The sequence below is a fragment of the Cynocephalus volans genome, chromosome 3 (genome assembly GCF_027409185.1).
Source record: "Cynocephalus volans isolate mCynVol1 chromosome 3, mCynVol1.pri, whole genome shotgun sequence".
NCBI lineage: Eukaryota > Metazoa > Chordata > Mammalia > Dermoptera > Cynocephalidae > Cynocephalus > Cynocephalus volans.
In genome coordinates, this window is record NC_084462.1 from 127,730,405 (window position 1) to 127,802,493 (window position 72,089).

General features: G+C 34.6%; 1 pseudogene; it reads left to right on the forward strand.

Annotated features, from left to right (window-relative positions):
• Nucleotides 1-22,264: 22,264 nt before the first annotated feature.
• On the forward strand, nucleotides 22,265-22,367 carry LOC134374129 (U2 spliceosomal RNA; annotated as a pseudogene).
• The last annotated feature ends 49,722 nt before the right edge of the window (nucleotides 22,368-72,089 follow it).

Below are 72,089 nucleotides of genomic sequence, written 5' to 3' on the forward strand. Positions count from 1 at the left end.
AGATTATATCAACTCTAAGTTTTGGTCATGTATTATATTGTGAAAGGAATTTCTCAAACTCACTTTTGTTGTTGAAAATAAAACTAAAACTATTTAGAAAATTTTCATACTACTTAAAGTTTGTTCTGAAATATGTTTATATTTTTTTATAGATGTTAGATATGCAAATATATGAATAAAATTTATTACTAAACTCAATGCTTTCCAGATTTTTATTTTAGCTTTGTAAATAGTTCAATATTAACTGTCAAGAAAAGTCATAAAATATAATACATTTGGCAAACACTTTTGACTGATAATAGTGCTAATGAGTTCCAACATATTAAATAAAGTGGAACATCCAAACAACCAACTAGAATTTTAAAATTAGAACACCTGATACCTATATCAACATACTTTGCCAATACTTTTTTGGATTTTGATTATTTAATTAGATAATTTATTAAAAACGCTTCTGTATAAACATTTAATTTATAAAACCGGCAATATTTTATTATTTCACTATTTCCATCTGCCTCTCCTAACACTTCTTATATTCTTGCAATTTTGATAAAGTCAAACAGGAAGTACCCCATGCCATAGCCATTTAGGTAGTAATACCTTTTGTAAGTCTCACCTTGGGCTGTGTGAATGTTTGCAGGTATAAAGTGAAATATTTCAAAATATGAATTTTCAAAAAGTGTGACAGGCAGTGCTTCCATAACCGGGCCTTTGAATAATAAGTGACAAGGCTGGGGCTGCAGCTCTGTGCCAGGGCAGGTGCAGAGACTGGTTCAAGAGTAAGGGGATACCATTTAATCATCTTATCCGCTGTAGGGAAAACGGGAGGTGGATTGTGTGTCGGGTCACAGTTCTAATAGTAGCCGGTAATCTGCCCTTGCTATAAAGGTGTAAAGAGGAGAAAGTATTCCTTATTAGCATCTGAATTAAGGAGTTTCACGTCCTGGAAAAGTATGGAGATAGGTCAAAAAAGGGTAGCAGAGAAATCAAGCTTAAGGGAAGAGGAATTTTCCACTGGAGGGTCAATGGAGGGAGAAATCGTGTTCCTATAGATTCATGTTCCTATAGATTCAGGGCTGATGCAGTGTGACTACAAATAAAAACCCCTTCTCCAAGAAGGGAAAATAATATTTCTGACAGTCTTTGAACCATGCAGATATTGGCTGGAAGGACTAATCATGAGACGGATCCAAGTTTTATTTTTATTTTTATTTATTTATTTTTTCACTATGTGTCTCAACCTCAGACACAGCTATGCTTCTCTAATTCTTCACACTTTTTCTGTATATCTTGTCAGTTTTTTAAAATAATAGTTTCACTGAAAAAAATTGTAATTGTGGCAATTTTCAATTTGAATGCAATTATCCATTATATAGGCAAATATTATCTGTAATAATTCAAAGATTCTGGTAGAATATAGATGCCTTTATTTTACTGTAATTCTAAAAGAATAAGCATACAAGACCAAATGGAATTTATTGAATGCAAAAGTGACTCTGTGTTGGAATTAAAAGAGGAGATTCTTTTCTAGCTTAATCAAGAAGTTCAAAACAACAAAATGAATGTGTACTAAACAAAAGAACACGAATCATGAGTAGGAGATAAAATATTGAAGAGAAAGTTCGATTCCATTATTTATGAGGAAATTAATATTTATTTGTGAATGCAAATATATCAAATAAAATTATTTCCATATCAGAACTTTAATTTTTTTATTATTATTAGCATTTTCATCATTACAAATCGTAATCTTTCCCCATGCCCTCCACCTGACCTATCACTCCCCCACCCCTCTACCCTCCCAACCATCCCACCCTGTATCTCTAGAATCCTTAGCTTTGTTCTCATTCTGAAAGTTCAATGAACTATTGTAGTATTTTCTTACTTTCTTCTCTCTCTCTCTCTCCTTCCTTTCTTCCTTCCTTCCTTCTTAGCACCCAGTTATGAGTGAGAACATGCAGTATTTCTCTTTCTGTGTCTGGTTTATTTCACTTAGCATAATTTTCTCCAGGCTAATCCATGTTGCTGCAAATGGCAGACGAATTAAAAAAGAACAAGTTTTATTATTTTAATTATCACATTAAAATTGTATGTATTTATTGTGTACAACATGATGTTTTGAAGTATATATACATTGAGAAATGACTAAATCTAGCTGGTTAACATATGCATTACCTCACATGGTAATTATTTTGTGGTGAAAACAGTTTGTTGTCTTAGCATTTTCTAAGAATACAATGAATTGTTATTCACTAGAGTCACCATGTTCTACAATAGATTTATTCCTCCTATCTAACTGAAAATTTGTATTGTTTGACCAACATCTCTCCCAATCCTTCTGCCTCCCTTATCCTCTGGTAACCACCACTGTACTCTCTGCTGCGAGATGAAGTGTTTTAGATTCCACATATGAGTGAAATTCTGCTGTACTTGTCTTTCTGTGCCTGGCTTATTTCACTTGACATATATAGTACTCCAGGTTCACCTATGTTGTCACAAATGAGAGGATTTCTTCCTTTTTATGCCTGAATAGAATTCCATTGCATATACACAACTTTTTTTAAAAAAGTCTATTCATCCTTTTATGAACACTTAGGTTGATTCCATATTTTGTCTGTTGTGAATAATGGTCCATGGGAATCCAAATATTTGTTCAACATACTGATTTTCTTTAGCTATATACCCAGTAGTGGGATTACTAGATTATATGGTAGTTTTACTTTTTTGAGAAAACTCCATACTGTTTTTCATAATGGCTAAACTAATTTACATTTCCACTAACAGTGCCCAAGCGTTCTCTTTTCTCGATACCTTCACCAACGCTTGTTATCTTTCATATTTTTGATAATAGCAAATCTAACAGATGTGCGGAAGTACCTCAATGTTTTGATTTGCATTTCCCTGATGATTAGTGATATCAAACATTTTTTTTTTTCATATACATTGGCCATTTCTATGTTAGTATTTTGTGGGGTTTTAAATTTTTTTTATTGAAACATAATTGATTAAACATAGCTGGGTACAGAATCAACTTTCAATATTTATGTACAACATGTGATGATCAAATCAGAATAATTAGCACATTCATCATTACAAAACATACTCATTCTTTGTATCCGTTAACCAATTTCACAAAGGCTATACTAAATTACAGTCCCATCAACAGTGTAAGAGGTTTCCCTTTGTTCTGTATCCTCTCCAGCACTTATCATTCTCTTTGTGATAACAGCCAATGTAACTGGGGCAGGATGGAATCTCAATGTGCTCTTGATTTGGATTTCCCTGATGATTAGTGATGTTGGGCATTTATTCATGTACCTGTCAGTCATTCATATGTTTGAAAAATGTCTATTCAGCTACTTTGTCCATTTTTTAATTGGATTATTTGTTTTCTTACTGTTAAATTGTCTGAGTTGCTTGTATATTCTGGATATTGATCCCTTGTCAGATGCATAGTTTGCAACTATTTTCTCCCATTCTGTAGGTTGTCTTTTCACTCTCTTGGTTGTTTCCTTTGCTGTGCAGAAGGTTTTTAGTATTACACAGTCCAATATTTTTTTCTTTTGTTGACTGTGCGTTTGTGGTCATATTAATAAAGTCTTTGCCCAATTCTACATCCTGAAGTGTTTCCCTAAGTTTCCTTCTATGAATTTTATAGTTTTAGGTCTCATATGTAAGTCTTTAATTCATTTTGAGATAATTTTGGTACATGGTGAGAGGTACAGATCTAATTTCATTCTTTTACATATGGATATCCAGTTTTTCCAGCACCATTTATTGAAGAGGCTGTCCTTTCCCCAGTTTCTGTTCTTGGTGCCTTTGTCAAAAATGAGTAGGCTGTGAGTACATGGATTGGTTTCTGAGTTCTCTCATATGTTCCACTGGTCGATGTGTCTGTTTTTACGTTCAATTGATTCGAGTGTGTGTTATAACACCAAGGTCAGATCCCATACCAGCCACCTGCCAAACAAACAAAACAAACAAAAAAACCTGCTTTGTTTTGTTTGTTTGTTTTACCACATCAGCCTTTTACCTAATTAATATCGGTTATGACTACAAAGCAAGTCAAGAGAATTGAAGTCTATGAATTCATAGAAACTTGGAGTGCTTAGGAATGAATATACCAGATCATAAAATTATAAATTCAAGAATAGCTTTTCTAGGTTTCATATAATATGGAAGCCATAAAAGCCATCAAGGGTATATACAAATAGTCTCCATTATATTCTAGATTTTATTGTACATAAAATAAATATTTCCTCTCCCAAATTATCTTTTAAATAAAAGATTATAAATGTAATTTAATTAATCTTCTTTGATCCTTATTATTTAATTTCCCTCTAAATTTGCTGATGAAATATGTTTATAAAATAAATGATCCAGTGTCCAGCTTGTGGCACAGTTTATTGTTGTTGAGCCCTTATGTCATTTTATGTTCTTTTTATAACACTATGAAGTCAAAGACTTGTTCAATACAATTTTACTGTGCTTGTCAGCCTTCTGGCTTCTTAAAGAATATATTGTGAGTTAACCAAGGAAAACTTATATAAACCACAGAGACATTTTTACTACCAAGGGAAAAAAAAAAATTTCAATTCCTTTTGGTCAGTTCACAGGTTAGTTAGAATGTGCATACCACTGGGCAAGGAAGAGAGTAAGGTTGCAGATAGCTAGTAGACTAAAGCCCCAAATTCCTAAGACATTCTATCCTTTTTCACAAGCAGTTTCCAGAAACGACATTCATTCTATAAAAGAATCTGATGCTTGACCTAGAATATTAAAGGAAACCCCACAGGAGTGGCAAACCTACTTTCCAAAACTTGAAAAGAGAAAGAATGCTTTGAGCTCTACTGCTTAGAAAATTAATGAGTGGTTCATCCCACTCAAGAATGGATTAGAGTTTACTGCAACCCACTTTTCAGACTCCAGTGGGTGTATTATATATAAATAGGAGGTGAGGAGAACTTTACATTAATTATACCATTTAGTTTCTTTGCCTGAATTAAAATAAATAAATGAATATGTGTCATTGTAGGTCACTAAGTGAATTCATGTTTTACATAAGAAACTAAATATAGTCTTTATAAATATGAAATTATGTAAAGGAATTCATTTTTCTTTTATATATACAGACAATCCATAAAGAAACAATCTCTGATTTTGATGGAAAATCAAATTTCTCAGTTAGGCACATGACAATTTTTAAAATTTTTAATTTCATTTCACCAGTGAGCCAAAGCAAGGATAGAAGTAATCAATTATGTACTGAGGTGATTGTTGTATAGAGTTTTAATAAACCAATCTGGATATATAAATCAGGCTTACCAACTTGCATTTTATATGTTCAGATTCCAGAGCACATACATTTAGAAAGTAAAACCAATTCAATTTTAAAGAATGATTTGAAATCATTATGAGCATTTGAATAATACAATTGATTTCTAAATTGTAGTAGGTAACATGATTATAGTATTTTAGTTACATGCTTTTCTTCCTTGGTTATTTACAATATATTTTTCTCTCTCATGGCTTCTGCTCCTTGAACATTATTGCATCATTTGGGAAGACGCTACACCACTCTCATATCAGCCAGCAGACAAATTGATATGTAGATTAATAATTATCATTTTTAGATTTATTATAGACAAAGTACAAATGTGAAAATGGGTTTTAGTTATTTTAGGGATTGAGCTTTTCTCTGAATCCCCACATAATATACAAAAATTCCTAAACTATCTTTGTTACTAGATTCAGATTTTACCATTGGATAGCTGCAATGGCATATTTTCTACATGCAACAATTCTTCTCTAACTCTCTTTTTTTCTACTGCAGAATTCTCATTCCTTGAAAAAAAATTGCAGAAAAAATGATTCTCAGATGCACAATAGAGAAAAGAGTCTGTAGGATTCAAACTTTGCTAATTCTTTCTTTCAGACCAGTGATTTTTAACTTATTGCTTAAACAAATATACTACCATGAGCTCTAATATTCTGGTACTTATTACCCACCTCTCCTGATTTCTCCAAAGAATATGGAAAGGAAATATTAAAACCTCTTTATATTTTATAGTAATGTTCGTTTAAGATTTTCATTTTTTTTATATTTTATACTGTTTATGTTATGTTAGTATATATGTATAAATACAAATTTCTTTAAATTTGGGGCATTCGTGTCAAAAATAACTCAAATAAAAACACATGTTAAAACTGCTACTTTGTTGATGTCATGAATGCAACAGTAAAGATAGATGAGAAAGTTGTTCAAATTCATGCTTATTCTATTGCTCATTTTCACTATGTGCCAATATTGACAAGCAACTTGTGAAATTAAGATATCTTTGTTCAAATTACTTAGCTGGTTTGAAAAAATATGCATTTATAAATATGGCCACAGGCAGAAAACACTAACCCATGACCAACAGCAATTCTTACTGACACCAGAAAGCCACACATAACAGATATAAAATATGTAGAGAAAGTTGATGAGGACAGATATATAAACATGAAAGGAGATGACACAGAACTGTAAGTAGAAAAACAATCAAAAATTTGTTTAAGATATTATCTTGATATTTTACAATGATCTAAGATATTAACCATTTAATTCATTTTACTGATTAAAGTCATATTTTACAAATGTAAAATTTAATGATTTTTAGCCCCTGTGAACTTTAAGTAATATATTCCTTCGATCTTAACATTTATAAACATTTAAACTGAAAAATTATAAGTGTTAACAAACATTAATACTATTTCTACTTAATTATCTTCCTACTTTAACATATGCATCTTAACTTGCATGACACAGTTTCACTAATCCCCCAGGAATTTTAACATAAATTATTTCCAGTATAATAATTATAAGTACAATAAAATGCCTATTTTGCATTATAAGAGTTGACATTTTATGTGATTTCATCTTCCTTTTATCTTGAATTTTTCTATATGTTAATTTACTGACATTTGGCTGCATTCTCCCCTATCAGAAACAGTAGCACTGTTTCTTACTACTGTTTTCTCATTTTTGCTTTCTCTCTCTCCCTCTAACTGTTCCTCTTTCTTTCTCTTCTCTCTCCCTTTGCTATAAAAAGGAAAAAAAGAATGAAAAAGAAATTCTTATCTAGTACAGTGTTTGAAACATTGTGAGCATATAATGACTGTGGATCTTGCAGCAACTTAAACAATTTGAAAATGCAAGTATCAGAATCTGCTGTTACCAGGAAAGGTTCTGTTATTCTTATACTATTCTAATTATTGTTTGTACTAATTTATGTTAAATATTTTCTCAGTCTACTCATGACTTTTCTTAAATTTACCTTTCCTTGCTATATATGATAAACCCATAAAATAATTTTATAAAATAGAAAAAAACACTTTACATTCATTTTTTATTTCTACAAGGGGTGAAGTCATTGAATTTTTGGTGCATAATAGGCTGCTTTTATTCAAATGAACTTTTGTCTAATTGAATAGATGATGAACGAGTAGAAAGATAATTTTGGTAAAAAATAATTCTGAAGGGCCGAGCCCATGGCGCACTTGGGAGAGTGCGGCGCTGGGAGCGCAGCGACACTCCCACCATGGGTTCGGATCCTATATAGGAATGGCCGGTGCACTCACTGGCTGAGTGCTGGTCACGAAAAAGACAAAAAAAAAAAAAAAAAAAAATTCTGAATAATAAACTTCTGATACAAACTTTTATTTTAAATAAAATATTCAGATTATTTAAGTCACTCTCTGTCCCTAAACACATAGCAACAGAACTCTTACAAAGTATTCAAGTAGTAATTTTCAGATGTGCTAATTATCTCTCTCTATGAAGCAATGTGATAAAAAAGGAGATAGCTAAAATATTCTCTTGTCAACTGTCACCATGCACAATTTTTCTGTACTAGTGTCACCATCCTGGTTAATAAGTGGTGCCATTGAATACTTTAGTTTTTCTTTAATATGCATTATTTCTGAGATTTAAAAAAAAAATCCTTAACTTCAAAATTAATTTCTTCTTTAGAGTATGTGTGATTCTAAATTGTTTCAGATGACAGAATGGGCCATGACTGCCGTTTTCATTCTTTAAATGTGTTTGGAAGGAGATTTGTTAATAATTCCTAGATTTTCTCTTTGAAATGGTTTTGCTTATAGAATTTTTTTTTCAATTTTATTTATATTTATTTTTGTGGGGTACAATGTATTTCAATGCATGCATATACTGCACAATAAATTACTTAATTTAGAACTAGAATTTATTTTGAAAAGTTCAATTAGGTCCTTTTCCTCCCCACTATGGATTCAACATTAGAATCATGTAATAAAATGGCAATTGCCAATACCTCATACAACTTCATTTTCATTGTGCTTTCCCCTCCAATGTTGCTTGTTGATTTAAATCCTCATGAAGAGAAATACATTATGTCACTCTAAATGCAAATTCCTTCACATGCCCAATGGTATAAAATGTAGATAATATAGTCAAGTGTTTGAGATTGAGAGCACAACTCTCATTTGGCATAAATTGCTCTACAAGTGTGAAAAAAAAAAAACAATGTAGAGAAACTGTTGTTTGAAAATTTTTTCATCTTAGATTTGCCTATAGTAAATAATCTTATCCTTAAAAATGATTTCAGAAATCATTTAGCTCAAGCATGTCTGAGCTATGAGAGCCCCATGGAATCCAAGTGACTCATCTGTCTAAGGTTCCATAAGATTAAAGCTAGAAAAACTAGTTCTCAAGGTTCATTGTCTTTATGGTTAAGGTTGAGTATACTTAAATCATTTTAAAATGAGAACTTCCAATTGTAGGTGGAACAGGTGTGGTTGGAGATATTTAGCTCGTTAATATATAATCATGTATTAAGAAAACGTGGCTATAAAGCAAAAGGATGACTGACTGTCCCTTAAATTTCATAGTGTATTATCTAACAGAGGGTCAGCAAACTATAGCCTGCTGGCCAAATCTTGCTTACCCCCTGTTTTTATATGCTCCATGGGATAAGACTAGTTTTTACAATCTTAAATCATTGAAAAATATCAAAAGGAGAATATTTTGTGACACATAGAGCTATATAAAATTCAAATTTTAGTGTCCATGAATAAAATTTTATTGAAACATAGCTGTACAAGCATTAGCAAGAGATCTCCAGAAAAACAGAACCTATATACATGTATATATACACATACACAAATACATACAGAAGGGTACTTCAAAAAGCTTGTGGAAAAAATTGAATTAAAAGATAATACAAGCACTTCCATGAACTTTTTGAAGACACCTTGTACATAGATATATAATTTGCTCACATGATTACAGAGGCTGAGAATTTCCATGATGTAGCATCTGAAAGCTGGAGAACCAGGGATGTCTGTGGAATAGTTCAGCTCAAGTCCAAATGTATAGTCCTAATGTGCAAGGGGAGGAAAAGAGGTGTCCCCGCTTCAGAAGAGAGAGATAGAACAAATATGCCTTTTTTCTGCCTTTTTTGTTCTATCTGGGCCCTCAGCATATTGTATGGCACCAGCCCACACTGGCTGACAGTAGATCTTCTTTGCTCAGTTCACTGATTCAAAGGTCAATCTCTTTCAGAACTACCCTCACAGACATACCCAGAAATGATGACTTACAAGATATCTGGGTATCCCTTAATTTAGTCAAGCTGATATCTAAAATTAATCATAAACACAGCTATGCTTATTTTCTCATTTCTTTCTGTATCATCTGTATCTGTTTTTGCACTACAGTAACAAAGTTAGTAGCAGCATCAGAGATCACTGGTGTAGTAAAAAGCCAAAAATATTAATTACCTGACCTTAAGAAACAAGATGACCCCTGACCTAACAGACCTGCACAAGTATTATTTAATTTTCTATGGAAATTACTTTTGTTTTATTTACTGTTGAATATTGAGAGTCTGGTCTCATGAAGTAACAGACTAAGATGCAGATTTTTGTCAGTAAAGATGCAAATGATTGCTGTTGAGTAGAGAAGATAACCTCAAAGGTTATGGTTTTATTGCCCTATGCATCATTAACCAATTTGTTTCCCAACTTGGCAAAATTTATTTTAGCACTGTTTTCTCAACTATGAAAAATTTCCTCACGTGATATTTTAAAGAGACTCACATCTTTCAAATTTTCTATTGAATGAGTTAAATAAAATTTGACTAATATACAGTCTATATTTGTATGAGAGCCATATATTTAACTTTTTGAAAATGATGCCTTGACACTTGGAATTATTTTGCTTTTTTTTTGTTAACTCTAAGAGATACACTCTGTTAAAACAAATTTCCTCTGATTAATGAGTTCCATGAATAACAAATTGTAATTTCAGTTGATTTTTATTCGTAAGACTTAAACCCATCTATTTCAACATTTCAGTTTTATTTGAGTCAAAGTGCTACCTTCTCTCACTAAGAAATAGCATTAGCTCAGAAAGCAGAAATGTTTCCCAGTCTTTCTCTTCCATCCTTTGGTCTCTTATGCGTCAAGCCTTAGGGAATCAAAAGGAGAAAGGAGAAAGTTAAATTTAGTTACATGTGCCTCATGTGAGTTGGTGACGCTAGGTTTTTATAAGTTGGAATATGAACAGTACCCAGTAGATAGTGAAAAAGTTGCTGTCCTCATTCTGCTGGTTACCAACAACAGAGAATGTGTGTATGTGGCTAATGAGAACTTAATCTTACAAATATCCTCAACACTTATCACGCCCATCTTTATCTAATTTTGCTTGTCACTTTTTCTCCCTACAGCTTACCATGCAGCCCCTTCCAAGTCTATAGCACAGAATTTAAGTCCGATCAACATGAATAGACCTCATACAAGTATATCATCACACATATCTCTTTAGAACCAAGAACAGGAGGAAGTAAAAGTTATCTGTCTAGTTCTCACTTCAAGACTTTCTGCACCAGCCAGATAGCGAGTCTGATGGCTAAACAGCAATTCTCTAGAGAACAGACTGACACTCTTCTCTTCTTGCAAACATCCACACATTTTACTGAAATTCTCTTATCTCTCCCCTTTCAGTTTCAGGGAGAAGAGCCAATCTAATGCCCTCATCCCTCCTCCAAGAGGGAATGTAGAAGGATAACATCTTATGGCAAAAACTGAAGTGCTATTGCCAAGATACAGCCTTTATATGTTTCCCACCCTTCCCACCATCTCTTCTTAATGAGGTTTTAAAACAAGTCAAGAATCTTTAGCACCTGGATTGTGGGAGTCGGGCACACCATTAACCAGGCCCTCTTTGAATTTAGCGTTGGAATTGCTAATGGTGTTGTTGCTAGTACTGTGCACTAAACATTCTTAAAATCTTAATGAGTACTTTGCCTCATCGTCTTACCTAAGATAGAACTTCTTTGTGTGTGGACATTCCTGTTATCTTAGGTCAGAGAGAGAACTGGGCGAATTTATCAAAAGGCTTACTGAAGGGAAAGGGGTCAACATTTTTCAAATGTAGAAAAATATATTAAGGCTGCTCAAGAAAGCAGGATAAAAGATACAAGTCGCCATGGTTTTCTGAGGTTTGTTTCATGTTTTAAGCATGAGAGATAGGTAGAAGCAGCTTTTCTGGTTGTGTAGGTAAAGGGAATGGGAAAGTTTAACAATATGAGAAGAATTTACAATTCACAGATAGTTTTTAAGTTTAAAATATATTACTTAGTCAAAACAAAATATGTATGCTTAGAGAAAGCCCAAGAAGCTCCAGTGGTGAGCCCTCTTTCCTTTGAGATAGACAAATGTAACCAGCCCAGAAGATGCTCTTATGCTTCAGGGAGTATAACTGACTTGAGTTCATATGTTGCCAAACCAACCTGAAGATGACAGGTGGATAGATTCTGGAGGCCCAGAGAAATGATTACAGAATCATAAATCACCTCAACATGCTTGGTGCTATATTGTTTTTGTTTTGTTTTAAGTGGAGGAATTGAAATAATACCTCACTTTCCATAACTTTATTTAGTAATATCATGTTCATAAAGATACATTTTTATAGCTAGAGAATAAACAGTACCCAAACATATAGGCTTAGAAAGTTTGTTATCTGCCAGTTTAATTTATCAGCAAATAACGCCATTGCTATTAAAATGAGACGTTTAAACTATTAATGTTTTAAAAAGTTTATATTTAAAAGCATATATTTTAAAAATTCTGGCCTTCATGAACGATTGCAAATGTCACATGAAGATATAAATTACATTTTAAAAAAGAAAATTACATGTTTGCAACTTTTTTAGGTAACAACTAAACAAAAATTTCATAAATATAATTTAAATATTCTACATCTATTTAACAAATATGGAATGCTTAAGGCATAGTAAAACCAGTTACATATTTTAATATTTTGTTTTCAGCACATAGTACACAAAATGCAGTCTTCAAAAGTATTTTTGAACAAAATGGTCATGCTTAACTTGGAAATTAATGTCAGTATAACTAATACTTACCATATTTATTCACTTATTCATTATAAATAATAACATTGTTACTAAATATTTTTTAAATAATGTATATACATTTTTGATTTGCTAAGTGATTTGCTTCACTGCCTAACAAAATATATTTTTTAAATTAAAGCAGGAAAATTTCAATCTTTTTGGTTTGTATTGTCTTCCAAAATATCCCTCAAAAGTAATAATTATGTTAGACTATGAAACAATGGTATTAAAATAATTTTTGCAAACTGTATAAATTGAATTAAATTATATACCAATCGAAGCTTATTTCACGTTCTAGCCCTCAAGCAGCATCTATGTATTTATGGTTTTTCTACTCAAATTTATTGTGTGACATTAAATTATAGGCAAATTTAACACATACACAAGCTTTCAATGCACCATGCGTGCCCTTATGCTTTTCCAGTAACTTTACAATTTGTGTTGACTACAGTAAAGCATTTATTACCCTTAATTGATCTTATACATACGAATTGCCGTTTAGAAAGCTTTTACCCTCATACATGAAGAATTTAAAATTAGCTTGATGAAATGAAGCTGAACAACATAATTCCAATGGGCAATGCATCCCCGATGGAAATGGTAAACGATCTTACTCTGAACCAGTTATTGATTCCTAGAAATGAACTGCAGAAGAGTTCAAAAATACTTTTCATAAAGATAGAAAGAAAGCCATTCCTCAGAGTCTAAGTATATGTATGTCACAAAGTTATTATTATTAGAGCTTAACTGTTTAGGGGATTTAAGTGTATTTTGATATAATTAATACATTGTTGAAAACACCAACTTCTTATAAAGATATTTTCAAAAATATATACTTTGGTGAGCATTCGTCTTTAGTGTTTTAATATTTTCACTTGAAATATAAGTTTAAATCTTTCTCAGAGGCCTCAATTAAAATAATTCTAGCTTTTCTGGAATAACAAAATATGTTCAAGTCTTGTTACTAACTCCCTGATGTCAGCCACATCGATTTTTAAAGTTTATATTTATTTCAAGTAATTTATTTTCTTTGTCTTTTCTTTATTAACCCCTTCTCCTGTTAAAATCTTAATATGTACATTTGGCTTTAGTGCCCATAGCCGTTAAAAGTTGGTGTGATACCAAAATAAATATTTAAATGGACTTTTTAAAATAAAGATCAGTTCACTGTCATGTGAATCAGAGCTGCTTACCAGTTCGGGTATGGGGGCACTGTGGTGAATGTCTTGATGACACACTGCCTTGTAGTGGTCTTATGAAGGATGGGCACAGTACATGTCACGTTGTGACTCTTTTCCCCTAGCCAAGAATAGGATCTCTGCAATCTACCTAAAAATAAATATGAGCAATGTTATAGACATCTAAGAAATGAGCCAGAGGGTCAGCATCAAAATGAGAAGGGTATCTGGTGCACATCAGGATGCCCCAGACACATTTGAAGTAGATACATTTTTTTAATAACAAAGGATATGGTAACTTTCCTGTATGTTCCCAAAGCAGGAGAAATGACAGCATGTGACTCATCTGAGATGCCAACTTCTCAGAATTCCCCAAATCCTCACTGAAATGCCTATCGGTTGATGAGGTAGCTCTTGTGAAATGAAATTATGCACAAACAAGAAAACCTCTATCTCATTCTTTGGATTCTCTTGTTTATGACTTCCAGACTCTTTCTGCCATCATTAATATGGCCTGTTTTCCATACATAACTCTGAATAGAATTCTTAGTGGTTAATGAGAGGCAAAGAGAATTCTCAAACTATTTCCAAGGCATTCACATGTTTTCACTATTCCATAGTAGAGCTTAGCCTCAGTACTGCTAGAGGCCACATAAAACTTTTAAAAACACTGACGTATTTTATCTACTGGATAGGGTCCTTTGAAGTAAACCGTAAAAATACTGGTTGAATGAAAATAACATTTTTAAAACTGAATTTGATAAAATCAAGAATGGTATGGGTATAGCTTTAATTGAAATTTAATTCACATGAAATCTATCTACTATAAAATTTGTTTATTTTGCATTTTGCTATACCACAACAAGCTCTTAGTATAACAAAATTTGTGCATTAATGTCATAATCCTGAGGAAGAAGTGAAAGAAAGGATTATTATTACCAGTCAGTCACTATGTGCTTGTTATGGGACTTTTACAGTATTTTGTCCTTTGTTTCTCTGCCTAATTGAAATAATGGTTTCGTCCAGTTATGACTAAGGATGTGGAGTAGGAGTGGAGGTTTTGTTTCTAAGTTCAAACAGATAATTTAAGGAACAGATAATTTAAGGAACAACATTATGAACAATGCCTCTGCAAAATCTTATCCGTCCTCCTAGAAACGTACATGTTATTGCTTTTCCTTTGCCTAAGATTATGCAAATTAAAGCAATTTTTTTCCCTTTTTTGCAAACAAGTAGACATGAGAAATACTCCTATAAAGGATGGTGAAGAATAAACACAGGCCACAGTTTTAGTCTGTTTTAAATTTTTGCTTGTTTGTTTAGTTTCAAACATTTATGTTAAACTGCAATAATGGAAACTCAGCAAAGTTAGGAACACAAAGCATATGAGTCAAAATCCTGAGTCGTAATATTAAAATTCATTCGGATGAAGAACCAGGCACCAAAAATCAGTTTCTTCAGAAAAACACAATTTATCACCATATATCTCATAAAAATGTGATGGAAGTAGATACTGACAGTTTTCTGTATAATAAGGCAGGGTGCCCAGAAATTATCTGTAGAGTAAATATGATTATTTATTTGACAAAAACAGATGTTCATTAAATTTTGTGTTGCATTTGTATTATTTTATTGACTGCCAGAAACTTTCTGAGATCTGTCATAGTTTCAATTCCACTTTGGTTTTGCAAACCCTACGCTGCAAATAAGAACTCCAGCGTGTCCATCACGATTTCTCCTAAACACTAGGTACTGCTGAATCTCAGATATAGCACTGAACACTTCTGCCATAGTGAATGGACTGGAGCTTGGATCATTCTAGAAGACAGGAGGGAGGGTGTCAGAATTTATTAACTGGTTCTCTCTTTGTGAGAAAGAACGGGACAACTAGGATCAAGGGGAAGTACAGGGAGAGAAGTGAAATCCAACTGGGAAAAGGAGTCCAGGTAGAAAGAAAAAGAGGATGCAACAAAGGGTTAGGACGGAGGGGATATTTTCTAATTTATTTAAAAAAAAAAAAATTGGCTAAGGCCACTTCCAACCTTAAGGAATGTTTATTGCTCCCAAAATAAGAAAAACTTGTCCTTATTTTATAATAACAAAAGTTTCAATTTTGTACTTTCTTCTAGATTTCCCTCTACGGAAAGGACTGTAGGATATGTTATTAGTACATAGACAAGCAGGTTTCTATTTAGAAACCTTCTGCAGTAGTGCCATTATGTGTCAGCAGAAGTAAACAGCCCAAGAAAGGGTAATTTTTAGAAACCTACTAATGCAGAAATATGAGTAAAAGGACATGGAACGTGAAGTAACTTGATTTTACTATGTGGAAAACAGCCCTGGAATTGACAGACTTAAACCTCTCACAGTGAAAATAGAACATGAGAAACATAAAATAGATTAACAGAGAAAGGAAATTAAAGAGAAGTAAGAAAAATATTCAAGATATCTTTGGAAAACATTTCCTTTAAATTTAAAGTGTGATGCAAAATTATGTAACAGTTAAATTTGACAAAGCATAAATATGGCAAGATCTATCTACTAGTTTTCACATACATTCCTAAGAAATCTTATATTATAAAAACAATTATTAGAACAAGCAAAAAGGTTTGGTGGCTAGCAATATTTAATCTGACAATAATAAAATTATTTTTCCTGATGTCATATTAAAATTTTGATTTTTTGTTATAAAATTTTATCTATAATATTTAAAGTCTACTATAAAAATTGAGGTTATTTTTACACGCAATTTGGGGCAGTATAAGGAGGCTTTCTTATCCCTATCCTCATAATTAGTCCAGAACTACTTAAAGAATTTTCCTGTCCTTATTCTGTAGTATTGTGCTATAAAGAGCCCAAGACTATTCAAAGTTAACACACCGAAAAACAAATAATTTGATTAAAAAATATACAGAGAACCTGAATAGACATTTCTTCAAAAAAATACATAAAAATGTCTAACAGATATATGAAAAAAAAAGATACTCAACCTCACTAATCATCAGGGAAATGCAAATTAAAACCACTATAGGATATTTCTCACACCCATTAGGATAGCTATAATCAAAAAGACAAGAGCTAACGAGTGTTGGCAAGGGTGTGGAGAACAGGGAACTCTTGTACACTGTTGGTGGGAATGTAGATTTGTGCAGTCAATATGGAAAATAGTATGGAGGATTCTAAAGAATTTAAAAATAGAATTACACACAGCAACTCCTTGTGTGTGTATAACGTAAGGAAATAAAATTTCCACCTCACGAGGATACCTACACTCCCATCTTCACTGTAGATTATTCACAATAGCCAAAATACAGAAACAACCTAGGTGCCTGTCAACAGACAAATGAATAAACTTTAGTGTATATATATTTATACATGTACATCTGTGTGTGTATAATGGAATATTATTTAGCCTTAAAAAAGTAGGAGATCCTGATATTTGTCATAACATGGGTGGACCTGGAATACATCCTGCTAAGTGAAATGACCAGAACCAAAAATAAAAATATTACATATTTTCACTTATATGCAGAATCTAAAAAAATAATAATAAAGTCAAATATACAGAGATACAATGTAGGTCAAAGAATGCAACATAGCAGATATGCAGAATAAAAACACTAGAGGTCCAATTGACAATATGAGGATTATAATTAACAATATGGTATCTCATATATGTGTGTGTGTGTGTGTACGTATGTATGTATGTGTGTGTGTGTGTGCATACTTTATTTAAATTTATTTAAATTTTTGTTTGTTTGTTTGGTGGCTAGCCAGTATGGGGTTCTGAACCCTTGACCTTGGTGTTACCAACACCTCACTCTAACCAAGTGAGCTATTTGGCCAGCCCTAATAATATTGTATTGTAGACAGATAAGGTGGAGAAGTATATAATGGACTTCCAAGTGGAGAATTACATAATTTCTGAAAACAGATATTTTCTAGACATTGCTATCCTTACCTCATATCTAAACACAGCCTCTTTAGTAGGGATTTTCTGTTGTTATTTTTATACAACATGATTTCTCTTACATGGTCACATGATTGGCCTAGGCATGAACCAACACATTTTCCTTCCTAGGAAATTTAGAAGGGGATGTGAGAGAAAATTAAAGAGGATAACATGTCTCCAGATATTTGGTCATAATATACAAAAGTGGAAGATTTTGATGTCCATATTTTCCCAAATATAAAAAGGAGAAAGAAAAGAATCAAGATTCAAGTCTGCATACAAACAGAAGAATAAAGCAGAGAGAAATAGAGGTCAGAAGAAGATAAAATAATATGGGCATTCTTGTTTATTTTTGTTTTGTTTTGTTTTTGACATATACCTATATTTTCATAAGAAATAATACATTTTTCTTGAGCTAACTCTAGCAGGTATTTATTTTGTAATGAAAATCCTATACAATATAATAAATTAAGAACATTAAAAGGACTATGGGGGGGGGGGTCCTAGGCAAGAAGCTGTGATCTGCAGCCCCTTCTGCCCAGAAGCAGGCAAGAGAGCATGCCCAGGATCCTAGTCAACGAGTCAAGGGCCGTACACCCCACCCAAAAGTAGGCAAGAGAGCGTGCTAAAAACACCACCTTAGCAAAGGTGGCCCACCACAGCCACCTCCCCAGCCACAGCTGCTGAAAAAGTAGCTCAACACCACAGTAGCAGCTACAAGACTGCAGGCAGACTTTCAGACACCTAACTGCACTGACACAAGGAGAGTCACCAAGAGAGACCAGAAAAAGAAGACGACATCTCTATCTTCAAAGCCCACTCCAGAGTTATAGAAGAAGCAACTGGTATACCAGATGGCCAGACATCAAAGTAGAGATACTAGAAATTTGAAAATTCAAGAAAATTTGACACCACCAAAAGAATGCAGTGGTTCTCTAATACCAGACCCTATATAGCAGGAAACCCTTGAAATGACTGAAAAGGAGTTCCAAGCAATAATCATAAGGAAATTCACTGAGATATGAGAAGACTCAGTTAGAAAATATAATGAAACAAACAAACAAACAAAAAAGAAATCCAGGATATGAAGGAGGAAATTTAGAGAGATTAATACCTTAAAAAGGCATGTAGCAGAACTCATGGAACTGAAAGATTCACTCAACAAAATAAAAAACACAACCAAGAGCTTAAGCAGCAGGCTAGAATAAGCAGATAAAAAAATTTCTGATCTTAAAGATAGTCTTGTCAAAATAACCCAGGTGGACAACAAAAATAAAAAAAGAAAATGTTTCCAAAAAAAAGGAAAGAAAAAAAGTTTAAAAAATGAAGAAAATCTAAGAGGACTGGCAGACAACATTTAAATCATGGGTGTTTCAGAAGGGGAGGAGAAAGTAAAAGGCATGGAAAACATATTCAACCAAATACTAAAGGGAAACTTCCCAAGTATAGGGAAAGACATGGACCTTCAGATCCAGGAGGCTCAAAGATCCCCAAACAGATTCAACCCAAAAGGATCTTCTGCAAGACACATTATAGTCAAACTGGCAAAGCTCAAAGACAAAGAGAGAATCTTCAAAGAAGCAAGAGAAAAGCACCAAGTCATCTACAAGAGATTCCCTATCAAAATAACAGCAGACTTCTCAAAAAAAACCTCTACAGGCCAAAAGAAAATGGAATGATATATTCAAAATACTAAAAGAAAAATACTGCCAACCAAGAATACTGTCTCCAGAAAGGCTATCCTTCAGAAATGAGGAGAAAGTAGTATATTTTCCAGACAAAAACTGTGGGAGTTTACCACACATGACCAGCCCTACAAGAAATCCTTAAGGAAGTCCTGCATCTAGAATCTGAAAAACAACAATCACTACCACAAATACACAAAAAACGGTCAAAACCCACGGGTAGAGCAAAAATCCAAATGAGAAAGAGAGAGAAACTACATTTTACCACCATAAAAAGCCACAGTGACAATGCAATAATGCCTGCTCTTTATTTCTGATTTTAATAATTTCAGCCTTCCTTCTTCTTGGTCAGTTTAGTTAAAGGTTTGCAAATTTTTCTAATCTTTTCAAGCAATCAACTTTTGGTTTTGTTTGTTTCCTCTATTGCTTTTTAAATTCCCTATTTCATATATTTCTGTTGTAATCTTTCTTATTTCCTAATTATATCTGTTCTTGGTTTAGTTTGCTCTTCTTTTTCTATTTTCTTAAGGTAGAAGTTTACATTACTGATTTGAGATTTTTCTTATTTTAAACATAGGTGTTTACAAGTATAAATTTGTCTCTAAGCACTGCATGAGCCCTGCATCCTATAAACTTTGATATGTTGCACTTTTAATTTTATCTCAAAGTAAAATACTCTCTGATTTCCCTGTAATTTTTCTTTTTACTTGTTGTTTATTATTTAGGAGAGTGCTGTTTAATTTCCACACATTTGTGAGTTTTCTAAATTTCCTTCTGTCATTGTGGTCAGAGAACATAATTTTTATGATCTTGGTCTTTTCTAAAGAAAAGAAAAGAAAAAATCTAAACAACAAAAAAATAGTTCATGAAAAAATTTCCATTACCTTTCAATTCTATTTTTACATGAACTTTTTGAAGCCCCCTTGTGTTTATATTCTGTTTTATTGAATTTTTATGCAATTTATCTTGCTAAACTTAGGTATTTAATTTTTGTTCTTGATTTCATTTTATTAAGTGGACTTGTTGATTTGTTTAGAAATTAATTTGTCTTTGAAAAGTTTATTCATCTTCCTCTGTTGAAATTAATTTGATATCTACATGCTTTTGGAAGACATTAGAGAGCTATTTCAAATAATTGTAGAGATTATAAAATTAAATATGTAAATTTTAATAAGTTTTACATCTCCAGTTTTTGTGAAAATTTGAAGTCCTACTTTCCACAGAGTATTTTGTTATTCATCTGTTATTCAGTTTATGTATTTGTTATTTGAACTAAATGTGCCTATCCTTTTTAAATAAATAAATAAAAAGCATACAGAAAATTTTTTCTTCCAACCTTGAAAGAAAGAACAGAGTTTGGTAGGGAATTTGTAAATATAAATGCAAAACACATACCAAAATCAGTGTTTGGTTATCAGGAATCAGGAAGATTGGAACTGACCCATAATTTTGTATGGCTTAGAAGGTGCAATATGAGCTTATTTCTTCAGGTCAAATAGAAGGAACTCGGAACTTCTTTTCTCTTTTATCTCTAATTTATTTATCTCCTTGTCAGTACAGATTTGACCATTTTGTTTCTACTGTCCAATCTTCAAATATATGATATTCAACAGCTCTTGAGTTTGCATGTTAGACATCTGTTCATGTGGACAGAGTATGCAATCTCCATCAGTTTCTGTTCCAATTTCCCAGTAAAGGAAGTCATGGTGGTCAGCTCTGAACCAATCAACTACCCTGGACTATAGACAGTTCCTTTCATTCCTTTGTAGAGGTCCACATAGCCAGTAAAGTATGAGATGGGGTGAGAACTACAGAACTGTTCATGTCAGGGCAGTAGAACCCTCTCATTCCCCACAGACTTAATTAAACATCTTGGGAAATCAGTTTCTTTATTTCCAAAATGAACCAAAGTGCCAAACATTCTCTAAACTCAACATGCCATGAGAGAAAAATGCATATTTTGATTTCTTCTTTCAGGTTTCAATTAAAACTTTCTGGCAAAATATATTGAAGATTTGAACATTTTAAATACTTATCTAAATTGTATTCTAAAAAGCATCCATTAATAATTTATTTAATACTAAGCACTTGCTTTGCTGTTCTGTGGTCTCTAATCATAATCAAATACATCCTTTCTTTTCTTCTTCAAGTTTTGTATTATATATTTTAGTATACCTCAAAACAAAAATTTCATAGAATCCTGAAAAAAACAAGTACTAACATTTGTGAAATATGAGAACAATTTTTCATTTTTCTATGTCTCCTCTGAATCTACTACAGGATACTTCAATATTATGAAACCAGTGCTTTTATTGGTAAATGGGAGGCAATATTATTTTATTATAAATAGGGGGCAATATTATTGAAATCTACCTTGGGAAAATTAATAATTTTCATATGAAACTCCTACTAAAATTGCCATTAATTTATCCTTAACCAAATAACTCTAATAAGCAACAAATAATATTAAATGAATCATGATTTGACTAGGCCTATCCAAAATTAATATATTAACTTCTTGTTTTAATCATCACAAACTAAAACATTTACATTTATTAATGAGTTTCTCCTTGAAGCTTTGTAAAATCTTATTTCATTTGCTAAAATAAAATAAAAACAAGTTAAAGCAAATATAACGCAAAGGAAATAAATCTATGAGCAGAAAAGAGAATACCTAAAAGAGGATGATTAAGATTGACAAATTACAGGTAAAATTTGTGGTTAAGAAAAAGAAGTAATCAATGATTTCTCCTGAAGTCATCAGTGGCAGCTCCTAAAGACTTATGATTCTCAAATGTTCATCTCCAGATCATATATTTGCCTTTAATTCTAGACTAATTTATACTGAAACCTAAAAAACATTTGTATAGGAATGGCTATTCCACAGTGAAACTTGAAAAAAAGGATGTAATTTTTACATCCGTCTAAACTTGAGCTTTTCCTCTATATTCTATGTCTCTGAAAACCACTTCACTGTGAAACTAGTTACCAAAGGTAGAAAACAAACACCACCCTATCACTTTTCAGTGTTTTTGCTAAGACCAAGGGTAGTGTCTGTTCTTATCAGTTTAATAGCGATACATGCTCTATTCAAATGATATCCCAAATTTCTCCTTCTCCTCTGTATACTGTATATCCAAACATTCATAAAGCACTGTTATTCAACCTTTTAACCATTACCTAGATCAACTTCCTCTTCTCCATCTCACCATCATTGCATTATCTTAGGTTCATGTTACATCTGAGTCAATGAAATATTGGAAGACTTTCTATCAGTACCCTGTCTCTGATTTTTACTCTTTTAAGTCATTTCTTCACACTGCTACCAGTATAATCTTTTCAAATAAAAATATAATCATAATATGACCTGCACATATTATTTTCACCTCAACAATGAAAATCTCATTTGGTAAACACACCAGACTTTTAACAATATTGGCCCCACTTACATGCCCAGACCAGACACAGTTACTCTTACGAATCTTCAGAGTGCACACTTTATCAGTATAGGACTACTTGTGCTTTCCTGAGTATTACCTGCCCTTACACTTGCACCCTCACAGCACCATCTTTAAATAACCTTTAACTATTTAGGTTCAAGTATCTTGTCTTCTTTCTCTAAAATGTTTAATGAATAATTCTCTGCTCCAATATGTATTGTGCACATATTTTTATTACAGAAATTATCTTGACATATATGTTCATGTATATGCATACATATATACACATACAAATAGATAAACAAAATGCACACCTACATATAGGTATATATGTATATATGAATCTATTTGAATATACAAAAAGTTACTAACCATATTATGAAACTTAGACTAGTGCTTGGCACATCAGGGTCATTCAGAAAATTGTGTAAATGAGTAGATCACATTAATATTTCTGTGTGTTCTGATAAATATGCAGGCAAGCTGTCACAAGGTGTTATGTAATATGATGAAATAGCATCCCTGGACTTAATCATTCTACTAATTTACCTAAAAATATCAGTATAAAAAATGTGAATGTCATCTGAAATAGGATTGGTAATATGAAAAATAAAAACGTACTTTTTTTTCTGGCAGTGGGACAGGACAGCGAGTACCAGAAATGTTCACAGGAAGGACAGTAAGATTTAAATGCTAGATGTTAATAGTTATTTACACAGACCTACATAAATATAGTCAACTGATCTTTGGCAAAGGAGGAAAAGCAATAAGATGGGGAAAAAAGGCACCCTTTTGAACAAACAATGCTAGAACAAATAGACATCCACATGCAAAAAATGAATCTAGACATTGACCTTACACCCTTCACAAAACTTAACTCAAAATGGATCTCAGACCTAAATGCAAAATACAAAACTATAAAACTCGTAGAAAATAACATAGGAGAAAATTTAGATGGCCTTGGGCATGTGCTATGGATTGGATGTTTGTGTCCCTCCAAAATTCATGTGTTGAAGTCCTAACGCCCAAAGTGATGATATTAGAAGGTAGGACCTTCAAGAGGTGAATAAATCATGATGTAAAGCCCTCATGATTAGGATGAGTGTCTTGTAAGAGACCTCAGAGACCTAGCCCCTTCTATCATGTGAGGACACAGAGAGATGTCCATCTATGAAGAAAGTGGGTGTTCACCAAACACTAAATCTGCTGGCAACTTGATCTTGAACTTCCCAGTCCCTGGAACTATGAAAAAAATTTCTGTTGTTTATAAGCCACCTAATCTATGGTATTTGTAAGAGTAGCTCCAATAGGCTAAGACAGCATGGAGATGACTTTTTAGGGGGTACAGCACGAAAGGCACAATCCATGAATGAAATAATTGATAAGCTAGACTTCATTAAAATTAAAAACCTCTGCTCTAAGAAAGATACTGTCAAGAAAATGAGAAGACAAGCCACAGACTTGGATAAAATATTTACAAAAGACATATCCAATAAAGGACTGTTCTCCAAAACATAAAGCAACTCATAAAACTCAACAATAAAAAGTGAACGACCTGGTTAAAAAATAGACAAAAGACCAGAACAAACACCTGCCAACGAAGATATATAGATGGCAAATAAGAATATGAGAAGATGCTCCCCTTCTAAGTTGTTAGGGAGGTGCAAACTAAAATAGTGAGATAGCACTACAACCCTACTGAAATGGGCAAAATCCAGAACACCGACAACACCAAATCCTGCTGAGGATGTGGAACAGAAACTCTTGTTCTTTGTAGTAGAAATGTAAAATGGTACAAACACTTTGGAAGACAGTTTGGCAGTTTTTTTACAAAACTAAACATGCTCTGAACATATGATTCATCCATCACACTTTTTGGTATTTACCTAAAGGAGTCACAACCTTTTGTATTCCATAAGTATATACAATTATAATTTGTGATTTTACAATAAAATTTTTAAAAGTTGTGTTCACTCATAAATCTACACACAAATGTTTATAGCAGCTTCGTTCGTGATTGTCAAAACTTGGAAGCAACCAAGATGTCCTTCAGTAGGTGAACTGATAAATAAACCAAGGTACATCAAGACAAAGGAATATTATTGAGCACTAAAAAGAAATGATCTATGAAATCAGGAAAAATATGTAGAAACCAAAAATGTATATACTAAGTGAAAGAAGTCAGTCTGAAAAGGCTTCATACTGTATGATTCCAACTGTATGACATTCTGAAAAAAGCAAAACTATGGAGACAGTAAAAAGATTAGTGGTTGCCATGGGTTACAGGGGATGAAGGAATAAATAGACAAAGCCCAGAAAATTTTCAGGGCAGTGAAACTATTCTTTATGATACTATTCTGGTGGATACGTGTCACACCAAGAATTAATCCTAATGTAAACTATGAACCGTAGGTGGTGATGATGCATTAATGTACGTTAATCAATCATAACAAATGTACAACTCTGGTGCAGGAGGTTGATAGTGGGGAAGGCTGTGAGTGCGTTGGGGAATGGAATATACAGGAAAACTTTGCACTTTCTGCTCAATATTTCTGTAAATCTAAAACTTCTCTAAAACATAAAGTCTATTTCAAAGAAAAAAATGAAATTAACTATGAAATTAATCTGTCAGATATAAAACATTATTGATTAGATTTTAAAAAGTAACTTTTAAGTGTCAGTACATAATTACCAATATAAATTTTTCAATTACTTTTTTCTGTCATAAGAAGGCATTAAGGTATATGAAATATGCTGATTTAATTAACATTTATTTAAAACATTTTTTAATTATATTTTTCTTAGATTTGACAAAACATCGACTGTTAGTCAAAGCAACACAATTTAGATTTTGCCATTTATTCCTGCTTGAATATGAAATTATATAATATTCTACTCACACTAGTTGTCCATATATGATGATTAAATTTCATGTTTGCTGTTAGCAAAATAAAATTTCAAAAATAAAATATTCCAACATCACACTTACTGAATTATTTCAGGAGTACAGTCTTCCAGCTCTAAGATCCAGGCCTATTTCAAAATTCATTAAAGTGAATTTCCCAGGCTAAACACAGTACTTAGATAATGTCAACTTATAGCCAAATAATTATGCCAAGATTGAAAGTTATGTATTTTAGTTGTTAAAAATAAATTGACATCTGCATTTACTATTTAAATGTTTTATTATATAAATTTAATAATTAGAAGAAAATCTATTTAATATTAATTTTCACATTAAAATAATATACATATATAAACATGTTTAAATAAATCATATAACGTAACAACCTATCATCAGCTGGTATTAAAACCATGAACAAATATAAAGTTTCAGTGATTTTTGGCCAAAAAAATAATAAAAATGTTTTCTGAATGTTTCTAGATTAAACTTTAAAATGTTCCATTTGTAAATTTGAGATTGCAAACATCAGATGTTCAGATATTCAGAGTATCACTAGCACGTCAGCTAAATGGGGTATCTTTGTTTTTGTTGCTCTTCTATTTTACACATTATTATATACCCCATAGTAAGACTCAGGCTTGATACCTGGTAGACATGTGATAGATATAGTCAAAATCATTGACTTAAATAAGTAATCCAACTTTTAGAATATAAACTTCAAAAAGTTAAAATCACATTTAAATCTGAAATTTTTAGAAAGACGATTTAATTCAAATGTTAGCAACAGGGAAAAGCACGCATCAAGGAAAAACTCTTTTGTTACAAGATACCTAGAAACGTTGGACATAATTCACTTTTTTATTAAATGCATAGGTGAGTTCGTGATGAAATAAAGGTTATCCCAGGAAGGAAGATGCAAAACAGCAGGAAACTAGAGAGGGTAGCTGAAGAATAGGTGACAGCTGCTCTCGGGACATCAAGCCAACCTCATAAAACACTATGTAAACCTATTCTATCTTAAAACTATGTGCACATACAACTTTGATAAAATAAATAAAATTTCATGTACATAGAGTCAAGAATTTTTAGGAAAAGAAATAAGAAAGGGAGGAAGGTAGAGATTATGAAACATTAAAGATCAGCAAGAAACTAGAGCACAGTGAAGACTCTCCTTTGGCTACAGTTTTCAGCTGAGGAAGATAGTGTCATTTCATCATGGGAGGGAGGTGGGAGTGAGGGCATAATGTGTAACCTTCAACTGTTAGTAATTAGACATTATGTACAAAAAAATTTAGAACCCTTTTAATTACATGCTGTTGAAGGTTACAGTTGTTTCTAGAGCCACAAATGGCATGGGCCATCTTACCTGGAGTTACAGTAGTGGTCTCAGAGAACTCCTCAGGCCTTTTACCTCATTATTATTATTTTATTCGAAGTATTTTTGTCCTCTTTAGTCCATCCAATCAAATTATACTGTGTACTTATTGGGTCAGAAGACTTCTGCTGGTGTCTGCAAGATATACATTGTCTGCAAGATATATATATATATATACACATATATACACAAATATATTGTCTACTATCAAACTGCTCCAGTCTAGAGAAAGAGAAGGCAAATATTCAAGTTAACGTAATAAAATGGTAACGAAATTTGACTGGGTTAGAAAATAGCAAGTAACTTCAAGTTTAAAAATAAAGGAAACAATACAAAGTAGGAGCAGAAAAAAATTCTTCGTGGTGTTAGCATTTGAACTGAATATTGAATTGAGGAATAAAACAGGGAAAGTGAGTAAAGATTTAGTGAAAAGTCCATTAGTACATTTTGGTCTAGGGTGAGCTACCTGTAAAGACTACAAATTGGGCTTGCCTGCACCCTGGCCAAGAGGAAGCTTGGCACAAGCTAGTTAGACATACAGAGCCACTGAGCTGGAAATTATGGGGGTGTGTGTGGGGAGCCGCCCTACCGCGCTGCAATCGCCATTACAAGATGGCGCTGACATCCGGTGTCACAAGATTGAAATGCGCGCGCTTGGATTTCCCCCACCTCTGATCTCCGCCTCTCCCGTGTCGTCATCTGGGCTATCAGTGCGACCGCCAATTAGGAAAGGACACGTCCTAAGCGAGGGACTGATTGATATATAAGGGGACGGGTTTCTCCTGTTCGGGGTCTCCGCCCTAGTAGCTTGTGCACTGCCTCTCAAGTTGCATTAAAGCTTTACTGCAGAAGGATCCTGTGTGTACCGCGTCTTTCTTGCTGGCGAGAGAGCTGCGCGGGACAACTGGTGCCGAAACCCGGGAAATACTTTACATCGTCAGCACCTTCGGAGACCCCTTGGCAACAAGGAGGATTCAGAACTGCAGGGAGGTAAGTTCAGAGAGGCATGCTTGTCCTTGACTTTGGGTTGGGTCTGTCACTTCCATGAAAGGGATTGTTTGAGGTTTCTTTCTGAAATGCCTTGCCACCGAACGTGTTGATGTTGCTTGCTGGTGTGGTCAGACTGACGCTGCATTAGAAACAGTAACAAACTGGGTAGAGACCTTGATCGCAAGCTCGCGGAGGGGGACCTGCGTATGCGCACCAAGACGCTTTGGAAATTTGTTAAAAATTGTCTAGAGGATGAGGGCTGTAAGCCGGTGGTGATAGAAGGACAAAATACTTTAGAGGAAGTCCAGGACAGCATGTCAGAAACTGAACGGAGTGAGAGGATGGGTACCCGCAAAAGGAGAGACGTCTCCAGTAAGAAAAAGGGCCCTCCCGGTAAGTCTACTGACGAGGGAGTGAAAAAGGAAAGAGGCCCTCCCGGTAAGTCTACTGACGAGGGAGTGAATCAATACCCAAATAAATCTCAGAGAAAAAAGGATAGCCTTTACCCTGTAGAGGCCCCTAATACTATGACTTTGTTTAGACAAAAGAGGGATTTTGGTATTACCACAGCAATAGTTACCGCTGTATCCTTGGCGGCAGCTGCAGCCACAGCTGCGGCTGTGTCATTGGGCACTACGGTTCAAACTGCCACCGCATTAAATAATTTGTCCTCCGCCGTGGCCCAAGCCCTGGAGACACAATCTGGGATAAATGCTCAGCTGAAAGGAGGACTGATGGTGGTCAGTATGAGAATTTTACCAGGGCTGCGAATTTGTCTAATCAATTGTCTGAGTATCTTTTAGGAAATTGGACAGGACACTTCGATTCCCTGATGGACCAACTGCGTGTTGCCATTGTGTCCGTGAATTCAACAAGAGTGGATGTCTCCTTTGCGGATGGATTGTCCTCCTGGATTGGATCCGCCATGTCCCATTTCAAAGAGTGGGCGGGAGTAGTTGGAGTTGGCATGCTTCTAAGTGGGGGATTGTTGTTATCATTATGGCTGGTCTGCAAATTGAGAGCCCAGACACGGAGAGATAAGGTGGTCATAGCCCAAGCGCTTATAGCTTTGGAACAGGGAGCCGATCCTGGTATTTGGCTATAATGTATAAATCTCCCCCCTTCTTCTTCATTTGTTCTTCCTTCGGCTGGCCTCCCTGACAATCGATCAGTGGAGTTCGCCCTTGCTCACACTGGCCCATATTTTAAGGTTCGCTCCAGTAGATCCAGAGACGGGCAACTTCCCCCCAGACATGTACCAACCTAAGACATGGTGCCCGGTGGCGATAGGGTTAACCTGTGACGGGTAAGGTCATAGTCTGAAAAAGGGGGTCGACCCAAGACAGGACTGCTGGCAAAAACATTTTATGGCCATTAAGCTTGTACCAGCCTCCTTTTATAATAAAGAAGGGGGAGGTGTGGGGAGCCGCCCTACCGCGCTGCAATCGCCATTACAAGATGGCGCTGACATCCGGTGTCACAAGATTGAAATGCGCGCGCTTGGATTTCCCCCACCTCTGATCTCCGCCTCTCCCGTGTCGTCATCTGGGCTATCAGTGCGACCGCCAATTAGGAAAGGACACGTCCTAAGCGAGGGACTGATTGATATATAAGGGGACGGGTTTCTCCTGTTCGGGGTCTCCGCCCTAGTAGCTTGTGCACTGCCTCTCAAGTTGCATTAAAGCTTTACTGCAGAAGGATCCTGTGTGTACCGCGTCTTTCTTGCTGGCGAGAGAGCTGCGCGGGACAGGTGTGCTTGTATATGGAGAGTAATTTTAGGGATAGACTTATGAGAAAGAATAAGCATCAGTAAACTGTAATAATAGTTGGAAAGGCAGAAAAGCCACGAATATAGGGTGGTGATGCAGAATCCCAAGAAGAGTCTCATAAATAAGATGGGCTGGTAAGGAGCAGTAAGGCTTCAGATAGTCAGCAAAAAAAGGACTAAATAAGGTTTTTGAATTCTGTCATCACTAGCAAGCTGGTTAGATTTGGAGATCAGTGTCAGTGGAGGTCAAAGGTTGTGAGTGTGTGCATACAAGACGACAGGCACTATTATAAATGTGTTCCATGTGTTAACCCATTTATCATTCCAAGAACTCCATGAAGTAATTTATATTATTAACACAAATATAATACTTATATATTAATAATTTTCTCAGATGAAGGAGATTAAGGTCTTGAAACATGCTATGAAATATAGAAGATACAAGGTAAACAAAATGAGGTAATAAGCAAGGGGTTACTGTTATTACTTATATCTCTCACTCATTCTTTCAGCAATACCATATGTCTGATATTGATCTTAAATATTGCCTTTCATTATTGATGCAACCAATGCACATGATACATAATGTCACTGCCTCATATGTAGAGCATATAACATAATTGACCATTTTATAAAATATTTTATAAGCATATTTTAAGCAGCATCTTATGAAATAGGTCTCAACATCAAGGTTGTCTCTGGGGCTGATAAGTTAAGGGTCTTTTTTTGACTTGCCATTGATATCAATGATTAGAAAAATCTCTTGAGCTTGTCTTACAGATGATAGGGTTACCAGTTTAGAAGAGACTGCTATGTGTTAGAAATAAATGCATCCTCATCATGTCTATATCTAGACTATTATGCATTTGGGGACCATCTGAGACCATCTCTAACAATTTTAATGCAACAAAGATTTGGAGGAGGCTGGAATTATGAACTTAGAGACAAAAACAGTGTTAGCAAGTACAAAACAAAATACATTCTCAGAGTTTGGAGAAAAAGCAAGAGTGAGGGTAAAAGTGCACAGCCAGATTCACACTTCTATCGGGCTCTTTTACAGGTAAGTAACATGTTGTTCAGTTGACCTTGGGAATATGTGTGTATATTCAATAAAGCAACAAAAGTGGAGATGTTAGGACAACCCTACTCTAGAAAGAGTAACCATTTAGGGGATGGATACTTAGCATCAAGCTATAAGTAAAACTTGCCAAATTATAGTGAGAGATGACATTACATCACATTAGTTGAGGTAGACTAAAGTCAAAACATTTTTTCCAAGTTAAGAAATAAATGTGATTTTTCATGCTGAAACAAATAGTGGAGATCACCAAAGTCCAGCAACTGGAAGATATGAACTACAGGGAAAAGTGATGAAAAATCTAGGGTTATGAGTACCTTGTTGTGAACAACTTTGGTGATTAGGATACGTAAAGTATAAGTGGAAGCCACAGTGCAACTGAGTACTACTAAAGTTTGTATAAGTCAAGTTAATAAGGATCACCATGAGTAAAAATAATGGGAATAATAGTAGTTGAATAACGTGAGTATGTAATGGGGAAAAATACTTCACAATTAAAAATATAAGAAAAGGACATTTCTGATAAAGGTACATCTTAATGTTAGTTATTGGTTGCCTAAGTACAGTAAAAATTACTGTAATTGAGAAATTCAAGGAACACTGAGGCCAGAATTTTAGAAGAGTTTTCACTGTGCATTTTTAAGATCTTGAAAATGATGGTAGAGGATGAGTTGAATTAAGAAAATTGGGATCCACAAGCGGAAATCACTGAAGGAAGTGGATATTTGGTAGATGGGTCCAATAGGAAAGACAGTAGAGGGGTATCAGAATGCAAATCACACGGAGCAGGGTTGTTGGGAGACAGTAGATCTGATGGAAGAGGGGGCCAAAACACATTTACGTTTTTTTCCCCCCAAAGTCATGAATATTGAAAAGAAATTAAGAGAAAGAACAGTTTACTTTGTAGAGCAACTCAAAAGACATAGTAAGAGTGGAAAAGATTGCAATTAATGAGACATTGCATATTGGATAGAAAAGTCAAAATGTAAAGGAAGTTTGTTCATGATAAGGTTGTTATCAAGGAGAATTTCCAAAGCTTAATTGTAGGAGAATCACACTCTAATGCACGTCATATTTATTATTTGATTTAGTTAATCAAAACATAGGAAGAGCCATTAAAATTTAGCAATTTGCTGTGCATTACAAAATATGTTTATTTTTCAGTCTGAAATAATAAGGGCGTACTATTCTACCATATTTTTTATAAGGCCTATCAATTATTTGGACTTTGCCACTGGCATAGTAAAAAATCAAACACACTCAAATAAATCCAAGGATCCATCCACAATAAAAGAATATGTGATTTCTAGTGAGGCTTTGAATTAAACCTTCCTGGAATCACAATGATCTAAATCCTGTTGTTATGAGATATTTACATTCAAGGCCATGTAAGTCATTAACAGAGGTAATCATATTCAATATACTGTTTCATAAACTTCAAATGCCATTCTCCTGGAACTTGTGGTGCACTGTTAAAATGTCAAAAATAAAGCATTACTGAGATTGTTAATGAAAGAATCCTAATACAATACTTAATATTCTAGAAAATAGGTATAATGACAAATGGCAATTACTTTTCTTGTTCTAGAAGTATTAGGTTTTACAAGGATACTTCAAAAAGTCCATGGAAGCACAGAATTAGAATATAATCCAAATCTTTCCATGAATTTTTTAAAGTACCCTTGAATATTGCAAAGTTAATAAAGTGAAATTATTAGCACTTTAAGTAGTCATTACTTATTTACTTATGAAAACTAAAAAACTATCATAAATGGTGTAAACATATTTTATTGAAAACAGATGCATTCAGTACCTTTGAGAAATAAAATATTACATGTTTCTAGAAATCAAAGGCAAATTTATCTGTTCAAGTCAATAATTCTGTAGTTCATTTGATTATTCAGTAAAATTTAAGTGCTAACTCTGGTTCCAATCCAATGCTAGCTGCCAGAGATAAAAAGATAAACAAGAAATGGTAAAGATAGCTTATTGTAAATTATAAACATCACTAGCATTTTATACAGAATACATTTCACAATATCAATACAGAAATTTTAAACATGTGGCTGCTAAATTGTCTTGGGATTATTTAATTCTTATTTAAAACATTAACTATCAGACCCTGAATGTACTAGTAATAGTTAATATACTGGAATATACTATCCTAGTCATTATGATATTACATAACGAATGACCACAAAATCTCAGTGGTATAACAATAAGCTTATATATACACTCATGCCTCTATGCTCTGACTAGGATGGTCTCTTTATATGTGACATTCTGGGGCCTGGTTAAAGGGGCAGCTACTACTAGGGTTATGTTGTTGTCATGGAGGATGCTAAAATGCACATATGACAGGTAGAACAACATATAATGTCTCTAACTACCTAGGCTGGGTACTGGCATGACATCACTTCTGACCACATTCCATTAGTCCAAGTAAACCACATAGCTAAGCCTAACATTAGGGGGACAGGGACATACTCACCACCTCTTGTGGAAAGAAGTACAACATCATGTGGGAAATACTGTTGATGCAGGAAGAAGGGAAGATATGGGGAGTATAACACTATCCACTACACTTTATTGGAATAATATATGGACAAAAGTGGTATATGTTATTTCTATCTAAGTCCATTTTATGAAGAAGTTCAATTTAAAGAGAATGACAGCATAAAAATTAAAAACTGAATGATCATGAAAAAACATACCTTATGTTTTAGATACTTGTAAAATATTACTGGCAAGCTAGTTGAAGTTTCAATAGTTGAAGTCTTAAACTTCATCCAGGATAAACACATTTTTTATAGAAGTAACTTCCAAATTAGTTTGTCAGAATCACATAAAATCTATATTACATAAAATATTAATGCCCAGGCTTGTCTCTTGGAGATTTTATTTAACAGACAGCATGAAGGGTTCAGATTTATGCATTTTTAATGAATCCTCAGGTGATTCTAATACTTAACAATATGCAAAAACTATTGATCTATGGTATACTTTACTGATATACTCATGAAATTATACTAAATTCAAGAATTTTTCAAATATTTGCGAGAATTCCCATGAACTATTTTTTAATGAAAAATTGTAATTTAATAATGGTTATAGGTAATCATTTTACAGGGCAAATGCTCTAATTTACATCCAAATTTTTTTGAAATATGCAAAATCTAAAGGGGGTCAACATAGAACTTTTAAGGCACTCAAAATATATTTAAACAATACTTTTGTTTTAAATCAGTCATATGCTGTAGAGTGTACAGTTTTCACAGACATGGTTAGCAAGACATTAAGCATGTTAAAAGTTTCATACAAAAAGGAGATTTAGGATATGCAAATATTTCTTAAATATTCATGCCATATATTAACATTCTGAATGTAACACATCAATTTCTATATTTCATTTCAAGAAGTAGTCTGGATAAATTACGTAACTTAGGGTTGAGAAAAAATGATTTTGACATAATTACTAATTTTTTGGTTGATTTAAAAATCAAAATAATTTTTACATAGATATTTTAATCCACTACTTAATTATGGTTCTTTGAGCAGTTTTATAGAGCCATTTATGGATAGGACCTTAAGAAGATGTGTACAATGGTAGCAAGTAATAAGAAGGGAAAGCATAAATTTAGAACATTTTTAAGAAAATTGTTGCTTGGTGTTGCTTCACCTCCCACAGATTTGTCACCTCTCTTCTCCTGGGTGACGGAGATGCAAAGGATTACTCAAAACCCATCTCTTCTGAGCAGTGAGAGACCCCAAAGTGGTTAACTTCCCTGGGACCCTCCAGTGAGAGGCAACCCTTCCTCAGGAAATTAACTCCGAATTGGGGTTCTCTTCCTGCATTTATTTTCCAGGCCAGGAAGTTATAGGAAGAGAACACAGGTGGGGTTATAGTTTAACAATATAGGCTGGTAACTTTCAGTGAAACAAGCCAGATGACATTCCAGTAAGGCAATTAACAAAAGCTTAATCTTAGCAAACATTCCTTCTCTCTCCAGCAATTTTCCAGTATCTTTACATTTCAATCAGTAACTAGTCTGTCCTTGAGCCAGCAACCTTGCTATGCCACAAATCTTTATCTTACACCAGAGACTTATAGCCTGAGGAAAATTTCCAGTCCTCTGCAAGGTCAATATTTGAAACTGCAAGACTTTGGAAAACCAGGCCCTGTGAAGTATATTTGCTTTTAAGTATATTCCACAGAAAACTGTAGTTGAGGGTAATGAGAGTAAAGAAGACAGAAATATTAGTGCATTTAGAAATATGATACCATGTGCTTGATGCTTTGCTACATTCTTTTGATACATTGTTGTAGAAAAGAGACATTGTCAACATAGACAACTAAATAAAGTTACAAACACTACAGAAACAAAATGAGTTTAACAAAAAGACAGAAATCATAAAAAAAAGAAATTAAATTAATTTCTTAGAATTTTGGAGACTGGGAAGGTCATGATCTGGGGGATGCATATGGTAAGAATGTTTTTCTTTGTGATGACAGCAATGCTGGGTATCACATGGGAAGAGAATGATAAGAATGAACTGAACTTCTCACTTGCCCCCCTTATAAATCCATCAGAACCATGGTCATTACTCTATAAATAGATCAATCCATTTATAAGCGCACAGTCTTCACAGTCTAATCACGTCTTAAAGGCCTCACCTTTAAAATACCATAACTGAATTTTCCACCCCCTTAGCACTGTTACAATGGGGTCAAGCTTCAATGAGTTTGGGGGCACATTTTGCCCTCCATTCCCCAAAAACTCATGTCTTTTTCATATGCAAAGAAATCAAGAAAGCAAGTCCATTTTCAATAACCACCAAAAAAATAAAATACCTAGGAAACAATTTAACCAAGGAGTTGAAAGATCACTACAATGAGAACTACAAAATACTATAGAAAGAAATTTATAAGGACACAAAAAGGTAGAAAAACATACCATGGTCTTGGATGGAAAGGATTAACACTATGAAAATGTCCATTCTACCCAAAGCAATCTACAGATTCAATGCAATCCCCATCAAAATACCAATGACATTCTTCACAGAAATAGAAAAAGCAATCCTAACATTGATATGCAATAACAAAAGACCCCACATAACCAAAGCAATCCTGAGCAAAAAAAAAAAAAAAAAAGAAAGAAAGCAAGAAAGAAAGAAAGAAAGAAAGAAAGAAAATAAAGCTGGAGGCATAACACTACCCAATTTCAAATATATTACAAAGCTATGATAACAAAACCAGCATGGTACTGGCATAAAAACAGACACTCAGACCAATGAAACAGAATAGGAAATCTGAGAATCAACCCACATACTTACAGCATTTAATGCTATAAATTTTTCTTTTAGTACTGTTCTAACTGTATCCCATAGGTTTTGGTATGTTGTGCTCCTGTTTTCATTTGTTTCAAGAAATTCTTTGGTTGTGTCATTTTTCTTTACTTTTTCATGATTCTTCTGTCCCTGAATTGATGTCTGTGCATCTAGTGAAATAATTGCCTCTTCCAAACTTTACAAAGTAGTTTTCATAGACAGACTCTTTCACCCACAGTTGTCTTAGTGTGTTTGTTGATGAAAGTGTGTTGATTCTGTTTCTGCATAGGTGCAGTGGTTTAATCTCTGGGCAGGTTCTTCAGCTGCAATCAATATTGCCACTGACTGTGGTTTTCTTGGTGCCCTGTAGAATATAGAAGTTTGTGGCAGTGGTGGAGGCATAGATTGTTTAGGTGTTTGGTGGCAGGAACTTTTGGGGTCTTCCTATTCTTATTTTTCCCACAATGAGGCAACACTGTAAAGGGGATTCCTCTGGGTTTGGGATCTGACCCAACCTACAAGCAGCTGCAGTGGTATGGGTTCCAGGTGCGGCTGGAGAAGCTCTGAAGTGGGATCTTGGGCTCAGTGTCTCGCAAACCTATTGTGGCATCTAGGTCTTGGGTGCAGATTCATTCTCTGCAGTAGGGTTAGATAATGATTTCCCACTGTTCTGGGATTTGTGGCTCTTGGTTCCCCCCTGGCAGCTCAGGTTCTCTGTGCTGGGTTATAGCTGTCACTCTGGCCTTGGTGGGCTGAGAACAGCACTGGACTGACTGGGGCAGATGGGGTGCTATGAAGGTTTGGCCCATGGAGCAGAGTACAGCTGTAATTTGGAAACCAGAGCAAATGGGTCTCAGCTTTCATTCAGTTCCCAGGGGTTCAGGCACCTTGTAGAGATGACTCTGGGCCCAGGAATGGTGGGACTCAGCAATATACCAGTCTTTGTAGGACCTGTTGTAGTGGAAGAATGAGCCAGTATGGCAGGACACAGTTGTTGTTTGGGCCTTGTGGGGCAGGGAATAGCATAACACTTACTTCACTTCCCTGAGAGGCTCAACAGCTCAGTCTCTAATGGAATAGTCTAGCTTCAGGGAAATAGAGAACTAGATTTGTTTGGCCCCTAGGGCAAGGCATCTCAGCTCAGCCACTGCTCTGTTTCCCTGGGATGACAGGTACTATGTTAGCTCATCCTTGGGGTGCACAGCTGCTAAGCTTGGCCCAGCAGCTTCTTGACCAAACAGCTTCTCAGCCAAGATAGCAATTTTCTTAGAAGGTGATGCACCCCTTCAGTCAGTCCCAAGGGGGTGGTGCACAGCCACAACTAGTAGGGGTAACAATTCCTCAAGAGTGACTGTGCAGCCTTGAAGCTTCAATTTCAGCCTGAGAGGGAGGGGCAGTGCTGCATACAGTAAGGATGGACGGAAACATTCCACCGTCACCTAGTCCTCAGGGTAGGGTGTAACTGCTGCTCTCAGCTTGGCTTGAGGAAGTCAGCTTAATGACAGCTTAGTCTCTTAGATGAAAGAGTGTCACTCACCCTCAGGGGAAGATACCCTCCCTCCCCGTGGTGTCTGCAGCTTTCTCAGGCAAATACCACATGCTGCTAGTGCCTCTACAGTTTTGAAGGACGAACAGTGGTCCAGCTCCCACATTGCAGTAGAAATTGCTCTAGTGGAACTCTCTATGGCAGCTCTGACCCCACAACAATTCTCTGCCTGGGCTCTGAGGCAGCCTTATGCAACCCTGAAATATAGGTGGAGGCTACCATGCCGCCATAGTTCTTGCACTCTGCAGGCCTGCAGAATTAACACCACGTGGATACCATGAAGAATTACTACTTTTGCTCTCTGGAGCAGTGGCAGGAGGCAGTGTCTAAACTCACTTGAGCCACAGTGCGGTGCTTCTAAGGTTGAAGGCTTGTACTTCTCAGATCTGCAGGTTGAGCTGCCCCTGTGACTGCCTGAGCCACAACTGGAGAAGCCAGAAACTGCTGCACTTGGATGAAGGGAGCAGAGACCTGAGGTAGCTCAGGGCAGCAAGCTCTTTCTGCTGTCAAGGTCCCTAACATTCCTCAGCTTGTAGTAGTAGGGGTAGCCTTGAAGATTTCTGAAATGGCTTTGGGGTCTTTCTCTCATTTTCCTCATGATTAGCACCTGGCTCCCATCTAGTCATATTAATCTCTTTAGTAAACAGTTTCTGGGCCACACACTGAGTTTTCTCTCCCAAAAATGCTTTTTCACTTTTTACATGGCAAGGCTGGGAATTTTCCAAATCTTTTCACTTTGCTTCCCTTTATATTATAAATTTCATTTTTAAGACATTTTCCCTCTCATATCTTAATATAATTGGTTAAAAAGTGGTCATGAAGTGGCCTGAATGCTGTGCTGCTTTGATATTTCTTCATCCAGATATCCTAATTCACTACTCTTAAATTCTGCATTCTATAAAGCCCTTGGGCATGGACAAAACCCAGCTAAATTTTTTTTTTTTTTTGCCAGTTTGTAACAAGGATGACTTTTACTCCTGTTTCCAAGATCTTGTTCCTCAGTTCCATCTGAGACCTTGTCAGAATGACCTTTATTGTCCATATTTCTATCTGCATTCTGGTCATGACCACTTAATCTCTACAAAGTTGCAGACTTTACCTATTCTTTTCTTCTTCTGTGCTCTCACTAGAATCACCCTTAATGCTCCACTCAAGGCAATACAGGCATTTTCTGGCCTGTGCTTTCAAATTTTTTCAGCCTTTGCGCATTATCCAGTTCCAATGTTAATTCCACATTTTCAGGTATTTGTTATTAGCAACAATTCCCCATTTCTTGGTAGTAATTTTCTGTCTTAGTTTGTTTTCTGTTTCTATAACAGAATACCACAGACTGGATAATTTATAAGAAATAAATGTATTTGTTACAGTTTTGGATGCTGAGAAATCCAAGGTCAAGGGGTCACATGTGGTGAGGGATTTTTTGCTGGTACGGACTCTATGTGGAGTCTCAAGACAGCTCAGGACATCACATGGTGAGGGGGCTCAGAGAGATGACAAATCTGGATTTTAAGACACATTCACTTTTGTGATAACTAGCACACTCACTCAATAACTTATTAACCCATTAATACATTAATCCATAAATGGAATAATTTATTCATGAGCGCAGAGACTTCATCATCCTATTACCACCCAGAGATCCTACCTTTCAATACTGCTGCATTGAGAACCAAATTTCCAGCACATAAACTTTTGGAGAATACATTTAAACCATAGCATAAGTGTTGGCAAAAATGTGGAAAAATGGTAACACTTGCACACTGTTGGTGGGAATGATAGTTGGGATAGCCATTATGAAAAACAATGTGGAGATTCCTCAAAAAATTAAAAGCTGAACTACTATATAATCCAGTAATCTCACTTCTGGGTATATATCTAAAGAAATGCAATGAGTATGCTAAAGAGAGATCTGCATTCCCATGTTCACTGTAGCATTATTCACAATAGCCAAATTATGGAACCAACCTCAGTTTTGACCAAAGAAAATGTCGTATATACGAAGGTACTTCAAAAAGTTCATTGAAAGATTCATGTTATCTTTTAATTTTATTTTTTCCACAAACTTTTTAAAGTACCCTTGTATATGGAATGAAATACTATTCAGTCTTAATGAGGAATGAAATTGTGTCATTTGTAACAACTTGGATGAACTTGGAGGACATTATCATAAGTAAAATAAGCCAAGCACAGAAAATTGAATATCATATTTTCTCACTTATAAGTGGAATGTAAAAAGGTTGAACTTACAGAAGCAGAAAGTAGAAATTTGGTTGTGAGACTGGGGGTTGAGGAAAATTGAGCAGGTGGTGTAAGTTCTAGTATAATGTACAGCATGGTGACTACAGTATTATATAGTATTGTATACTTGAAATTTGTTAATAGAGTAAATCTTAAATGTTTTCACCACACACCCAAAGAAGGTGTGAGGTGATGAATATGCTAATTCCCTTTATTGTAATCATCATTCCACAATGTATATTTACTATATATATATATATATATATCAACACATTTACATTGTACACCTTAAATATACACATTTTTATTTGTCACTTATACATTGGTAAAGCTGGGGGAACAAAAAAAACCTAAGCACTCATACTGTCATATCAAAGAAAAGCAATTAAATTAATCAGGTGGGTTAATAAGGCAGGAAATACAGTGGTATAAATGTTAAACTATCAAATTTTCTCATTTGCTATACAATGTGTTACTCTGAATTGACTAGATAAAAAGTCATTTGAGATGACAAGGATAAAAGACACTAGATTTCTGAACTAAGAATTTATATTAGAGTGGAAAATGTAAAGAAAATAAAAATTTTAAAAAAGAGGTTTAGCATCAGGTTTTCACCCATGTTTGTTTATTTATTGAACAACTATATGTTTTAAGGGTTATACGTTAAGAGAAATCCAGGGAATGGAGCAGTGAATAAAACAATTGTGTTACTGAATTTTTGCTCCTTTAGCAACCAGCACAAAACTTAGCTGATTAACTGCTAAGCTACATTTTCACCTTCATCTTTATATTTTCATTTTTAATGATTGAATTAAATTTAATTAAATAACCATTTGTTAATTCTCACCTATGTAAGAAACACTGTTTTTCTTCTTTAGATTTTATGCTAATGGTTACATTTATCCTTATCTTAAGAAATATTGTGTCATTGATGTAAATTTTCATAGGTATCAATTATTAGTGATAGTTTTCATGGTTAGTAAGAAACTGAAAGATTGAATTGGAAATTTTTATTTGCACCAAATATTATCCAGAAAAAAGAATGTACAAATTTGGCACAATGAAATAATTCAAGGTTAAAAATAGACATCATAAAATTATTTCAGATAGAGTATATTTAAAATTCTACACAACAATTACAACTACTTGATTTTGTTAAGACAAGTGAACAGATATGATGTTGAAGGGTGGAGGGGGAGAGGGAGGAAGGAAAAGGAGGAATTGATAAAGGGGCACAAAAGTCAACTATATTGTATATTGATAAATTAAAATTTAAAAACTTAAAAAAATAAAATCAAAGTCACCATAAATTAAATAAACAAATAAATAAAGGTAATAAAATGTCTGTGAACAGCAGTAATAATAATAATAATAATAAAATAAAACTACAAATACCTAAGAATATTTTTTAATTGAGAAACCATTTTTCACGTGAAATTAGCATATACATTCACTTAAATAGCTTCCATTTAACTTGCATTTCTTCATTTCTATAAATATGTAAACTCAATGAACTTTACTAGGATATCCAAACACTGAGGTCTGTTTTGTTTAAATGTTGCAACTGACATCTTTGAAAGAATCCAGAATAAGAATACCTGACTACCTGACAGACATCCAATTGGGAGACAAGCGACCTGAGTTCTATCACTGGCAGTGCCACTGCATTATAGAGAAATGCTGCATATTCCTCTATATTCCTGTATGTCACTCATTGACTGTTTTGAATTTTATTTTTTACTTCAAGCAGAAGAATAATATTTTTATTCTTAATTAATTTGTTTTGAGGGAAAGTAACAAAAATAATTAGCAAACATAACTAGGAATGCAAAACTGTTTTATAAATAACACAAGACTGCTTTTGTCTTGTGACTTGAAATCAGATATTTCAAAAGCCATTGTTGTGATCATATATTTTTAAATGATATTTTTTATGACTGACTTTTTAAATTAAGCTTTTTTAAAAAAAATAGTTTTTAGATTTTAAGGAACATTTTATAGAAGCTGAACATTGATTTGAACTGTCCACAAATAATGATTTTATTATTATATGCAAAAATTATTATACCTGTAGCTTTCCATCTGACTATCTCAATTCTCCAAGATATAAAAAACAGATATAAATAACTTAAAGTCACAGACAAGATTATATCTGGATCTTTACATTTTCCAAAGCATTAATATTCATACATAATTGTTCGCCCTCTCCTGTTTAGATTTACTTACATCATGGCAGTTACTGATCACATACATAGAGCTGATGTGTGGCACCACATCACCATCACCATACCTGTACCCAGAGACCCAACCTGAGTGACTATTTTCCCAAAAACATGCTTAAAAATATTTCTGGGTATTGAGATCAAGTAAGACAATTTGAAAGTGGGAATGATTTTTGAGATTCTGCTTATGGGTAGAGCTAAATGAACATATAAACTCTGACAATTTGTGTTCATGTAACATTATTATTACTTGCATACTGAGGTTACATAATTTGGCAACAAAAATTTGTCTTTTTCTAATGATCTCTTCATTTTTATGACTACTAACTTAAACGGAAAGTACTATATTATCAACATTATAGGGCACTGTGAAGACCTGAAATAATCTGTACAAAATTCTTAGAATAGTGTTTGAAAGAGATCACTGTTATTATTATTACTATTACAATTATTATTACTTTTATTCATTGTTTGTTCGTGTTCCCCTTGTTATTATCTAGGAAAGCCTGCTATATATTTCCAGTTATTTTGAATCTATGGTATTGCCCATTTATTGGGATAAAATAAATGTGTTTTATACTGAATAGTAGAGAACTACATAAACATAAGGCCTTAATGTTTTTTTAAAGATCACCAATGCATCTTTATTTATAGCTAGTGTCAAAGAACAGGTTCTCTTCTTTGAGGTCATTGCTTATTATTCCAGAAACAAAAATTAGCCTTTGAAAAGGAAAAAAAAAGAAACGTATCTCTAGAGGAAAATCTCTAGAGCCACCTATTTGGTAAGAAATTCACTGACTCATTCATAAGGCTTAAAACTGAAAAAGAAAATATTTTAGAGAACAACTGCTTTGACATAGAGAGACTACAGTAGTGAGAGCATTGGTTTAAAAAAAAATCAAGAAAAATAGCAGGGAAATAAAAGGCAGTAGTTTTGCCTTCATATAGTTACAGGCTGAAAATTGGATTTGAGTAAGAAACAAAGTGACCTGGACATTTTAACACAAGGAGGTAAACACAATGTTACAGTAATATAAGTATGGTGGGGTGGGATTTATACCTGAAACATCCGTAGTAAACCCGTACATTATAAGAACAAATGGACTTGATAGTGAAGAATAGCTCATTATGAAATTATACTTTTATGTAACTACATAAATCTGAGACTGCAAACGGAGTAAATGATTCTAAAGTGAAGCCTCCCCTTCCAGTCTCATCTTTGGCATTTCTCCCCCAACATGTGCCAGTGGCACAAATTGATCCTCTTCCTCTGACCATACCACAGGGTTTCACAATTCTAAATATTGCTACGGTATTTTCTTCTAGAATGCACTTTGGTTAGTAACCAGATGTCTATTCCTGTTTTAAATTCTAATGCTCTACTGGTTTTCTAATGCCTTTCTCCTCTCCAAAAATAAAAAAGTTTTCATAAAAAGTTATGTAGGTCCTATTCCAACCTTTGACACATTCATAAATCTGCCTCTCCTACTGAATGGAGCTTTTAAGGGTCAATATTTATTTTCTTTATGTCATGATTATTTGCATAGATATGTTTAAACACTCTGCTAGGCACTGAGGATACAACAATGGGAAAGATCTTGACACATGAGAAAAAAAGAAAGACATTGAAGTTGGGATTAAGAAGAAACATAAGTTGGTGCTAGAAAATCCTGGTAGGCTATTTTGATGATTGGAAATTTTATCGTAAAGGAAAGAAAAATCATTGAAGTATTTTAAGATTTGCAGTGACACAATCAGATTTTCACTGAATGATTAAAAAAATTGATCTATGAATGGAAAAGGGAAAACTTGAACATGGACAGATTAATTAAAAGGAGATTTTTAAAAGGCTATTGATTAAAAAAGAATTGGGCCAGGATTGTAGCTGCACTGATGGAGAGACATGGACGGATTCGAGAGTAATATAGTCACGGATACACATGATCATGTATTTTCTCATGCTGCTTCCTTGTCAGTTTGGTTAACAGCTAGTTATCTTTTAAGACTAACTTCAGGCAACATAACTCATATTAATTTTGGATCATGCCAGGTCTTCACTCTTGCCTTCCCATCTGGTCTGACCTGCCTTGGCATATATTTGTGTGACTCCCATGGTCATGTAAGTTGTTGCTGCCGCTGCCACTGCTATTGCCACAGCTAGTGTTGCCAGCTGAGGGGGTTCTGAGACCACTCACTTCTTCTGATCCATCTCCTTGCTGTCATGCACACCCTACAGAGCCTTACCTCACATAAATTCTCCTGCTGCCTCTAGCCTCCAGATCGGGTGCATCCCTCTCACTGTTTGGGCATGAGAAGTAGCAAGACTAGACCAGTGTTCAGCATGCACACCTGCAAATAATGGAAAGTTATTATCCACGGTGGCAAATTTTGACCCATGGGAGATGAGAGCCGGTAGAAAAGTCTCTACCTTTCTTTCCCCTTGTTCTGTGGACCATTCATAGGGCTTTTGTGAAAAGAATTTATCAGGAAGGTGTGTCCAGCTTTCATCTGTTCCCTACTTCCAGCAGGAGTTCCCTGCTTCAATCTCCTTTCACTTCACTGCTTCTTCCCAGCGGTTGTAATTCCTAATAAAGTTCAACCAATAGACATTTGCCCTTCTGTCTTTGTTTCTACTGATCTAGGTCTAAGTCTCGAACTCCTTTTCAGTGAAGACCTCCATGGCCTAATGCCAGGTGGCAGGAAAAACTTCTTTTTACTTTCTTCTGCAGAATCTCAGATCCACACAGTACCTATAAAATTGTATCGTGCCACTTTCTGATTAATATACCCAGCTATTTCTACTGAACATTAAGCTATTTAAAGATATTTACATCTCTGACACCTATCACAGGACCTGCAATACAGTAAAAATATTTAATCAATGTTTTCAGAATGAAAGAATAAATGCAAGAGTTAATACAGTCATAAAATACATTATGCTGAGTTAAAAATCTAAAAAAGTTTGTGCTAAAGAATTGTTTCTCTTTTTTAATTAACTTTTTAATTCAGACATAATTGATTATACATATTTATGGGGTATAAAGTTGACTATCAGTATTTGTGTATAGTATGTGATGATCAAATCAATACTATTACCATGTTCATCATTACAAATCATAATTTTTCTTTGTGTCCCTTACCCAATTTCAACCTCTCTCTTTCTCTCGCTTTTCCACCTCTAGTAATCATAGATCTGTTCTCTCCTTCTGAGCGTTCAACGTATTAAGAATTGCTATTTCTTAATATTAGAAACTGAAACTTATAAATTAATCATTCTCTTTTTTCCCTACTTTTAACTTCTGTTACACACACAGACACACACACACTATGCTTTCTTACTTTAAATTTCTAAACTTCCTGTAAATTTTACAGCACTCTTGTCCTTATTTTTCTTTATTTAGCAATCCTAATGTCTCCAGTGCTTTTCTCATGTAGGAAGATAATAAATTATTAACATAGACTATAACATTGACAAACTCAAAAGTTGCCAGAGATCACTAAATGTTGAAAGGGTCTGTAAAATAGGTCATATTGAAGTAGTGAATATTTTTCCAGCAAATGCTAAGATATGATACTGTGATTTGTTGAAGCGAAATAGAGAAAACACCGCTGCTCCCCTGCGCCTCTCTTGTTCTGAGGGAGCAGTGCAGGGAAAAGTCAAAAGGAGAGGTGGAAGGAGAGAAAGGGGTCCAGCAGCCGAAACCTATTCTACCATTAGGGTACTATTCAAATAACAGAAAACACATGATATAAATAAGTATTTTAACTACAGAAAAAAACAACAAAAGAGATATTAAAAACATTGCTGAGTTATATAAAGTCATTATACCTATTGTGGAATCACATTTCATTCCATTTATAACACTGATATTATTTTTCTCCTTTACGATAATTTTGACAATAGAGAATTTTCCACCACAACTCAACACCAAAATAGAAGAAACCAAGGCTTTTAAATATTTGCAGTTACAGTAGTTTGTTTTCTTTCATAAGCAGCTTTAAAAATACTTTCAGACAGATTTATACATTTAATTTCTATTTCACACTTTCAGTATTTTCCTTATTCTAATATGGCGTGTGTAACTATGAGACTGTGGACATTACAAGGAGAGTTAGCTACATTCTCATAGGCCTCTATCAGAGAAATTACTACTATCATAATTAAATTTGATGGCTTTGACTTACGCATGGTAATAGTTCTTGACAAAAAGGTCAAGAAGTAAAATAATGACAAGTTTAAAAATGGGAGACTAGACCATAAAATCATTTTAATATTTCAATAAAAAATGAGCAAATATATCTTTGTCTTTGTATTGCCCTAATCATGAGAGTTCACCACATAATTTAGCATTATCTAAGTTGATAATTCAAAATTAGGTGTGAGCCACTAGACTCTTTCTTCACCAGTTTCTTTATTTCAAAAATAAATATGGCTACTATAATTTAACACTTCAGGATTAACATGAAAAGTGCTGAACAATTATTTTAATTGTGCAACAGTTGTTCCTATAGTTTCACTGAAACTACATCATTGGCAAAGAATTGTTCAGTACAAATGTTTCTACATTTCCTGGCATTTTTTCTACCTTCCATACAAATAAGCTTTTTAGTTTCTGAAATATTTCTAAATAAAAGTAAGTACATCAGTGATTCGAAAAATCTTTGATGCCTTGAGTTTTAACTGGTTCAGTCAGTATTGACTAGTTTATTTTCACCAAATTTTACTACATTAAGAAAATTAATTTTTTTTTTCCTCTGGACTTCATTTCTGGTTACGTTTTTAGTTAACAAATGGAATACAGGTGTCTGTACTAAAATGTCTCTAGGACAATAGGCACTCATGAATCTGTTCATAAACCGACACTGTGCTCTGCTAGTTTAGATAGTTCCTACCCAGTGATGCTCCAGAGAGATTATGTACCCTCTGTCTTCTAATTAGTTCAGGGCAAAATGGATTTTCTTATTTTGAAATTACATGCGTTTGTTGCCATTGACACTTCAGTGATTAGCGTTCAGTTGATCAATTTAAATAAAATCAGAATATACTTGATATCATTATTAGACTTCTGAAAATGACAATTAAGTCTTGATAAAGAGTCATGCCTGTATAAATGTGGGAAACATTAATGTCACTTTAGTGACTTTAACTCGATATAATGACTTCTCCTATCTCTTTTAATAATATTTTCTCCTTTTTAGTTTCCTTCATTCTTAATTTTTTAAATGATATATATAGGCATAATGCGATGATTTTAATTTCAGTAAACATGCACTTAACGACCTTTTCCAAAAAGATACTCCCATTACACTCTTTTGTACTTTCACTGTATGATCAGTCATGATGTAAAAGATTAAAAAATCTGCTATTTATAAATAGATTGCTGTTTTCGACTACTTGAAATTGATTTTGGTTAAGGTTTTTTGATAAAGGGAAGACACCAAGCCATTCTAAAAACATGTCCAGAGAGGATTTACGGTCAGACCAACAACTTCTCCAGAGTACCACCCTAAGATGACTCCTGTTCAGGAAGATGTGACTGAGGCTGAAAATGTTCTCTTCCAGATCAGCACCGTAATTTAACCCAGGTAATTACTTACTAATTACCTAGAATAGCCATAGAAATCCTTTAATCAAAAACAATAAAAATAACAAATATCTAATTTTAGGAAATGTAACTATAGCGGGTGTATTAAATAGTTATCACAGTTTCAAAACTGCACAAACTTTATTTTTGGCCCTGAGTCCCACCAGTCTGCCTAGACACCACAATAAATATTTTAATTTTGTCTTGGTCAGTCTCATTCACAGTTCTTCTAATAGAGCAGTATTTACTAAAATATCACTGACAGACTAGTTTGTATGAAAATCAGAAATTCCACCTCCCATTGGGAGTGGCTTGAAAGCTTCTCAGGATTCAGGAAACTGTTTATATACCACAGAGGTGGCATTTGGACCATGACTCTCTTGTAAGAACCAAGACGTCATTTGATTTCATACGTTCTTGTAGCACATTAGGTGGTCTTTGGGTGATCAGAGATACATTTCCACAGTTCCTTTTGATGAATTCATGTTAACAAGACATGGGCTTTTCCTACCCTTTATCACAACAATGAGGGTCTGCACCATATTCTAGTGCTTCCTTGGGCCATTTGTTTAGTTGATGTTATACTCTTAGCCCAGGGCATGCAAACAAGATAGCATAAACGCAACTACCTTCCCTGGAGTTCTTGCAATTCAGAAGAAACTCTCATTCTTTTCAGTCTAAAAGGCAGAGGCTGCTTCTACTCCCTGCAATCAATTTTGCTATTTCTACCTTATTTCTATGTTCTAACATTATTAGACCTATCTAATAATTTAATTGCACAAGTTTTAGATGAGAGATGATAACTTTTCTACTCAGTGAAGGGAAATGCTTGGACACCCATAAGAAGAAGAAAGTGTGGGAAGTTACTTATCTACCACCATCATTATTATTGCAAGCAGGGGAGAAGGAAAGGCAGAAGTGGTAAAACTTTTCTGTTGTTTGTTTCTTTTAATCAAATTTCATGAAATTTCATGAGAAAAAGATGTGTTAAGGTGTTAAATGTGTTAAGAATATTCAGCAAAAGATGGAATATATTCTGGACTCTACCTTATGTGACTCTGTTCCAGAAACAAATCTGCTCTGTTTAATGGTCTTCTTGTTAATTTACTGTGATGGTCAATTTTATACGTCAACTTGACAGGGCTAAGGAATGCTCTGATAGCAGGTTAAACATTATTTCTGGGTGTATCTGTGAGAGTGTTACCAGAAAAGATTGGGATTTAAATCAGTAGACTGAGTAAAGGTCAGCCCTCACCAATGGGCATCACCCAGTTCACTGAGGGCCAGAACACAACGGAAAGGCAGAGGAAGGGTGAATTCTCTCACTTCCTTCTTTAGCTAGAACATCTATTTTCTCCTACCCTCGGACACTTGAGCTCAGGCCACTGATTAGAACTGAGAGTTAACATCACTGGCTCACAGGTTCTCAGGTCTTTGGACTAAGACCAAATAACACCACCAACTTTCCTGGTTCTCCAACTTGCAGGCAGCGTGTTCAATGGGACTTCTCAGCTTCTCTAATTGTATGAGTCAATTCCTATAATAAGTCTTCTGTTATATATCAATATATCTATATCTATATACATACCATCTGTATTTATACCTGTATATCCTGTTGGTTCTGTTTCTCTGAAGAATGCTAACTAACACAGTTACCAACATAAATAATTTTATACTTGGCCATGTAATGCAGACTTTCACAATTTAATGCTATATGAATTATTTTCACATTTCTATCATTTGATATTTAGGGGTACAATTTGAAATTAACAGTTATTTTTCCGGGCTATTTGAAAAAGTTACTTCATTAACTTCTTGCACTTACTGTTTTGAAGTCAGCTATCATTCTTCCTGTAACTTCTTTCTCTCTCTAGTTATCTATGTGTATTTCTTTCTACCTTTGAAATTCTGTAGTTTTCCTACAGTGTCTAGGTGTAGACTTCTTGGGATGAGGTTGCCTTTGCAATCTGAGGATGCTTATCATTCTTAAATCCTGGGAAGTGACTACTCGTCATTCATTAATATATTGACTCTTCTCTCCTATTTCTACTCTTTCCTTCTGGAGCTGCTTTTCAGAAATGTTGACTTTGGCATTCTATTTCATACAATTTTTTAAAAATTGTATACCTCTTTCATGAGAGATACAAGGAATTTTCTAACTTTTCTATTTTTATTTTTACTTAAGTTTTAAATTTTTATTACTATTTCATTTGGATCTTTTTTCATATCTGTCGGTCAATTTTTCCGGGTATCTTATTTTTTCATTCTGGCTTCTTTCTTTTACCTCATTTATTTTCACTATAGTCATGATACGGTATCTGCATTGGTTAAGATAGTTTAAGCTGCTTTTAAAAAGACATTCCAAATCACAGTTTTTTCATAACATACAACTGTATATCTTGCTCACATAATGGGTCAGGCAGGGAGAGTAGGCAGCTCTACCCACAAGGTAGTCAGGGACACGGTTTCCTTCCTCTTGCTATTCTGCCATTTATTAGGGTGTTAACTCTTGTCAGTACGTATGGCAGAGTCCAAGTTGACCCATCAGCACTATGTCTTTCTTCTGGCTTATGGGAAGAGGCAAGAAGTTATTGGAAAACAAGCAAATTCTATTTAAGGAAGTGATACAGAAGATGCACAAAGCATGCTCGCTCAAAACCTTAGTCACATGGCGAGCAGCCATTTTCCGAACTAGAGCTCACTGTGTGTACATGTGTGTGAAGTTCTTTAGAAAGAAGAGGGGAAGAAGAACAGGAGGTAGTTAATTAGCAGAGCCATAGTCTGTGCAGAATGTTCAACAATCTCAAGTTCTGAGGTTGCTTTTTTCCCCCCTTTTGTTTCTGAGTCAGATTAATGTCCATTGTGTGCATTATTTCTTTATGTGACAATTATTTTTATTGTGCGCTCATCTTTAACAATATCTTTCCCCTTCTGTGGTAGTCTCTGGCATCCTCTGTTCTAGAAGTGTCTTTGAGGGTGGTAAGGCTTTGCTATTATTAAAAGTCCCAGAGAAGAGTAAATATTGTTCCAAACCGACAAACTTTGCTTCTGGTTACTCTGGGTGAATTTGTTCCCTTCCCTGAGAACCAGGAAGAGATAAGGTTACTTGCAGCTTCTCTAAATCTGTGAGAACAGCTTTTCTATCTCCTTATTAAATGAATGATGATATTACTTATTCCATAAGCAGGAACAATTATTTTTAGATAACAGATGTAAAATGTTACCTGTCCTAGGAAAACCACTAAATATGATCACCTCGGGGCCCTCTTAAGAGTTCACAGAAACCTAACTCCTTCAGAAATGTATTTTGTGGATGGAGGGGTGCCAGAGGGAAGAGCAGTAGTAACATACAGGTATGTGCACCGTGGCTATGACTAGTGTTGGTGTTTGAAGAGAGCCAGATACCTGGATCAGATTCTGGGGAGCACTCTGAGGGACAGCTTCTCCACACAAACTCTGTGCTTCCAGCAATTGATACTTATATTTTTCTAGTACCAATTTAAGTACACAAGTTATAAAACACTTTTCTGAAATTCTTTCTCATGGGGACTCCCAGGACTTTTAATATCTCCAGAATATATTTTTCCATTTCACATAAGGCTCAAAAGTAATATGAACTCTAAAAAACCCTTGAAGAGAGCTCCGATGAAGAGAGTAATTGTAAAAAGAGGAGTGGACAGGAAGAGGAGCTAGAGAATGACCCCGGTGTGGTCAAAGACGATAAAGACCTGGGAAAGGTAATGCCATCTTTCAGTAGGTTTTTATCCTGAAGACAAGACTAGATGTTGGAAGAATATGAGAAAACTGATTCTCAAAAAGACAGGTGGCTTCCTGAAAATCCCACGTGTCACATTTTCTTGATTCTAAGACATAGTTGACTGTAACATGAATCACTGATGTAAACAGATTCTTGAGGAGAAAATGAACTGCCCGTATTCGATGTATATAGCAAGCATAAAACACTCCTGATTTCACAAGTGCTACAATGTGAGAAGTACAGTGGAAGATGCATTCTACAAAGCTGAACTCAGGCAGAAAGTATGCAAGTAAAGCAGAACAGTGAACACAGGAGATATATTGGATTGTCTCATTGGAGATGTCAAAGAAGTAGAAATACAGTGATACAAATTCTCCTGAAAAAAGCATTTGAAGACTTGACTGAAAGTGAAAAATGCAAAGTGGTATACAATGATAGAAAAAGTTAGTTATCAAAGCAGAGTATGGCTCAATAAATGATTGCTTTACAGCAATAAAACTGCTTTCTAGTAGTGGGAAAGGGGCCTGCTTAAAAAAAGAAGAAGATATTTCTTATTAAAATAAAGTTCTATTACCACTTGTGGTAAAAAATATATATATATTTGTACCTAGAAATGATCATATAATATTCAAAAGCCAGACAATATTTCAAGTAAAGAAAAAAGTTTTAAAATAGGGAAAACCCAAAGATTCAGGAATATTGAAATAAATAATTGCAGTGCCTGAATGTAAAATATTTCAAAACAGTGCAGCTTTATTAATTCCAATTATATACAATATCTTTTTAAAACAAAATGATGCATGTAATGCCTTTAGTACATGAGCCAACAAAAATCCTATATACCTATATAGAAAAGAGACTTTAGCACTTGTATCAATGCAAGGTGAGATAAAAAATTCCAGTTAATCATTTTTTAATTGGGTTATTTTTTTAATTGTTTTTTAATTTAATTAAATTTTTAAAAATTTAATTGTTTAATTGTTTTTTTGCTGTAAAGTTGTTTGGGTTCCTTGGACATTCTGGATATTAATCCTTTGTCAGATGAATGTTTTGCAAATATTTTCTCCCACTCTGTTGGTATATCTACACAATGGAATACTACTCTGCTATAAAAAAGAATGAAATACTGCCATTCGCAGCATGGATGTACCTAGAGAAAATTATATTAAGTGAAAGAAGTCAGACACAGAAAGAGAAATACCACATATTCTCACTTATTTGTGGGAGCTAAAAATAAATGAATAATTACACAAACAAACGGTGGGGGGGTGAGGGAAGAAGACACAACAATCACAATTCCTTGAAGTTGTTAAGACAAGTGAACAGATATGAGGTTGATGGGATGGAGGAGAGAGGTGGGGAAGATTTAGTATGGACCACAAAAATTAACCACATTGTATATGATAAAATAAAATTAAATTAAAAAAAAAATTCCAATTACTTTGAAAAAACATACAAGAAGACATCCAATGCACGTTCAGGCCTAAGATACAAAATCTACTTAATTATATTTCCAAGCAGTTGTTTGAACAATACCAGGTGCTTTCTGTGATCTGTATTTAATGTGTTGTATGCATCTTAATATAATATTACTCATAACTTTTGAAAATTAAAAAAAAAAATGAAAAGTTTTTGCTCAAATCTCTCAAGCATGAACTGGAAATGTAAATTTTGGTTCAATTTGTGTTAATTTGGATTTGCACAAGTGTTTTTTTGTTTTTGTTTTTGTTTTTTCCTTTAGACTTATCTAGTTTTGCTTTTATTGTACTAGTCTAGTGAAAGGGTAACCCTGACTGAGTGCCTCACTTTTTATTATTCTGTGGCTCATGTAGGATTTGGCGAAATAGGTGTTTTCTTCTAAACACTTTATTTGTAAGGAAACATGCTAAAAAGTACCATATTACCCAATTAAAAAAAGGTCAATGACAATATCATTTTTATTTATTTTTTATGATTTACTTTTTAATTTTATTTTACTTCTCAATACACATTGTAGTTGATTTTCATGCCCCTTTTCTCATTCCTCTCTACCCCCTCACCTCTCCACCCTTTATTTGTATGTGTGTTTATTTGTTTATTTATTTATTTTTAGCTCCCACAAATAGGTGAGAACATGTGGTATTTCTCTTTCTGTGCCTGACTTGTTTCACTTCATATAACTTTCTCAAAGTCCATCCATGTTGTTGCGATTGGTAGTGTTTTGTTCTTTTTTATAGCACAGTAGTACTCCATTGTGTAGATATACCACAGTTTCCTTAACCACTCATCTGATGGTGGACATTTGGGATAGCTACAACTCTTGGATATTGTCAATAAAGCTGCAATAAACATTGGAGTACAGGTATCCCTTTGGCATGATGATTTCCATTCCTCTGGGTACATTCAAAACAGTGGAATAGCTGGGCCGTATGGTAGATCTATATCTAATTATTTGAGGAACCTCCATACAATTTTCCATAAAGGCATTTTGCAATCCTACCAACAGTGTGTGAGAGTTCCTTTTTCTCCACAACCTCTTCAGCACTTATTATTCTCAATCTTTTGGATGTTAGCCTTTCTAACTGGAGTGAGATGGTATCTCAAAGTGGTTTTGATTTGCATTTCCCAGATGCTGAGTGAAGTTGAACATTTTTTCATGTGTCTGTTGGCCATTCATGTATCTTCCACTGAGAAACGCCTACTCAGCTCCTTTGCCCATTTTTAATTGGGTTATTTGGTTTTTTTGCTGTAAAGTTGTTTGAGTTCCTTGTATATTCTGGATCTTAATCCTTTGTCAGATATAAATTTTGTAAATATTTTCTCCCACTCTATTGGTTGTCTGTTTACTCTGTTGATTGTTTCTTTTGCTGTGCAGAAGCTTTTTAGTTTGATATAATCCCATTTGTTTATTTTTCCTATAATTGCCTGTGCTTTTTGGGTCCTATTCATGAAGTCTGTACCCACTCCTACTTCCTGGAGTGTTTCCCCTATGTTTTATTTAAGGAGTTTTATTTTTTTCAGGATGTATATTTAATTCTTCAATCAATTTTGAGTTGATTTTGGTATATGGTGAGAGATATGGGTCTAGTTTCATTCTCCTACACATGACTATCCAGTTTTCCCAGCACAATTTGTTGAAAAGGCAGTCTCTTCTCCAGTATGTAGACTTGCTGCCTTTGTCAAAGATCAGATTGCTGTAGGTATATGGGTTAATTTCTGGGTTCTCTATCCTATTCCATTGATCCATGTGTCTGTTTTTATGTCAGTACCATGATGTTTTGGTTATTATAGCTTTGTAATATAGTTTAAAGTCAGGTAGTGTTATGCCTACAGCTTTATTTATTTTGCTCAGGATTGCTTTGGCTATGCATGGTCCTTTGTTGTTCCATATAAATATCTTGCTAGCTTTTTCCATCTCAGAGAAAATTGTCATTGGAATTTTGATGGGGATTGCATTGAATCTGTAGATCATTTTGGGTAGTATGGGCATTTTCAAAATGTTAATTCTTCCAATACAAGAGCATGGGATATCTTTCCATCTTCTTGTGTCCTCTTTAATTTCTCTCAACAGTGGTTTTTAGTTCTCTTCATAGAGATTTTTCACATCCTTGGTTAGCTTTATTCGTAAGTATTTTATTTTTTTGGTGACTATTGTAAATGGGCTAGCTTTGTTGATTTCTTTTTCTGCTTGTTCACTGTTGAAGCATAGAAATGCTACTGATTTTTTTGTGTTTATTTTTTATCCTGCAACTTTGCTGAAATCATTTATCAACTCTAGGAGTTTTCTTACAGAGGCTTTAGGATGTTCAATATATAGGATCATATCACCCACAAACAGGGACAGTTTGACTTCATCCTTTCTAATCTGGATGACCTTTATTTCCTTCTCATCTCTGATTGCTCTGCCTTCCAACACTATGTTGAATAGGAGTGGTGAGAGTGGACATCCTTGTCTAGTTCCTGTACTGAAAGCTTTTCCCCATTCTGGATGATATTGGCAGTGGGCTTATCATATATGGCTTTGATTATGTTGAGACACTTTCCATCTATGCCTAACTTGTAGAGAGTCTTTATCATCAAAGTATGTTGAATTTTGTCAAATGCCTTTTCGGCATCTATAGAGATGATCATATAGTCTTTTTTATTTTTATTTTTTTGCTTTTATTGATATGGTATATCACATTTAAGATATATCATGCAAAGAGAAATGAAAAATGAGCTGGAGTAGCTATTCTTACATCAGTTAAAATAGATTTTAAAGCAAAAACCATAAAAAGAGATAAAGAAGGCCACTATATAATAATAGAAGGATCTATCCACCAAGAAGACATAACAATCATAAATATCATAAATATATATGCTCCCAATGTTGGAGCAGCCAGATTTATAAAGCAAACACTATTAGATCTAAGGAATGAGATAGATACTAACACCATAATAGCAGGGGACCTGAATACCCCACTCTCATCATTGGACAAATCATCTAGGCAAAAAAATCAATAGAGAAACACAAGATCTAAACAACACTTTAGACCAATTGGACTTGGCAGATATCTATAGAACATTCCATTCAACCACTTCAGAATATTCATTCTTCTCATCGGCTCATGGAACATTTTCCAGGATAGACCACATGTTAGGTCACAAAGCAAGTCTCAACAAATTCAAAAAACTTGGATTTATTCCATGTATTTTTTCTGATCAAACTGGACTAAAATTAGAAATAATAATAATAAATGAAACTCTGGAAACTATACAAACACATGGAAATTAAACAGCATTCTACTTAATGACATTTGTGTCCAAGAAGAAATTAAACAGGAAATCAAAAAAATTCTTGAAACTAATGAAAATAATGATACATCATACCAAAACCTGCATCATACCAAATACTGCAACAGCAGTATTGAAGGGAAATTTTATCTCACTAAATGCTTACTTCACAAGAATGGAAAGATGGCAAACAAACAACCTAACACTTCACCTTAAAGATGTAGAAAAACAAGAACGATCCAAACCCAAAGTTAGTAGAAGGAAAGAAATAATTAAAATCAGAGCAGAACTAAATGAAATAGAAACCTGAAAAACAATACAAAAGATCAATGAAACAAAAAGTTGTTTTTTTGAAAAGATAAATAAAATCGACATACCTGTAGCAAGGTTAACTAAGAAGAGAGAAGACCCAAATAACAAAAATTAGAAGTGAAAAAGGTGATATTATAACCGACACCTCAGAAATACAAGGAATCATTAGAGACTACTATGACCAACTATATGCAACAAATTTGAAAATCTGGAGGAAACGGATAAATTTCTGGACATATATAAACTATGAAAACTGAGCCAAGAAGATACAGAAAATCTGAATAGACCAATAACAATAAAAGAGATTGAAGGTGTTATCAGAAGGATCCCAACAAAAAAAAAGCCCAGGACAGGATGAGTTCACTGCAGAGTTCCACCAAACCTTCATTGAGGAACTGATACCAATTCTCTACGAACTGTTCCAAAAGATTGAAAAAGAGGCTATTCCGAACTCATTCTATGAAGCAAACATCACCCTGAGACCAAAACCAGACAAAGATGCATCAAAAATAGAATACTACAGGCCAATATCCTTGATGAATATAGATGCAAAAATCTTCAATAAAATACTAGCTAACATAATACAGCAACACATACACAAAATTATAAACCATGATCAAGTGAGATTCATCCCAGGGATGCAAGGTTGGTTCAACATACACAGTATTATTTTTAAATGTATGTTCAGGTGTGGAAATAAGTTTGAATTTGCTGTAAATTAGACTTTGCACTTTGATTTTTATACCTATGGAAAAATCTTATAGTCTCTCTTAAATAAGAATACTTCTGGTTTAATAGGTCCTTTTTGTCTTTTTAAGAGAAACAGCAAATATGAAATACACGCATAGGCAGCTTCCACTCCACTTCCCCTAGTCCTCGATTCCATTGTCACACAGACATTGTGTTCACTCATCTCCTCAAGTATGTTTGACTCAAAGACTAATAAGCTTCCCTACACAATTTCTTCCCTTCCATGTGTCATGCACCAGCACTCCGTCCATTTTCTGTGTACCTTATGCTTTCTAATACCACTAACAGTTGAAGTCATGGACAGAGGTTGAACCTAGAGAGAATAATGGAACTAAGCAGCATTAGAAGGTGTGTGTGTGTGTGTGTGTGTGTGTATGTGTGTGTGTGTGTGTGTGTGTGCATATGTGCACAAGATACCTTTCTGTATGTGATGTGGATTTATGTGTGTGTGCACTCACAGAACAGACAAAGAGTCAGTGCTACAATCATTGTGTGCTTCCTTAATAATACTGTAGGAAGTGAAGATGTGCTTCAAGGTCACTACTTTGTTATGTAGCTGTGCAGTTGAGATGTGGTGCATTGGTACTATTTTCTTTTTTCAGTGTGATCATATTTGGGCTTGTTGATTTAGACATTAGTCTGAATATATGTATTAAAGGCAGATAATGAGTGAGGATATCTATGTAGTGGCAGAGAAAGAATATGTAGAAGAGAGAAACTGTAAGAGATGGGCTCTTTAAAAAAGATCACTTGTATCTATGAGACAGTGTGAGTGACAAGAAATTGATGTCAGGAAAGATTAGGGGATGACAGACAAGGTGCATGGAAAGATTAGGTTGCATACATCAGAAAGGGATGTGCACGGCAGCACAAGTGGGAAGCAGATGATATAAGAAATAAGGTGAGGGCAGAAAATAGATACGTGAGAGAGTAAAAGGAGGAGACGAACTAGAAGGAAAATGCAACTTCAGTAAATGCATTTTTTGTAGTATAACTTTTCAGATTAAAAAGTACAAACAAACAACATTTGTTTTTTGTTCGTAAGAGCAATTGATTTAAATTGTAAAGGGAATTTTCAGAAAACATAATTTTGAAAGCAGCAAACACAAAGACAAAAATAATGTGCAGTATTTTGCTATTTCTATTCATTTTCCATCACCTTGAATGATGGGATGATGTGATGGAAGCCAGGAAAAAACTGAATTTCTTTTCAGTATTTACACATAAGGTTGTGACATTTGATTTGGAAAAACAGCATTCTGTCTTAACTTTCCAGTGTAAAACAAATTTGATGCATAATTTCACTGGTCCAGAAAATCTACTTCCACAGGGTCTTGGTGCCCTTTCTCAGTGATCCTTAAAATTGTTTCTTTACTTCCACTCAAGCTCCACGTCCACGCTCAACGCAGCCTTAATACGTGTTTTCATTTCTCTATTCCCCACTGTATCTTCTACTCTTCAACATAAGGGACTGTGCCTTATTCATCATTATATCCCTGGAACCTAAGAATTGATGAATGAAAGAGATGGGAAACCCCTTGTTACACGCTGGAACTAAGAGTGTTTGTTTTAGACTGTGAGATAGACTTGTTCAGAGAGTGCTGGCCACACATTAGATTTCCTAAATATAAAATCGTGGTTCCCGGACTTTGGTACAAATCTTCCCTGCTAACTGGTGATTCTGTGGGTTGTTTATTCCTGTGGGCCAATCCTCTTTTCACAAACACATACAAATGTTGAAAGCTTTTTTCCTTCATAATTTCAGAAATTGCATTACAACATCACACAGTCCATGATCTTCAAGGGTTTATAAATTGTTTACTATAAAAATAAGACTGAGAGTAAATCTAATCATATTAGTGAGACATGAACTTTTCATTTTTCCCCATGATTTTCACATTTAAATAAAGAGAAATATATGCCAGTGATTTATTAACTTGGGGCCACTATGAAATATGATATATTTACACATTCAACAAATACTTTTTGACAACATATTATGTGCTAGATAATCTTCTAGGAAGTTTGCGTATACAGCATGGAAAAGGGTAAGTCACTGTCAAGAAAGCAAAACAACAGACACTTTAGCTGAATATTATATAGTTGTTTGAAATTGAAAGATATTGTTTGTTGTATCCTGTAATTACAGACTATAAAATGTATTATTTTCAATATATATGCAGGAAAATACACATTTTTAAATGCTTTCTACTCTTTCCAAGTAGCATAATACTTACCAGGATTTTCAGAGAATAGGGTCAGGATTTCTAAATGGCATTGTAAAAGAGGCATAATTCAAAAGGTTTGGAGAAACCTAAAAGATAGGAAGATAGGTCACTATGCTTCTTTGATATCAGGAAAGCAATAAAAATATCAAAATATTTTTCTTCATGAGGTATACAATATTTCAAGGTGAACCACTGCAAAAACAATTACAGATCAGTAAGAAAGGAAAAAGGCAAGACAAGAAAAATAATTTGGTCATAGCTATAACTTTTGCAGAGTAACGATATTTAAAATATAGTGTCCTAGGGCAATACTACTAAAGCAAATCACTACAAAAAGCATCTTTGTTATCTCAAAATTGAATCTCTGCTCAATTTTAAATTTATATGTATTGCCAGTGACTGCACAATGGATTTCCTTGTGCTGTGCGGTGCAGCATTTGCTGGGCTGTGCATTAAATAATGCACTAATCAATTTCATACGGATGCCACTATTTTTCTTTATATTGTCAGTTTCCTGTTTTATATCTCAGAACACATTCTGGAATGTGGTCATGTCAGTAATATTTAATAGCACAAGTTTTTTATGTTTAAAAAATATGTGTCCCTTAAAAAACAAGCATATACTTAGTGTATAATAGCATTTCACTTTAGAACTTTCTCTTTACCTTTTGCTTTTTTTTATTATTATTCTTTTCTCACTCTCTACTTTATTTCTTTTCTTTCTTTCTTCCTGTCTTTATTTCCCTTCCTTCCTTTTTCTTTTTTCTCTCTCTCCTTGACTTCTTTCTTTTCTCAATTTCTTTTCCTTTTCTTCTTTCTTTCTTTCTTTATTTTAATTAAGGACATTTTAATTATATGCTCATTGGTCATTATCCTAACTTTAGCAGCTCACTTTTGGTTTAGGTTTATTACAATATGCCTCCAAAGATTGTCTGCCCTTACTTTCTCTACTGCTATATTACTGTACACCTTCTTTATGTGTATACCTAATAATTTTGTACTCCATTTATTCTATTTATGTCAGGAAATAAAGCATCTTTTATGCCCCCAATCTTCTCTGAAATATAAAATATTAGCCCCTAGAGAAAAGAACTGGCACATGGAGGTGGAAACCTAGTTTCAGAGGGATGCATGCCATTAATACGATAGAAGAACAAATACAATAGTAATAAATTATCTATCATAGGATATCTTCCTTCTCCTCCCTATATAGAAGAAGATACTAGAGGACAAGAAAGGAACAAGAAGAGAGGAGAAAAAAAAGAGAGCAGGAAAAGTAGAGGAGATTCAAGGAAAGAAATACTGGAAATTTTTCTTCACACATTTTTCTTCTTAGAACAGTAACTAAGCCTTACTGTTCTAGGTAGCTTCTTCTAACTATGCTGGGTTAATAAACCATGGAGGACATCCCCTACCACAGCTCTGGCCTGTGAGTTTCAGTTTAACTCTATTAAGAATTTAAATTTGTGTAGCAGGATAAGGGTGAAAAGAGAGGCGGGTGCCTCAAATGGTAAAAGAAGAGCAGTCAGCTTCTACAGGAGGATTCCATAGATGGTTCCAAGAGTGAGACAAGAATCCCATGATTCTGCCATTGGCAGAAACTGAGATATTACCACAAAGTGTCCCAAATGCGGGCCTCTCACAAGGGGAGAGGATGTGTGCATGGACATGGAAGCAGGTCATAACACCCAGTGGCCATGGGTGCCTTTATGAAGCAGCTAGTAGAGAGCACAGTGCAACGATGGATGTAGTACTAGTGAGAACAGCAACCACCTAAACCCAGTACTAAGTTCTAGTCTGAGTAAGATCCAGAGATTCCATATACCTTGTGGAAAGAGAAAAATTCCCCCCTCCCCCAAAACATGCACATCTTCATCCCTGATACCTGCGAATATGTTACATTACATGGCATAGGGGAATTAAGGTTGCAGATGGAATTAAAGGTTGCTGATAAACTGAATTAAAACAAGGAGATTTGCCTGGATTATCCAGGTGGGCCCGTTGTAATCAAAAGAGACCTTAAAAGTAGAACAGAGAGGAAGAAAAGGAGGTAAAGTGATAGAATGTGTAAAACTCAAGTTGCCATTGCCAGTTTTGAAAATGGAGGGAAAGGGCTATAAACCAAGGAATAGCAGAAGTCTCTAAAGGCTGGAAAATGCAGGGAAATTGATTTCCCTCTACAGCCTCCGGAAAGGAGTGCAGCCCTGCGGACACCTTGATTTTAGACCCGTGAAACTAATGTTGAGCATATGATCTACAGAACCGTAAGATAATAGTTTGTTGTTATTTTATACTAGTAAGTCTGTGATATTTTGTTACAGCGGAAATGGAAAACTGATATACACCTCAAAAAAAAAAGGAATATTTAAAATTTACTGTTAGCCTCATTATCAAATTTAATTTGATTAATAAAAATAAGAAAAAGTAACACTACATGTGCAGAAGTATGCTGGAGCAAACATACTCCTATTTTACACATATTTATTGAAAAGTCACCCAATATGTAAAAGCCTCACTTTATGTTGAATCACACTCATGTACCTCCTGAGGACTATCAGCTTCAATGTTTACATGAAATATGTGTGCACATCTAACCAAGAGAAAAATTCTCCACGGCAAATAAAGACTTGGTGCATCTGTATCCTGAAAGGAGTAGCATTAGAAGTTAAATGTCCCAAAGCTGAGGCCCTTTGTAGTGGAGCGTGAGAGAGGTCAGCCTGACTCAGCTCACCAGGGTCAGCATCATGACTGACCCCGGGCAAGTCTGCAAGCAGCCTTCGGGGAGCCATGTTATTGCTTGATCATCCACTGCAGAGAGCTGAGTAATATCCTGTCGATACTACATAATGAGAAGATTTTGTTCTTGAGAGTGGCTGTTACATGGATAAGAACTACAGAAATCCCGTAATTATACTGGAGGTCAAATTCTCCCTCCCAAGCATAAAAGAAAAGTAAAATACTGTGCACTTTCCCATAATATGTCTTTCCTTGCTGTCAGGTTTCTGCCTAAAATACAGACTCGTGACTGAACTTAAACTACATCCAGGTGCTAAGGCTGGCAGAGGGCTAAAGATAATAAAGAAAGTCCTACCTGGAGTGGAGCTGCTGGGCAGCAGATGGAGAGTACTCCATGCAGATCGTGGCACATGCTCCTCTATCTTACCTACAACATAGTACATCATGAACCAAAAGTGTGACAAATATTCACTTAGGTCTGACTACATTCACCCATAAACAAATACTTAAGGAAAATGAATCTCTGTAGTGAGAGAAAATAGTGGATGTGATATATACACGTTGGAATATTTGTAATGCACTATACACAATTTCACTCAAATTTTATTTTTATATGAAAACTATTTTAACATACACCTCACCAAATTCTACTTTATGTTTCACTTTTATCAAACTTGATGGCTTGTAGAATCGAACCCTCAAGAGCTATAAAGGGCCACTCAATGTCAAGAGGCCTCACTCTGCTGATCCATTCCAGCAAGACACATTTGAACTATTTCCTCAAAAAAGAAAAGAGTCTACAGGAATGTTTTGCTTTGCAAGGAGGAAAGAGAAGCTTTCCTCTCCTGGGGAAAACTAATATTGTTAATACTACTCACATAACAACAAAAATACTGTATTCTTTGAAGAGAATGCTACATAATGGCTCAAGTTTGTGTATTCAGTTCTATACTATTTCTGAGTCCACACAGGGCCCTGAAGGCCAATTCCAATTACATGGGAGCCAGGTCTAACCTTGCAGACTCCATTAACTCAGCAGCCTTCCTAAGTGGGCCCCGGGGTTCACCAATCCATACACTCTTCATATGAAAGCTTGCATCAACATAACAGTTATTACACTGTACCATTGGGGGCAATTTCTCCTTATTTGAAAATTTTCTTTTAGGTGACTAAGGAATGAGAAATTTGTTGACACATTCACAAGGAACATATATAATAGCAATTGCTCAGTGTGGGATTGCAATTTAGAGATACATTATTTAATGAGGAAAGTTTAGCCTTCAAGATACAGTGGAATGAAAGGTCTATTAGTCGTCATTTTTTACTAGGGCAATTAGACAAACATGACATCTACAAACCTCTTAATGTCTAAGGTAGGGTCTGTGGGGCCCAATAGTAGGCTGCAACCCACCCAGTCCTGTTACCAGGTTCTTGACTCCACCACATGAAAGAATTCAAGGGCAGACTCACAGTAGAAAGTGAGAGCAAGTTTAATATAATACATAAGAAATACAGGTTCCACAGAGAGAATGTGGCATAGCTCCAGAAACTGAGCAGGGCTCACTCCAAGTTTAATACAAAAGTAAGTTGAGTACAGACAGCAAGACTAACACAAAAGCGAGAAAAGCATAGTTAAAGTTCAGTACAAAGTGCAGGCTGGCTCAAGAGAATGAGCAGCAGATTGCTGAAAGCAAGTTTGATACAAAGTAATGTATATACACCTCAGCCAGCCAAGTGCAGGTTGCCTCCAGGAAAGTGAGCAACAACTCCGCCTTCTGCTGGGATTCCGTTTTTTGTAGTTTCTTCACCTAATGAATATTCAGTTAAAGGGGGGGTTCCCAGTTATGTAACATTTAGTCTTGCACATGCAAGTTAATTGGTCAAATTCCATGGCATGAACCAGGCACATTCAAGAATGTTCTGTGCTCTCTACTGAGCATGCCCAGCCACTGTATTTGCATAAGCCAGCACCTTGTGGTCTCATTTTCTCCACTTTGGTGCTGAAAAATAGGTCTAACTAGCAACAGTGGCTTTCCTCTAGGGGAGGGCCTAGAGGAGGAACCTGAGACCTCAGGGCACTCCCAGAGTTAGAAACCCAGAGGTGTGTCCTGAAACCTGAGCCCAGGGAAACTGAGCACCTCCTATGTCACTCTGAAAATATGACATATGACGAATTGTACTGCAAAGCAAAACCTTAGTGAATTATTGTAGAAGGTAACTCATGATGTAAAGGAAAATATATGATTTTATATAAAATTGATCTCTAACTATTGATAAAACCAAAGGCCAGAATATCTTATAATGAACACACATAATAAACCGATTATTTTCAATATAGTTTTTCTTTCATTTTTCAGTGTTTGTAGGAAAAGCTGTATTTCAGTTGCTTATCTATTATTTCAGTTGTTTTTCTAAGTAAGGTTTAGCTAAATCTGGAGCAATAATAAATAAAACCTAATTATTTAAAATTGCAATGATACCCTTATTACTGTATTAAAAACACAGACATATGGACTGCTAAGAAACGAAACTAATGGGATTTTTCATTCCTTTTGTCCAGAGATGTCTTGCATTGAGTAAACATGGAGGGAAAAAGCCTAACAAATACTTTGATACTAATTATTGGGATATGGAAAAACAAGTAAACAAATAAGTAAAATAATGTCTTCTCAACTATGGCTTTCCATTTCTTAGAAAATCAAATCTCCTTGGACTTATATGATTTTGGGTCCCCAGAATATTTTTAGCTTCAGTTTTTAATTTGTGAAAAAAGGCTGAGTCACTACATTAACTTCCTGAGGATTTAATGTAACCTATTTCAAAGTTATGGTGTATATATGTGTATGATGGATTTGTTTTCTCTCTTACATGATTAAGAAGCCATGGTTAGGAGGCACCCTATTGCCTACATTCAGTGTAGAAGGACCACAGTCACCACAGAGGCACTTTCCATAGAAAAGCCTTGCTTGCCTGGACAGAGGACTGAACCTGGTGACTTCATGACCACATTGGCAAGGGAGCATGCAGCATAACTCACAAACTCTTCAACAGCTCTAATTCTGGAGGACTTCTGAGATCCGAAAGATAGTAGATTTTCAATCTATGAAAATTAAGAAGTGTGGCATTATTTGCACTCCAAGCCAAAGGAATAAGCAATTGTGACCTCTTATGTTACTTGTGCTTCTTAATTTCCTTCTGGAGGACCCAGACATGCAGACAATTCCTCAGCATAAACATGGCTTAATGTCACACATCATCTTTTTCTACTATATAAAAATATTCCTCTTCCTATTTTCATGACAGGCACAACTTTTACAGGAATTTTATGGAAGACTTTTAGTTAAAAAGTTATTCACTTTTTGGGGGGTAATTTTACTAGTTTGGAGATAGGGAAGAAGTATGTCTTAGTCAATAATAGGATTGATATATGTGGAGTGTTTTTAAAAATATAAAAAGATCTTTTTTTTGGTTCATCTAGCTCAAGAGGTCTAACAGGGACTACATGGTTTGCAAGGCAGGGAAAACTACCTGAAAAGGGAATAAAGGGAAATTGACATTTGGGGAAAACATGTTCTGGAGAAAAAAAAAGAAAAGATGTCAGAACTTCACATTATGTGTTAACCCCAGTGTGACCTTATTTTGTTCTCTTCTGCTTATACACCCAAACAGAGAAGGGTCTGATCAGGGAGCAGGGGTATTTGGGACTACCTGGAACCCTGGTACCATAGATAGGGTCTGAGGCTGAAAGGAATATAGCTCTGTAGGATTCAAAGCTGTCATGAGAAAACTGAGAATAATCCAGGTACGGATGTTTGTTGGACCATCTTTATAAACTCACTGAGAACAGTGTTAATGTTTTTAAAAATATTAAAATAATATGTGAAGAATATTTAATATTAATATTACTGAAAGCTAAATGAGTTCTATGAAGACTTAATATTCAATAGAGTCTGATAAACTGTAACAAGGGATAATCATATTTAAGATCTGCACTCTATTGCTCTTTTATTTTCTAACAATGACTTTGTACTTAAGCCAGTCATAATTTTTTTCAAGGTAAAATAATTCATTCTATCAGCTAAAATAGAGAAAATACAAAGGTTATTAAACCTTTTGACAGGATGATGTTTTTCCCATCTAATTATATATATATATATATATGTTATTTATATATATATATAAATTTATATATATATTATTTATTATATATTATTTATATATAAATAATATTATATATTAATTTATAAATATATTATCCCATCTAATTATATAATATATATATATATAATTAAAAGATTTTGGTATCCTATTATTGGATTTAAAATATTATGCTAGATGCTAGGAAGCACTATAAACTGATATCATCATCCAAATTATTTTATTGCCAGTGCTATACTTTGTGTAATATTAAAAAGAAGATAGTTGCAAAGACAAATATTTTGCAAAATTATAGGTGGATTTCCATAAAGGAGTATGGGTTTTTTTTGCGGTAGGATGGAAGAAGATTGAAAAAAGATGAGAGAAAAATAGTCTAATAATGGCCAAACATTCATTTAAAAAAAAAGCAAGTTAAAGGTTTATTCTTTGAAACAAGTTGAAAATATGATATATTCTGCTTTATCCAGCAGACAAAACAGAGATTTTTAACGATTCTTGACTGATGCCAAATGGAACTTCGGTACATTAAACCAACATTCTGAGTGAATGGGAGTTTCTTGTCCTGGTTAACATCCACTATTGCTCATTCCTTAATAATATGAGTTATGGAAGAAATAAAACAATCTCCTCACTGATAAAATATAGACTGTTCAGGAAGAGAACCTAAAGAATGCTACAGATTTCTCCTTGGTGAATGCAGTAACAAAAATAACGCCCATTTCTGCTAGATACTTGGGTGAAGAAGAACACGAAAGGGAACCAGGTAAGTTTACATCTTGTCTTGTCACTTATGGCAGTTAACACAGGAAAAAGAAGGTAAGTCTTGTGCTGCAGCCATAGGAGGGACCAAATACCTCTTCCTCACAGTTAAAACACATCTTCCTGTTTTTCCCCCCTTCAGTACCATTTTTATTCAGAACAAATATGAGCCTAGATCTACTGAAGTTTTAGAGACATGAGTCAAGTGAAATCCGTTAAACTCAGATGAAAGATGTAGCCTGAAGTATTTTAGAATGCAATGGGGTGGGAGAGAACTGGGAAGAGAAGAGCTATGGTTGATAGGAGATATGAGTTTGCATCTCTTGATATTCTCTTTAAATATAGGAAATGATCCTAATGTAACAATACTGACAGATCCGTCTGCTCACTCACTGCACAGCAGGAACAAGAAAATGACTTATTTAATTGCTTAGTCTAAACGGAGAGGGAGGGCATGTGTTGACCAGACACTTCCTCACCACTCTCTTAATAGAAAGTTACCCACAAGGAACACAAGTCTTCCGGGTATAGACTCTGTCCTTAAAAGGGCATTCTGTATCAATCTAACCCTACTAGGAATGCAAATACTAATCCTGGGGTTCAGTACTAGGAAACCACTGACCAATATCTGCTTTATCTCTCAGATACATTTTCTGTCATTATTTCTCAACTGCCTTAGTACTTGGTGCAGAAGTGTAGTGCTATTCACTGAAACTTCTTTTACCCCAACATGTGTTATATGACTAAACATATTGAGAAATATTTAGGGAGTAGACTATTGAGAAACAAAATGGACATTACAAAGAGAATTTTGTTGGGATTAGGGTGCATGGTGAAGCTTAGAACTTTTTATATATGTAGGGCATTTTGAATCTGTTTTGTAGATGTCTGTTTTGAGCCATGAGTCTGATTTTCATAACAGTATGAATGTATAGTTATTACAATGTGGCTTATATGTGTTGGCCTGGACAAGAAGTATGAAGCTTTAGGCTTCTTAATATTTTATCTTGGCGGGTCACTGTAGCTCATTGATGCTTTATCCTCAGGTGAATGTCTAATTCTATGGGTCTTCAAAAGTTTCTTAGTATGTAGTCTCTATGCGGCAGACTTAAATTAACGGCTGTGAGCCTCAGTCACTGGGGACCTTTAGGCTTCAACAAAGGCACAAACATGAGGGGTTTTTAAATGGGACTGAGAGTGGCTCAATCAAATTTGAAGCACAAGTGTGACATCAGCAAATGCCAACCACAAAAGGCTTGGCAAGTTAATGCCATCTTCAACTAAGGCAGGCTTCAACTAAGGGGTGAGAAACAGCAGGCTCAAGCAGTTTCAGGCTGCAGACCACTGGTGCTTGAGCATGGATTATTTATACAATTACAGCTTTTTCCTGTCTTAACTACATGGGACAGAATATTCCATCTATAACTTTTCATATATTAGGAACTAAACATATTTGCTGCTTTTAAATTTTAAGGCGCCTGAGTTCCGAGGATACTACGGAATTCCTAAGAGGTCCTAGCTTTAAATGGTTAATCTTATGCCTTGGTAGGCATTTCTACATTGGTTGTCTCCAAATTCATTCTCATTTCATCCATGAAGGGACTTTTGAGAATGTAGTTTACCCACATGCTCAAAAGTCAATTAGTCTTTTCACAGTATATATTTTTTGCATCCTTTCATTTGCATATGAAGATTGTTTGTTCAAAATAAACACCCTAAAGAATCCACACAAAAACTCTTAGAACTAATAAATAAGTTCAGCAACTTTTCAAGATACAAAATCAATGCACAAAAATTAGTTGTGTTTTAACAAACTAAAAATAAACTATCCAAAACGTAAATTAAAAAATACCATTTATAGTAGCATAAAAAATGATAAAATACTTAAGAGTGATCTTAACTGGAGAGGTAAAAGACATGTACACTGAAAGCTGAAGATTTTTTGTGAAAGAAATTAAGTAACACATCAATAAATGGAGAGACATCTGAGGTCCATGCGTTGGGAGACTTATACTGTTAAGATGTCAGTACTACCCAAAGTGATCTCCAAATTCAGTGCAATCCCTACCAAAATTACAATGATGTTTTTTAAATTAAAAAATTCATCCTAAAACACATATGGAATCTCAAGTGACACTGAATAGCCAAAATGACCTTGAAAAAGAAGAACATTTTTAAAGAATTTACATTTCCTGACTTCAAAACTTATTACAAATCTACATTAATCAAAACAGTCTGGTGCTGGCATACAGAAAACATATAGACCAATGGAGTATAATAGATAACTCAAGAATAAACCATTGTACATAGGGCCAAGTAATTTTCAACAGGAGTGCCAAGACCATTCAATGGGAAAAAGACAGTCTTTAAAAAATGATGCTGGGAAAACTGTATATCCACATAGAAAAGAAAGCTTTGTTTATGTCATTCAACGTAAGTTCCTCCAGGCTCATCCATTCTGTTGTGAATGGGAGAATTTCATTCTTTTTTATGACTGAGTAGTATTCCATGGTGTATATATACCATATGTACTCACTAATAAGTGGGAGCTAAGAGAGAAAGAAGGAAGGAAAGAAAGACCACAGTGGTGCATTGGACTTGCAGAGGGAGAGAGCATACCTTGGAATACAGAGTAGAGATGGGGGGAAAGGAGGAGGTGAAGGGAGGTTGTGGATAATTGGGTGGGGACACAGGGTACAAATGCAATTTGTGGTAATGGGCATGCTGCCAGTATGAATCTGGCCTTCACATCTTGGGCATGAGGGGTGACAATAAGCTTTGTATCTCATGAATATTCATAACCACTAAAAAAAGAATGTGGTCGGACCCTTACCTAACATTATGTACAAAAATTAACTCAAAATAGATCAAAAACCTAAACATAAGAGCTAAAACTATAAAACTCTTAGAAGAAAACATAGGGGAAAACTTCATGATGTTATATTTGAAAATAATTCCTTAGCTATGACACCAAAAGCACAGGCAACAATAATGAAAAAGTAGATAAATTGAACTTTACCAAAATTTAAAACTTTTGTGTATCAAAGGACACTATCAACAGAGTGAAAAGGTAACCTAGAGAATGAGAGAAAATATTTTCAAATCTTATATCTGGAAAGGGATTAGTACACAGAATATATGTAGAACTCATACAACCAACCATAGAAATACAAATGACTGATTTTAAAATTGGCAAAGGATTTGAATAGACATTTTTATAAAAGAAGATGGTCAATGAACACACAAAAAAATGTTCAACTTTATTAATCACTAGGGAAATGCAAGTTAAAACCACAGTACAATACCATTTCAGACCCATTAGAATGGCTATTATCCAAAAAAACACAAAAACAACCCAGAAAATAGGAGTTGGCAAGGATATGGAGAACTTGGAGCCCTTATGCATTGCCGGTGGGATTGTAAAATGGTGTGTGCAGCCACTGTGGAAAACAGTATGATGGCTCCTCAAAAAATTAAGTGTACAATTATTAAATGATACAGCAATTGACTTCTGGGCACATACACAAAAGAATAAAAGCAAAGACTCAAACAGATATTTGTACACCAATGTTCATGACAAAAGTATTCACAATTGCCAAAGGGTGGAAACAACCCAAGTGTCCACTGATGAATGAATGGATAAACAAAATGTAGTGTAAACATACAATGGAATATTATTCAGCTTTAACAAAGAAGAAAATTTTGGCATGCTTCAACATGATGAATCTTAAAACATAACAGAAGTGAAATAAGCCAGTCACAAGAGGGTAAACACTGTATGATTTTACTTAGTCAAATTCCTAGAGAAAGAAAGTAGCCAGAATGGTTACCAGGGTCTGGGGGCAAGGAGGAATGGGTATTTATTGTTTAATGGTGGTGCAGAGTTCGGGTTTGGAATATAAAAATGTTCTGGAGATGGACAATTGTTATGGTTGTACGGTAATGTGATCATGCTTAATGCCACTGAATTGTACACTTAAAATTGTTAAAATAATAAATTGCATTATATAAATATATCTTACCACAATGTAAGTAAATAAATGAAACTAATTTAAGAAAGGAGAACAATCTGTGCAGCCTTCCCAATACTCTGTTTCTAATACTCAATCCAACTTCATTGCTGTGAGGTAACCATTGATAATGTTTTCTTGGATTATTTTTCAAATGTCTTTTGTGGATATGTAACCATGTGTATGTGCATGTCTGTATGTATTTAAGTGAGCAATGAGTGTCAAATATTGAAAAATTCCAAAGAATGAATTTTCCCCCATGAATATAAAAGAATATTAAAATCAATCCTTGAGAAATCCCCTCTTAGCACCAAAGTCCAGTCTATACTCACTGAGAAAAACTCATTAACCCAGAGAGTACAGTGATGTTCTCCTTATTCCTGTGGGAAAAGGAAGGATACTGTCCCACCTATTGGAATCAGTATGTCTGTAAAACAATGGATGCTTGCAGGAGGACACTGCTAGAGAAATATGAATTGGTTCAGCCATTATTGAATTATGTATGGAGGTTCCTCAAAAAACTAAAAATAGACTTACCATATAATCAAGCAATTCCACGCCTGGGTATATATTCAAATGAGTCAAAATCAGTTATGTCGAAGTGATGTCTGCACTACCATGTTCATTGCAGCATTATTCACAGTAGCCAAGGTATGGAATCAACCTAATTAATGGATGAATGGCTGAAGAAAAGTAGTACATATACAGAATGAAATACTATCCAAACTTAGAAAAGGACATTTTGTCATTTGCGACAACATGGATGAATCCAGAGGACATAACACTAAGTGAAATAAGCCAGGCACAGAAAGACAAATGATGCATGTTCTCACTTAATGCATGGAAACTAAAACATTGAAATTCATAGAAGTAGAGAGTAGAATGGTGGTTACCAGATGCTGG